This window comes from Anomaloglossus baeobatrachus, chromosome 11 (assembly GCF_048569485.1).
Source record: "Anomaloglossus baeobatrachus isolate aAnoBae1 chromosome 11, aAnoBae1.hap1, whole genome shotgun sequence".
Taxonomy (NCBI): Eukaryota; Metazoa; Chordata; class Amphibia; order Anura; family Aromobatidae; genus Anomaloglossus; species Anomaloglossus baeobatrachus.
The window spans coordinates 17,829,616-17,901,704 of NC_134363.1; the positions used below are offsets into that span (position 1 = coordinate 17,829,616).

The 72,089-nt window shown below is 42.9% G+C and overlaps 3 protein-coding genes across 3 annotated transcripts in view; 2 read left to right on the plus strand and 1 right to left on the minus strand.

Annotated features, from left to right (window-relative positions):
- LOC142256576 (phospholipase A2 inhibitor NAI-like) overlaps positions 1 to 11,216 on the plus strand; it is a 20,195-nt gene extending 8,979 nt beyond the window's left edge. Inside the window, exons 3-5 of the mRNA XM_075328332.1 lie at positions 888 to 1,034; positions 4,434 to 4,583; positions 10,835 to 11,216. Coding sequence (XP_075184447.1) covers positions 888 to 1,034; positions 4,434 to 4,583; positions 10,835 to 10,983 — 446 coding nt within the window. The 3' untranslated portion in view covers positions 10,984 to 11,216. The remainder of the gene's footprint in view (positions 1 to 887; positions 1,035 to 4,433; positions 4,584 to 10,834) is intronic.
- A 9,632-nt stretch (positions 11,217 to 20,848) lies between these two features.
- On the plus strand, positions 20,849 to 35,599 carry LOC142255931 (phospholipase A2 inhibitor and Ly6/PLAUR domain-containing protein-like). Its single transcript, XM_075327382.1, has 5 exons — positions 20,849 to 20,956; positions 25,116 to 25,235; positions 26,492 to 26,635; positions 29,975 to 30,124; positions 35,264 to 35,599. Exons 1-5 carry the CDS (start codon positions 20,908 to 20,910, stop codon positions 35,401 to 35,403), a joined length of 603 nt encoding a protein of 200 aa, XP_075183497.1. The 5' UTR covers positions 20,849 to 20,907; the 3' UTR covers positions 35,404 to 35,599.
- Positions 35,600 to 54,733: 19,134 nt separating this feature from the next.
- LOC142256976 (phospholipase A2 inhibitor NAI-like) overlaps positions 54,734 to 72,089 on the minus strand; it is a 28,111-nt gene continuing 10,755 nt past the window's right edge. Inside the window, exons 2-5 of the mRNA XM_075329007.1 lie at positions 64,518 to 64,637; positions 60,708 to 60,857; positions 59,234 to 59,374; positions 54,734 to 56,292 (exon numbers count right to left, since the gene is read on the minus strand). Of these exons, the coding sequence (XP_075185122.1) occupies positions 56,099 to 56,292; positions 59,234 to 59,374; positions 60,708 to 60,857; positions 64,518 to 64,637 (605 nt within the window). The 3' untranslated portion in view covers positions 54,734 to 56,098. The remainder of the gene's footprint in view (positions 56,293 to 59,233; positions 59,375 to 60,707; positions 60,858 to 64,517; positions 64,638 to 72,089) is intronic.

Sequence of the window (72,089 nt, forward strand, 5' to 3'; positions counted from 1 at the left end):
GTCTGTTTCTTTCCCTGTCTATTTGTCTGTCTCTTTTCCTCTCTGTCTGTCTCTGCCTGCCTTTGCCTCTTTGCCTAGCTAAATTGTGACATGTCAACATTCCATTTAAGGGCGTGGCTGTGCATTGTGACATGCCAACATTCTTCTGAAGTTCTGGCTGCACTGTGGCTCCCAGCTCCATTGACTTTAATGGAGGCAGGTTTTTGGCAAATAACTAAACCATGGAGTTAAAATTCCCCCTCAAAACATAGTCTATGACGTTCTCCAAGTCAAATTGAGTGTCTGTGCAAAAGGTCGTGATTGTACATGAGACGGCGCAAATTCCTTTAGTGGACATACACACAGACATACACACACACACACACACACACACACACACACACACACACACACACACACACATACATTCAGCTTTATATAATAGATATGCATGTATATAACGTATTTTTCATTACCGTGAATATATTCTAATAAATTATATGTGTTGATCCATCTTATACCCCCTTCATTGCACAATGGTGACCCATAGTGGTTTATTTTGTAAGTCTCTATTTCTTGACATTTTTTTTCTCTTCGTGCACTAATTGATGATCCTAAGAAAATAACCTTTTTTATGATTTGCATTAGTGATTCAATATATAGATTTCTTTTGTTAAAGTATATACACGTGTTTATGATATGGACGTTCTAATGAAGAGGATGTTTTCCTTGCCTATCCCCTAAATTTTGTTTAGTTCAATATTTCTTCTTTATTTTAATTGCTCTTAAATAAAAAATATAATTTTAATTAAAACATTTTGGCTGTGAAGTGTTGTCGGTTTTTGTAGGTTTTGTTGAGTTAGCCATTGTAATTTCTGGCCATTTATTGGTCTTTTCTTCTTTTGTAGATGGACATATCTATAAGTCAATATATAAAGCTTGTGCTAATGAAACTTTGTGTAACGCCAAGGGGTCAGCAAGAGTGCAAAATTTTAGATTTCGATTTTATGCTAAATGCTGCACTGGGGAATTGTGCAATACCGATGGATATAGACGTAAGTGTCACAATGGTAATAGTTATAATAGAATACTTATTTGAGAACCAAAACCCCAGACTTATATAGGTGAAGAGATCTGAGACCTTCCAATAAATTGGGATTTGATCCATCTCCATTTATAATATCTTGGTTTTCCATTTAAAGGTGGAAACTTGCACCAATTTAAAACCTTCCAAAATGAAAAACTAGAGTTGAAGATAGAAATAGGTGTTTTCCCGTCTTGTCTATTGGACCTATCGAACAATAAATACATTGTTGTCATAGGAGTGATGGATAACTGAAGCAGGGGCCCCTAGACTGGCCTTCAGACTGGGGATCCTGTGCTGTCCCTTATCCCAGAGGTACTCTCAATGGTGGTGAGGTCTGGACAGCTAGCATGACCCTAACTCCTGTCCGATCTCTGCTCTAACAACCTTTCTTCCCCACCCCTGGGGAGGGTCAGGACCAAAGTAATAAACCTCACAAATAACACAAACAGATGTGAAGGAAGGAAACAGGGATATGCCACGCTGACATCAAACATCCAGAAGTTGATAATAATAATAATAATAATAATAATAATAATAATAATAAGTTTTGTTTCTATAGCGCCAACATATTCCACAGCACTTTACAATTAAGAGGGGACATGTACAGACAATATGAGACAATACAAAATAACAAAATTAAGATACCAGGAGGAGTGAGGGCCCTGCTCGTAAGCTACAGTCTATGAGGAAATAGGGAAGGCACAAAAGGTGAATGGGGGGGAGAAAAGCTTGTTATATATGGTCCAGCCATCGATTTAATAGGGTATTCAAAAGCAGCTGCATGAACCCATCGGTGAGAATTTATACAGGTACAGGGGACGAGAACTGGAAGTACATTTTTTGAAGGGCAGAAAGAGACTAGATTAGATCAGGGCGGTGAGGTGATAGGCTAGTCTAAAGAAATGCTAGTCTAAAGAAATGCATTTTTAAGGCCCGCTTAAAGGTGTGGATGTTGGGAATTAATCGTATTTCTCTTGGTAGTGTGTTCCAGAGCATAGGCGCAGCTCGTGAGAAATCTTGAAGACGGGAGTGGGAGGTTCTAATTGTTGAGGATGTCAGTCTTAAGTCATTAGCAGAGCGGAAGGCATGGGTGAGGTGATAGGCAGAGATGAGGGAGAAGATGTATGGTGGTGCAGAACCGTTGTGAGCTTTGTAAGTGAGAGTGATAAGTTTATATTCGATTCTGTAACGGATAGGCAACCAGTGCAATGACTGGCAAAGAGCAGAGGCATCAGTGAAGCAGTTGCAGAGGAAAATGATCCTGACTGCAGAATTCAGAATGGATTGGAAAGGGGACAGTTTAGTAACAGGGAGACCAATTAGTAAAGAGTTACAATAATCCAGGCGAGAATGAATGAGAGCGACAGTAAAAGTTTTTGCAGAGTCAACGGTAAGAAAAGGTCGAATTCTTGAGATGTTTTTGAGGTGGAAGTGACAAGAACGAGCAAGTGAACGAATGTGGGGAGTGAAGGAAAGGTTGATTAATTTCTATTTTATTTAATCAGGTCTATTCGTTTTGGATGGCACAGCCTCCTTCAGGACAATTTTTGCAGAAAAATCAACCTTTTTTTTGTAATAATAGTCCTGAAGAAGGAGGCTGTGCCATGCGAAATGCAGAGACCTGATTAAATAAAAGAGAAGTTAATCAACTTTTGGATGTTCGATGTCAGCGCGGCATATCCCAATTTCCTGCCTTTACATCTGTAATACGTCACTCTGGGGCTGCAGCAGATGTCATTTTATGCTTTTTTAGGAGATGTGACTGGCACAACTTCTACAGGTGAGTACCTTACCTGTTTTGTCTTGTCAAATTCCACCAGATAAGACCCTATCTGCGCTTCCTTATCCACAGCATACTTCCAAATAACGCAAACAGGGGAGAACCAAAACACATACACATTGCAATCAGACCCTAGGGAGAGAAAAAAATGTGCACAGGAAGAAATAAGATACAGGGAGAAAATACGCTGACTACAGGGAATTTCCAAACCACACAAGATCCCATCAGAGATCATCAGATCAGGGTATGTTTTGTCTTGCTGGTCTACTAGACATTGCTCCCACCTAGCCAGAATCCTACTCCACACCGATGAGGGGCAATACCCCGAAACAGCTGTCTGTGGATGGATACCAGGCCTTGGTATTTCCCTTTTCATATCTTTAAACTTGTCAAAGAGTTGGATATTGACTAAAAGGGCCACTTAATATGGTGGTTATGGTGGTCTCCTAAAATGAGCCACTCCTTGGCTGGGTCCTTCCCGGAGGAATAACTGGCTAGTTTCTGTGTTGAGACTCCTAACAGAGGCTCCATGGATTTTTTTTGATCAGAGATCATCAGAAACTGGAACACATGCTAAGACTGGAATTGCTGGCGCTAAACTGGAGCTATTACTGGCTATGAGGAACTAGATTCAGCACATTGTAAGAGGTGGAGGCGGCTGTGAATGGTTATTAGCAACCTCTGAGCTCCTGTTGCAGTTCTTAAGCCAGCAGGGATTAACTCCTGCTGTACTGATGAGCAGAGAACATGAAACAGACTACATCTGTCTGTCTGAAAAACTAGGAGTGCACAGTGTCATGATTTAGTACTGGTATTCACCGCTCCAGAGTTTCCAAGACCCGGCTTGGTCATGTCAGGGGTTAACTCGCCTCGGCTTCTTTCCGGTTTTAAGGAAACACTATATTTGGGTGCTAAACCGTCATTCCAGTGCTGATTATAGTATTGTACTGCAACCTGTGACTGACATTGGTGAGATTCCCTGTTTGTGCTGACTCCTAGTTACCTTTCCCTGACCTGAACCCTCTTTCGTTAATCCATCTGTCCCAATCCCTGACTTCCCGCTTCTGTCATTTGTTTACCCATCCTTGGTTCATCCTCTACCCGTATTTGTGTCTCCTCGCTATCTGGTCTTGTCTTCTGTTCCCTGTGCCCTACTTGTTTCCTTCTGCATACCTCATTTCTCGGCATCCGACCTCGGTTTTGTTTTCTGACCTGATCTTGATCCTCCCTCTGCACTAATAAGACATCCCGGCTTGACCCTGACTGCTTGACTACTTTATTGCCCCCTGGTGGTTCGCCTGTAAACTGCCTGCTGAGGTTACTCTGCTGTACTTCAGCCTCCCTTCTGTTACAGTGCTACTTTGATGCTCCTTCACTACTCTGCTGCAACCTAGTGGGGAGTATGCTGTACTACGTCTTACCAGCCCATTGTACAGCGTGACACACAGGTTGACTGTCTGACTCAGCAGTGTGAACAGAGTCTGATGCCTTCATGACACCTAGCAAGTTTAGAGCCAAACACCATATGACAAATGTAATTAGATGGAACATATTTCGTTAGAACAAAAATTCTATTTTTCTTTCCAGTTCCTGCAGAAGATCCAAATCCGAATGGGGTAAAATGTCCATCCGCCTACTGTACAGGCATTTTGGAAGACTGTAAGACCGACAAGAAGATAAACTGCACTGGATCCATGAACCAATGTTATGAGTTTAGAGGAGACGCCATAGATCCAGGTGAGCAATGTTTCATTTAGTAAAGCATGTGCAACAATTTTTTTCTTTTAATCTAATTGAACGTAAAATAAATTAAACAATTACTTATACAGTAGTGATTAATTGTTTGTCAAGTACAAGGAATGTTCCATATTTCCAAGTAAATTTGACCTAAAACTACAACAGATTTTTACACAAGTCCTAAAAGTAGATATATTAAAAAAAAGTCAAAAATTAAGTAAAAAATAGACTTTATAATTTTTTTAAAAAATGAATAAATCACTTGTGTGTGAGTGGTAAAAAGTGTGTAAACTGTTACATAGTTACATAGTTACATAGTTACTTAGGTTGAAAAAAGACCTAGGTCCATCTAGTTCAACCTTCCTCCACCAGTTCTACATTTAGTCACTAAGTCATTTATAACCAACAATGTTGTGTACTGAGGAAATCATCCAGCCCTTTTTTAAAAGCTGTTATAGTATCTGCCATTACTACCTCTTGTGGTAGTGTATTCCACAGTCTGACCGCTCTAACTGTAAAGAACCCTTTCCTATTTAGGTGTCGGAATCGCTTTTCTTCCACTCGCAGTGAGTGCCCCCTGGTCCTTAGTACTGTCTTTGGAAGTAATAAGTCATGTGCCAGTCCTTTATATTGACCACACATGTATTTATACATATAATTGAGATCTCCTCTGAGACGTCTTTTTTCTAAGCTAAACATATCTAACTTTCTCAACCTGTCATCATATGGGAGGCCTCCATCCTCATCATACGGGCAGCCTCCATTACTCATCATACGGGCGGCCTCCATTCCTTGTAATAGTCTAGTTGCCCGCCTTTGAACTGACTCTAACTTCTGAATGTCCTTTTTAAAATGTGGAGCCCAAAACTGGATCCCGTATTCCAGATGTGGCCTTACAAGTGATTTATAGAGGGGTAACAATACGTTGGGATCACGGGATCTAATCTCTCTTTTTATACACCCTAGAATCTTGTTTGCTTTTGCAGCTGCTGCCTGACATTGAGTGCTGCTGCTCAGCTTATTTGTAATGAGAATACCCTTAGTCCTTCTCCTGTTCTGTAGTCCCGAGTTTACTTCCATTTAATGTATACGCAGCTATAGGATTACTCCATCCTAGGTGCATTATTTTACATTTGTCAACATTTGCCAAGTATCTGCCCATTCTGACATCTTATCCAGATCTTTTTGTAATATTGTACTATCCAGGTCAGTTTTTAATATCCTACATAGTTTGGTGTCATCAGCATAGACTGACACTGTACTATCAATCCCATCCACAAGGTCATTAATAAAGAGAGTAAAAAGAATCGGTCCAAGCACAGATCCCTGCGGCACCCCACTGCTGACTATAGCCCATTTAGAGAATGTACCATTTATGACTACTCTTTGTTTCCTATCTTTTAGCCAATTCCTTACCCAGTTGCATATAGTTTCCCCTAGTCCTTGCTTCTGAAGCTTTAGTATAAGGCTATTATGTGGTACAGTATCAAATGCCTTTGCAAAGTCCAAATAAATCACATCAGCTGCATTACCAATATCCAGGTTTGAACTTACCCCCTCATAGAACCCCAACAGGTTGGTTAGACACGACTTATCTTTCATGAATCCATGCTGTTTGTCAGTTATCATATTATTTTCTGCAATATATTTTTGCATGTCATCCCTTAAAATGCCCTCAAAAACTTTGCATACTACTGATGTCAGGCTTACTGGACGGTAGTTGCCTGGATCTACCCTCTTACCTTTCTTAAATATCGGTACCACATCAGAAATCCTCCAATCCTGAGGCACCAACCCTGTTACAAGTGAGTCTAAAAAGATGAGATACAGCGGTCTGTCGATTACGGAGCTCAATTCCCTCAATATTCGTGGATGAATGCCATCTGGCCCTGGGGATTTGTCAATGTTTAATTTACTCAGACGTAGGCGTACTTCATCTTGTGTTAAATTAATTATATCGGGTGGTGGACTTTGATTTTTCACTTGTTGAGTGATCCCTGGTACAGTAGGTTCCTTGGTGAATACAGATGAGAAATGCCTATTTAATATCTCAGTCTTTTGTTTGTCCTCTATAACTAACTTGTTATTATATTTTAAGGGGCCGATACTATCCTTTGTTTTCCTTTTGGCATTAATGTATTTATAAAAGATTTTGGGATTTATTTTAATGTCATTGGCGATTTTTGTTTCAGAAGCTAATTTTGCTTGTTTGATTTCTTTTTTACATTTCCTATTGATATCTTTATACTCCTGCAATGCTATTTCTGTATTCTCAGCCTTTAAGATTTTAAATGCCCTTTGTTTTTGTTTTATTATACTTTGTACAGTCTTATTTATCCATAGTGGTTTCTTTTTATTCCTGGACATTTTATTACCAGAGGGTATACGTTTTTTATAGGACTCTAGTAGTATATCCTTAAACTTACCCCATTTATGTTCGGTATCCCCAGTTACCATGACTTTGTCCCAATCTACACATTTAAGCTCTTCCCTTAATTTGTTGAAATCAGCTATCCTAAAATTCCAGGTTTTAGCATTCCCCCTTTGAAATGTTCTATTGAATATTATGTTGAAGCTTACCATATTATGATCGCTGGTGCCCAAGTGCTCCCGGACCTGTAGATCTGAAATTGTATCCGGTCTATTTGACAGGACCAGATCTAGCAAATTATCTCCCCTGGTCGGTTCACCTACCATCTGAGAGAGGAAATGGTCTTGAATAGTAGATAAGAACTTACAGCTTTTAGCAGAACCAGAAGATTCTATGTCCCACTGTATGTCTGGATAGTTGAAATCCCCCATAATAAGAACCCGATTATTATTATTAGCTGCCTTTTCAATTTGTTTCAGCATTTCACCCTCTATTTGTTCAGGTATGTTAGGAGGCTTATAGCAAACTCCAATTAGCATTTTTCCGTTATTCCCCTCCCCATGTACATTTACCCATACTGACTCTACATTGTTGCAGTTCCCCCCAATGTCATCATTCAACACAGGTTTTAGGTTAGATTTAATAAATATACACACCCCACCACCTTTTTGGCCTTTCCTGTCCTTCCTAAATGTACTATAACCCTGTATGTTTGTCACCCAGTCATGGCTTTCATCCAGCCAGGTTTCCGTAATGCCCAAAACATCATAATCCATGGTTGACATAAGAGTCTCCAATTCATTCATTTTGTTTGCAAGACTTCTTGCATTTGCCAGTAGACATTTAATCCTATTAACACCTTTATTACTCCTAGCCTCCCTACGTTCCTTGTATGTCCCATCCCCCCCTAATCCTTCATTGACCCCTACCGTCTCCCTGTCTCTATCTGCTCTATCTATCCCCTTATTTGCTCCACTACCCTCCCTCCCCCCGATTCTAGTTTAAAAGCTCCTCCATCCGTCTGACCATTTTCTCCCCCAGCACAGCTGCACCTTTCCCATTGAGGTGCAGCCCGTCCCTACCGTAGAGCCTGTAGCCGACTGAGAAGTCGGCCCAGTTCTCCATGAACCCGAACCCTTCCTTCCTGCACCAATTTCTAAGCCACATATTTATCTCCCTAAGCTCCCGCTGTCTTTCTAGTGACGCTCGTGGCACCGGTAGTATTTCTGAAAACACCACCTTGGAGGTCCTGGACTTCAGCTTCTCTCCTAGTTCCCTGTAATCATTTTTAAGGACCTTCCACCTGCCTCTAACTTTGTCATTAGTACCAATGTGCACCATGACCGCTGGGTTTTCCCCAGCCCCACCCAGCAATCTGTCTATCCGATCCACAATATGCCGAACCCGAGCACCCGGCAGACAACACACTGTTCGGCATTCACGGTCTCGGCGACAGATGACCCTGTCTGTCCGCCTAATTATAGAGTCCCCTACCACCAACATCTGTCTGGGCTTTGCTGCACTCCTATTTCCCTCCTTCCTACAGCAGTTGTTTTCCTGGTTGCTAGGAGCAACATCCTGCTGTAGTGACCCTAGTCCAGGCCCTTCATTCCTAATATCAGCCAAACAGGCATATTTACCAGGTTGTGCCAGGTCAGGACTAGGCTCCCTGACACTTTTCCCCCTACCTCTTCTTCTAACTGTTACCCAGCTACCTACCTCTGGGTCCTGATCTTCCCCACTTCCACCCTCCTCCATATCACTGGCCCCAGCCAGAGAAAGCTCAGTGAGCTCTAAACTCCTCTCCAGGTTTGCAATGCCCCTTAGTGTTGCAAGCTGCTTATTTAGATCAGTTACCTTGGCTTCCAAATACGCAACATGCTTGCATCGAGTGTTGATTAACTGATAAATTAAAGATGAAATTAGAATCTGGTGTTTTCAATCAATGGGATGACGATCAGGTGGAAGTGGTGACCTGTTTTATTTAAAGAACAGGGATCTATTAAAGTCTGATTTTTCCAATACATGTTTGTAAAGTGCATCATGGTGGGAATAGGCAATATTTTTGAGGAACTCAGAAGAGTTATTGATGCTCATCAGGTTGGAAAAAAAATACAAAACAATCTCTAAACTCCATAAATCCATAGTCAGACATATTTTGTACAAATTTAGGAAATTTAAGTCTATTATTACTGAGTGGTAGACAAAAAATTTTACTCAATGAGCACAGTGTACAGAAATCCAAGAGCTCACAAAGAAACCCAAGGTAATTGCTAAACAACTAAAGGCCCTTTTCACATTAGTTAGTCTTACATAGTTACATACTATTTAACTATGTACGATTAACTAATGGGAAAAGGGCCTTTAGTTGCTTTGCAGTTACCTTGGGTTTCTTTGTGACCTATTGGACATCTGTACACCATGCTCATTGAGTGAAATTTCTTGGTGTCATCAATCCAAAAGGTCACAAAGAAACCCAAGATAACTGCTAGGCATCTTAAGGCCCTTTTTACATTAGTTAATCTTAATAACATCATGAGTCCACCATCAGGAGTACACCGAATAGCATTGGTGTTCATGGCATTATTGAAAGAAGAGAGCTATTGCTTTCCAAAAAACAGCATTACTGCTGGTCTGCAATTTGTTGAAGATCAACAGCATCATTTTAGTAAACTAAAGTCTATTATTACCATCCCCTAAGTGGTAGATCAAGAACCTTCCTTCAATGAGCATAGTGTATAGAAGTTCAAGAGGTCACAAAGAAACCCAAGGTAACTGCTAAGCAACTAAAGGCTCTTTTCACATTAGTTAATCTTAGTAAGAAGGTCACTGAACTACAATGGTGTTCATGCATACACACTGCAGACCAGCAGTGATGCTGTTTTTTATTTTTTAGAGCAGTGTGTATGCATGAACACCATTGTAGTTCAGTGACCTTCTTACTAAGATTAACTAATGTGAAAAGAGCCTTTAGTTGCTTAGCAGTTACCTTGGGTTTCTTTGTGACCTCTTGAACTTCTATACACTATGCTCATTGAAGGAAGGTTCTTGATCTACCACTTAGGGGATGGTAATAATATAGACTTTAGTTTACTAAAATGATGCTGGTGATCTTCAACAAACTGCAGACCAGCAGTGATGCTGTTTTTTATTTTTTAGAGCAGTTTGTTGAAGATCACCAGCATCATTATAGGAATTTAAAATCTATTATTACCATCCCCCTGAGTGGTAGACCAAGAAACCTCCTTCAATGAGCATAGTGTATAGACGTTCAAGAGGTCACAAAGAAACCCAAGGTAACTGCTAAGCAACTAAAGGCTCATTTTACATTAATCTTAGTAAGGAGGTCACAGAACAACTGGGGTGTTCATGGCATAGTTGAAAGGAGACAGCCATTGCTGTCCAAAAAAGAGCATTACTGCTGGTCTTCCATTTGCTAATGACCACCAGGACTAACCAGAAAACTATTACAACAAACTTCTATGAACGACTGAGACCAAAATAGAGCTTTTTTGTTTGTAAGAAAATACAGCAATACAGAATAACAGAAATGGGGGAAAAAGGAGTACACTGTTGCAGAGCTCCGAACACATCACCTCACTTTTGCACTTTCTTTCTGCCATCTCATGTCACATGATCACTGCTCCTTTATCTTTTGCACAGCTGAATTTAGACCTCTCATATACTGATCATCACATAGTGATGACGTCATTCACAAAATCTCTGGGTTGGGTATGAATGTTTGACCCTTGGCCCCAAGGCACACCACTGGTCACGTCGATTCACCGTTAAAGAAATTTTACAGTATCAAAAGTCTAAAAATAGGAACATTAACTGTATATATTTCTCCTAATAATGTCTACTCGTTTTGTGACCACAGGTGGAACAGAGATGGAATATTCAGTACATGGTTGTATGAACTCTGATGCCTGCAAATTTAATTTTGATTGCACCATTGGGGTTACTGAACCAAAGAACAAGTACCTGAAGTGTTATACGAAACATAATCAAGGAAACTCCAGCGAATGAATAAATCCTTCCAATCTGTCTTACAGATATAAGGATGTGATGTATAATGGAATTGGAGCATCCAAATTATTTCTTAGCTTTGCATAAACAAGTAGTCATATGAGCAAAAAGCCAAGATTTTGGTGGAAATTAAAAGATCAATGTGTGTCATTTTGAGAATTTTGATATCCCAGCATCCAAAAATTTCAGAACATTGCAAACAAACCACTTCTGTTCATTTAGGAGTTCAATTAATATGTGATTATCTGAATGCTTCAATAAATATCCAGCAAGCAATGTGGTGTCTCTATTTCTTCATGGAATGGTATCTGTAGCACTCTGTCCTGGCATGGTGCCCCGCACACTCCTGCTTTCATGCCTCAGCGTGGGTGTCATTTTCCTCACCTGTCTGGTGGGTCCATGTGTCTCGTTCCTACCCTGAGGCCTGCTGTAGTCTCCTCCTGCTTCCAGGTCATGTGCAGGCCTTCTGGGAGTGCCGAAAGGTTGGCCATGCCCCCTTTTCATAAATGGCCAGCATCCTATTACCCGGAAGTTATTCTTGACGTTAGCTATCACCCTGAAGGTACGTAAGGCAGCTCCCCCTTAGGGGAGGTGCCTGAGAAATGTTGCCCTTCACAGTGCATTGCTAGTTTTCAGGTCCTATACACGCTGCCATATCTAGTCCTATGTCATGTGTCCTAGTACCAGTTACCTGTACCTGCTAACCTGTATCCCTTCCTAGAGCCTGCTGCTACCACCACCCCGGTGCTGCCACATCTCAGTTACAACCTCTGTGCTGCCACATCTGAACCACCACCATGCTGCCATGGCCAGGATACCTCATCCAGTTGCCACGTCTATGATTCCTTGTCCATGCCCTAACCCTAAGTGCACATCCATACTGGACTACAGTGACTCTTCTGTCCATAAGAGCTGATACCTCTGGTCCTGGCAGTCGTGAATTTAGGCTCTCTGGCTCTGCACCCGACAGTCCCTGTATAGGGATTAGCTTGAGGTTAGCTCCTCAAGCGGAGTCCGATGTACAGCCCAGTGGGTCCACTCCCAGACGTTTGCCGCTCCTTGGTGACTGTAACAGTATCAATAATTAGAAGGAACCTGTCAGCAGGTTCAAAGTTGTGAGTAAATTCCTCCTACATCTATGCTGATGATTTGGAGTTCTATAGGCCCCATTCCACACAACAACATCGCTAACGAGATATCACTGGGGTCACAGAATTCGTGACCCACATCCGGCCTCGTTAGCGACTTCGTTGCGTGTGACACGTACGAGCGACCGCTAACGATCAAAAATACTCACCACATCGTTGATCGTTGACACGTCGTTCATTTTCAAAATATCGTTGCTCGTTCTGGACGCAGGTTGTTCGTCATTCCTGAGGCAGCACACATCGCTACGTGTGACACCCCAAGAATGACGAACAACAGCGTACCTGCGTCCTCCGGCAACGAGGTGGGAGTGACCTTCATGCGGCTGCTCTCCGCCCCTCCGCTTCTATTGGTGGCCTTCTGTGTGACATCGCTGTGACACCGCACGAACCGCCCCTTAGAAAAGAGGTTGGTCACCGGCTACAGCGACATCATTAGGAAGGTAAGTATGTGTGACACGCACTGCCGATTTTGTCCGCCATGGGCAGTGATTTTCCTTACAAATGACGGGGGCGGGTGCGATTGCTAGCGACATCGCTAGCAATGTTGCTGCGTGTAAAGCGCCCTTTACTCAAAAACACAGAACTTCCACCTCTTTAGGGATATCAGCTATGAACTTTTGGAGCACTGCATTTTTGAATCATTAAACTCTAAAAAAAATATGGCTCTCAAGTGTTGGAAATTTACCGTAAGAAGTCAAAATTCCTCATGGAAAACATCTTCTCAAAATATTTCAAGATATTCAGACATTGCAGAAAACATCCAAAATTTAACTGTTCTTCTATTTTTGTTGGGATTAAATTGATAGATATACTGATGTGTCTCTTTGATTTCCGACAAGTATGTGATAATATGAAGTACACGCTTTTTCAGATGTTGCGCCATTCTTGCAAACGTGGCAAACATGCACAAATCAGAGATACATGTTCTTAAGCAGAAATAGAAAGCACATTGTACTAGTTAAGTGCTATGTAATGGCTCTAATTAATGTAATATAGTATATCAAGAGAGTGAGTACACCTCTCACATTTTTATAAAACATATTATATCTTCTCATGGGACAACACTGAAGATCTGACCCTGTGATACAATGTACAGTGTCAGTGTGCAGCATGAATAACAGTGTAAATCTGGCGTCCTCTAAATAACACACAGCCATTAATGTCTAAACCGCTGGCAACAAAAGTGAGTATACCCCTGAATGAAAACGGCCAAATTGCACCCAATTCACTATTTCCCCTCCCAGATGTCATGTGACTCAGTGTTACAAGGTCTCAGGTGGGAGTGGGGAGCAGTTTGTTACATTTGGTGTTCTCTCACACACTCTCTCATACTGGTCACTGGAAGTTCAACATGGTTCTGTGGCACCCCTGAGGCTTCTGTCGCCACAGAGATGCTGCACCTCATGCACAAGGGTGGTATCCCATCTCAGGGTAAGGAAGGGGTCATCCACCAGTTCACACAACACACAGACAGACTCATCACAACACTCCACTAAACTGTGGTTAGGGCTTCGTGCAGCAGGACTTGTATAGTGGCTAGTACCATCCCTAAACCCAGTCTGGGGGTGGAGCTTAGTGGGTGAGGTGTCTGAGGTGAGTGGGCAGGAAGTCAGCTGACAGTTGACAGTGACAGAGGTCAAGAGGTGGGGTGAGGGGGGGGTCACCGAATCGTAGAGACCCTAGGGGTCCTGCTCGACCTGGGTGACACAGAAGAAGGGATCCTAGAGACATGGGAGTGCGGGAAGCACCCATAGGCTTGCTCCACAGAACACCGGGTGGAAGGATCTGGCCGCAAAATGGGAACCCAGTCCCTAGAATAAAAGAAAACTAACATACTCTTTAGTAACACCAGGGGCCTGGGTGGCTACAAAACTCCAGGATTGAAAATCAGCACACAAATCCACTGGAAGAGGGCCACAGAAGATCAGGGAGCCAAGCAGGCAGAAAACCTGTTGAAGGTCTGTGGCCCCTGGCTCAGGGCACTGTGTGCGGAGGTGCGGGACAGGAGAGCGAGAGTCAGTATAGATGACCAGGAAAGGCACATCTGAAGGGTGCACCGTTATTGACCTCTGAGCTGCCTGGGATAGGCGGGAGCCCATCAAGGTGGATCCCAGCATACTGCGGGTGATTGCTGGCTTACTGTAAATCTGTGCAACTGGTACCGTAAATGAAGACTTTGACTGAACCCCCAGTGTCGTCTATGTCCTTCCCGTGCCCTCTCTTGATCCCCGGGCCTCAAGCTCTACCTGAGGGGAGCAATATTACCTCAGCTACGCCATCAACATCTTCCCTGGGAAATACACAGAGCAACGGCGGCCCACATGGTCGCATTACCACAGGTGGCGTCATGAACTTATACTCTTAACTGCATCTCCCATCATCACAATCATCGTCCCTTTATTATCGAAATAACCTGCCAGGGTCACAGAACCGGGCCACGCCGCCGCGACATCACCGGACTAGTCCGGCCCGGTAACGAGTAACCCCCGGCCTGGAGCTGGGCATGTCAGTTCCTCAAGGCAAAGAATTCTTTGAGGATCTCTCAAACAATTGTTGTTCTAAATACAGATTACCAAGGCTATAAGAAGATTGCCGACACCCTGAGACTGTGCTGCAGTATGATGGCCAAGACCATACAGTGGTTTAACAAGTCAGGATCCACTCAGAACAGGCCTCATCATGGTCAATCATAGAAGCTGAGTGCACGTGCTCAGCGTCATATCCAGCCTTTTCAGAATATATTATAAGTGCGGCCAGCATTGCTGTAGAGGTTACAAAGGTGGGGTCTGCCTGTCAGTGCTCAGACCATGCGCTGCACACTGAAGAGGTTACAGGAGTAGGGGGGGTCCACCTGTCAGTGCTCAGACCATACACCGCACACTGCCGAGATTACAGGGGTGGGGGATCCACCTGTCAGTGCTCAGACCATGCGCTGCACACTGCAGAGGTTACAGGGGTGGGGGGGGCGGCTTAGGTTAGACCATAATGCATCACATTGGTCTGCATGGCTGTAGTCCCATAAAGAAGATTTTTCTAAAGATGATGCATAAGAAAGCTGCATACGGTTTGCTAAAGACAAGCATACTAAGGACATGGATTACTGCAACCATGTTCTGTGATCTGATTAGACAAAGATAAACTTATTTAGTTCATATTGTGTCAAATGTATGTGGTGGCAACCAGGTGAGAAGGAAAAATACAAGTATGTCCAGGCTGCAGTCAAGCATGGTGGTGGAAGTGCAAGAATTGGGCCTGCTTGAGTGCTGCTGGCAGTGGGGAACTAGACTTCATTGATGGAGCCATGAATGTCAACATGTCCTGTGACATCCTGAAACAGAACAGGATCACCTCTTCCTTAATAAACTGGGCCACAGAGCAATATTCAAACACGATAACTACACTAAACACAGCTCCAAGTTGACCACTACCTTGCTAATAAACTGAGGCTAAAGGTGCTGGACTGGCAGAGCATCTCCAGACCTAAACCCTATCGATCATCTGTGGGGCCTCCTCAAATCAAAGTTGGAAGAGCGCAAGATCTCCAACATCCACCAGCTTGGTGATGTTGTCATGGAAGATGGAAGAGGATCCAATGACTCCTGTGAAGCTCTAGTAACCTCCATGCCCAAGAGAGTTAATTCAGTGCTGGAAAATAATGTTAACCATACCAAATATTGACACTTTGGGCACAATTTGGACATTTTCACTTAGGGGTGTACTCACTTTTGGTGCCATCGTTTAGACATTAATGGCTGTGTTGAGGAATTTAGAGGACACCAAATTTACACTGTTATACAAGCTGCACACTGACACTGTACATTGTATCACAGGGTCAGATCTTCAGTGTTGTCCCAGGAAAAGATATTCTAAAATATTTTCAAAATATTAGGGGGGTGCCCACTTACATAATGTAATATTATATATATATATATATATATATATATATATATATATATATATATATATATATATATATATATATATATATATATATATATATATATATATATATATATATATATATATTATATTATATTATATTATATTATATATACTAGAAGGTGGCCGGATTCTACGCATCGGGTATTCTAGAATTTACGTATTGTGTAGTTAATGTATGATTTTTGTTATATAATATATAGATATAGATATAGATATAGATGTTGTTGTCTGTAGTTACCAAGTGTTTGTGTAGGGGCTGTACATGTTCTGGGTGTTCTCTGGGTGCGGCGGGGGTGAGAGCGGTGTTTGTGTGTTGCGTTGTGTGTCGTTATTTGTGGAGCACTGTGTGTCTGTATCGTTGTGTATGTGTGTTGCGCGGTGTGTGTTTTGGGGGAGGTATGTTTTGTGCAATGTGTGTGTTGTGCGGTATGTGCGTATATTTGTGTGTGTGCCGCGGTGTTTGTGTGTTGTGTGTGTGCGGCGTTGTCTGTGTGTGTGGGTGTCTGTGTAGGGCAGTGTTTGTGTTTCCCAGTGTGTGTGTGGTGTGTTGTGCAGCACGTGTGTGGCAGTGTGTGTGTGTGTGTGTGTGTGTGTTTTGGGGGGAGGTGTGCACCCCCCATCGTGCTCCATCCCCCATGCTGCGCACCCCCCATCGTGCTCCATCCCCACTCCCCATTGTGCTCCATCCCCCATGCTGTGCACCCCCCATCGTGCTCCATCCCCCATTCTGCGCACACCCCATCGTGCTCCATCCCCCATGCTGCGCACTCCCCATCGTGCTCCATCCCCCATGCTGCGCACCCCCATCTTGCTCCACAGTCACACATCAGACAGTAAACACGCACACATCTGATCACATACACTCACACACACACCCCACTTCTCCCTGTGCCCACAGGTGTGCGGTCCCAGCAGCTGTGCTGCATGCCGTGCTCCTCTGCCGACACTAACAGATCCGATCGCATACATTCACACACACACACTCACACATCAGAACACACTCACGCACATCCGATCGCATACACACACACAGAGGATATCGCACATATGCGCTGACACAATCACAACATCCGGAGATACCACATGCTTCCGGCCATGGGATCCTCCGGCAGGTCCTGGAAGATCACTGCACGCACAGGGTCGCCGCCGAGAAGCAAGCGATATCACGGGATGTTGTGAGTGTGTGGATGCGATCTGATGTGTGTGTGAGAGTGAGTGTGATCTGATGTGTGTGTGTGTGTGTGTGTGTGTGTGTCTGTTCCTATGTGTGTGCATGTGTGTGTTCTGCCGCTGCATGACGTGGATGCGATCTGATGTGTGTGTGAGAGTGAGTGTGATCTGGTGTGTGTGTGTGTGTGTGTGTGTGTGTGTGTGTGTGTGTGTGTGTGTCCGCCGCTGCAGGACCTTGATGCGCTCACCTCGGGGCGAGAGGCCATTCCGTGTGAGGGGCGGAGCCTGGGCGAGCTGCCAATCCGTGCGGGGGGGCGGGGCCATGGCGAGGCCAGCGGCCAATCCGCTGTTTGTCACCGTAAGGACATTTCACGGTAAGGACACAATTTTGGAGCAAGACAGACATAATAAGGCTGTAATATTATATTTATTATTTATATATATATATATATATATATATATATATATATATATATATATATATATATATATATATATATATATATATATATATATATATATATATATATATATATATATATATATATATATATATATATATACACATACATACACATACATACACATACATACACACACACACACACACACACACACACACACAGTACAGACCAAAAGTTTAGACACACCTTCTCAGTCAAAGAGTTTTCTTTATTTTCATGACTCTAAAAATTGTAGATTCACATTGCAGACATCAAAACTATGAATGAAATGTGGAATAAAATACTTAAAAAAAGTGTGAAACTGAAAATATGTCTTATATTCTAGGTTCTTCAGAGTAGCCACCTTTTGCTTTGATTACTGCTTTGCACACTCTTGGCATTCTCTTGATGAGCGTCAAGAGGCAGTCACTGGAAATGGTTTTCCAACAGTTTTAAAGGAGTTCCCAGAGATGCTTAGCACTTGTTGGCCCTTTTGCCTTCACTCTGCGGTCCAGCTCACCCCAAACCATCTCGATTGGGTTCAGGTCTGGTGACTATGGAGGCCAGGTAATCTTGTGTAGCACCCCATCACTCTCCTTCTTAGTCAAATAGCCCTTGCACAGCCTGGAGGTGTGTTTGGGGTCATTGTCCTGTTGAAAAATAATGGTTGGTCCAACTAAACGCAAACTGGATGGAATAGCACGCCGCTGCAGGATGCTGTGGTAGCCATGCTGGTTCAGTATGCCTTCAATTTTGAATAAATCCCCAAAAGTGTCACCAGCAAAGCACCCCCACACCATCACACCTCCTCCTCCATGCTTCACGGTGGGAACCAGGCATGTAGAGTCCATCCGTTCACCTTTTCTACAAAGACACGGTGGTTGGATCCAAAGATCTCAAATTTGAACTCATCAGACCAAAGCACAGATTTCCACTGGTCTAATGTCCATTCCTTGTGTTCTTTAGCCCAAACAAGTCTCTTCTGCTTGTTGCCTGTCCTTAGCAGTGGTTTCCTAGCAGCTATTATACCATGAAGGCTGCTGCACAAAGTCTCCTCTTAATAGCTGTTCTAGAGATGAGGAGGTGTGTCCAAACTTTTGTTCTGTACTGTATATAATTATAATATACTAGAAGGTGTGTAGGGGCTGTACATGTTCTGGGTGTTGTCTGGGTGTGGCGGGGGGGTGAGAGCGGTGTTGTATGTGTGTTGCGTGTGCTGCGTTGTTTGTGGAGCGCTGTGTGTCTGTAGCGTTGTGTGTGTGTGTGTTGCGCGGTTTGTGTGGGTGTTGTGTGTTTTGGGGGGGAGGTATGTTTTGTGCAATGTGTGTTGTGCGGTATGTGCGTATATTTATGTATGCCGCGGTGTTTGTGTGTTGGGTGTTGTGTGTGTGCGGCGTTGTCTGTGTGTGTGGGTGTCTGTGTAGGGCGGTGTTTGTGGTTCCCAGAGTGTGTGTGGTGTGTTGTGTGTGTGTGTTGGGGAGGTGTGCACCTCCCATCGTGCTCCAACCCCCATGCTGCGCACCTCCCATCGTGCTCCATCCCCCATGCTGCGCACCCCCCATCGTGCTCCATCCCCCAAGCTGCCCAACCCCCATCATGCTCCATCCCCTATGCTGCCCAACCCCCATCGTGCTCCATCCCCTATGCTGCCCAACCCCCATCGTGCTCCATCCCCTATGCTGCCCAACCCCCATCGTGCTCCATCCCCGATGCTGCGCACCCCCCATCATGCTCCATCCCCCATGCTGCGCATTCCCCATCGTGCTCCATCCCCCAAGCTGCGCACTCCCCATCGTGCTCCATCCTCCATGCTGCGAACCCCCCATCGTGCTCCATCCCCCATGCTGCGCACCCTCCATCGTGCTCCATCCCCCATGCTGCACACTCCCCATCGTGCTCCATCCCCCATGCTGCGCACTCCCCATCATGCTCCATCCCCCATGCTGCGCACTCCCCATCGTGCTCCATCCCCATGCTGCGCACTCCCCATCGTGCTCCATCCCCATGCTGCGCACCCCCCCATCGTGCTACATCCCCCATGCTGTGCACCCCCCATCGTGCTCCATCCCCCATGCTGCGTACCTCTATCGTGCTCCATCCCCCATGCTGCGCACTCCCCATCGTGCTCCATCCCCCATGCTGTGCACTCCCCATCGTGCTCCATCCTCCATGCTGCGCACTCCCCATCGTGCTCCATCCCCCATGCTGCGCACCCCCCATCGTGCTCCATCCCCCATGCTGCACACCCCCCATCGTGCTCCATCCCCCATGCTGCACACTCCCCATCGTGCTACATCCCCCATGCTGCGCACCCCCCATCGTGCTACATCCCCTATGCTGCACACTCCCCATCGTGCTACATCCCCCATGCTGTGCACCCCCCATGGTGCTACATCCCCCATGCTGCGCATTCCATCGTGCTCCATCCCCCATGCTCAGAGACGAGTATAATAGGAGGACTATAATAGGAGGAGTAGTCCTGGGGGGAGAGGAGCATAATGCCGGCTCCCTGCACATGTGTACCGGGAGCCGGTGTACGCTGGTAACTATGATACACATCGGGTAACTAAAGGACCTTAGTTACCCGATGTGTATAATGATTACCAGCGTTCACCGGCTCCATCAAGATCCCAGCATCGCAAGGTTATGTCTGGCGATGCGTACTGAGGGCCGGGGCGAGCGGCCAATCCATGCGGAGGGCGGGGCCAGGCCGAGGCGAGCGACCAATACATATATATATGTATGTGTGTGTGTATATATATTATATATATATGGTGCTCAATGTTAGAAATGTAGTCAAGGATGTGTGTGAGAGAGACAAACAATGAGAGGCTTGTGGACACATGGATCCACCGAATATGCCCTAGAAAAGGTAAATATATTATTGAGATAAACTTTATTAAATGTTCCCCAAAAACAAATACACAGCTGCTCTTATTTGGCAAGATCAAATTGACAGGTATCCTCATGGCCATCACTTCATTTTCTAATTGTTTGTCTTACCTTTCCTTTAGGCCGTGGTTGTACCTCAGTCTTTGCGAAAAGGAGAATGTCCTGCCAGGAATACTTGGAATATATTTCGTGCCCTTGTTTACAGGAATGATTTCATCTATCCCATGATACAACAGTTTCTTTACCGTTCCTAATAATATATATATGATTCCTGTGTACAGTCAGCAGGACGCGCAGAAGAGAATCCGAGAAGACGCCCATCATCCACAATGAAGAGCCTAGTAACTTTATTTTGCATGGTCTTCGCTCTTGTCTCAGGTAAGACGGGTGCAATCTTCACAGTATATACACAATGCACTGAGGAGTCACTGCAGCTCTATTGCATTGTTCCTCCATGACTTTCGTTGGGTATGTGCTTATATGAAATTTTTTGCAAATGGTAAACCATTCTGGGGCAAGCATTAAGCAATTTTTAATATAGAAAGACTCTATAAATAAGATCTAAAAATTAGATTTTATCATACTTAAGACAACCTTCAACTTTATATTTTTCTTTCTTTCCTGTTTGTTTTCCTATCTTTTTTCCACATTTTTCCTTTTTTTATTCTGCCAATTTCTTTTTTTTCACATTTTCTTCTCCTTTTCCTTACTCTCTTCTTCCTCCTCTCACATTCTATTCATTTTTTATTAAATTTTCCTTATCATTCTTCTTCTCATGCCGTCATCTTTTTCTCTTTGTTTCCTTTCTCCATATTTCGCCTTCTTTGTATACCTCCTTTTTTTCTTTTCTACAACCTTCAACTTTATATTTTTCTTTTCTTTTTTTTTCTCTACATTCTTTTTTTCCACTTTTTCCTTTTGCCAATTTCTTTTGTTTTCACATTGTCTTCTTTTCCTTATCCTCTGCTCTCTCCTCTCATATTCTAATCTTTTTTTTTTTTTTCCATTTTCCTTCCCATTTTTCTCCTTGTTCTTGTCTTTATGCCTTCATCTTTTTCTTTTTGTTTCCCTTCCTTGTATCCATATTTTGACTTATCTTTCTATACCTCATATTTTCCTTTTCTACAACCTTCAACTTTATATTTTTCTTTTTGTTTGTTTGCTTTTCTATCTTTTTTCCACATTTTTCCTTTTTCCATTTTCTTTTGTTTTCACAGTGTTCTCCTTTTCCTTATTCTCTTCTTCCTCCACTCACATTCTAATCTTTTTTCATTTTCCTTCCCATTCTTCTCCTCATTTTTGTCTTCATACCTTCATCTTTTTCTCTTTGTTTCTAACCCCTTTATCCATATTTTGCCTTATTTTCTTATATCTTCTATTTTCCTTTTCTGTAACTTTATATTTTTCTTTTTTTTATGTTTTATTTTTTTCTATTTTCTTTTTCTACAGTTTTTCTCTCTCTTTTCCATTTTTTCCTTTATTTCTTTTGCCAAATTCTTTTGCTTTCACAGTCTTCTCTTCCTTTTCCTTATTCTCTTCTTCCTTTCTCATATTCTACGGTAATCTTTTTTTTCCCCATTCTTCTCCTCATTCCTCTCCTTTTCCCTTCATCCACCTCTGTTTCTTTTCCCTTCCTCCATAGTTTGCCTTTTCTTCTTTTACCTCCTATTTTCATTGTCAACTTCCTTTCTTTTGCCCATTCCTACCAACCTTTCTACATTTTTTTTTTCCTTAAATTGCATTTTTCTTTTTATTGTTTTCCACTTCTCAACCTTACCTACTTCTTTTTTTCTGTTAAAACACTATATTTTTCATTGTCACTTCATTTCTCCCTTCTTATGCACCTAGTAATGTTGTACTTGTCCTTTTCCTCCTTCCAATTTTTTTCTTCTTTCGCCATATTTTCTTTTGGACTCCATTTTCTCATCCACTTATTTTAAACATCCTTTTCTTTTCAATTCTACTTATTTCTTTCTTCTCTTTACTTTCTATCGTCTACCTTCTTTTTCCTTCCTCCCTTTTGCTTCATTTTTCCTTTTGTCTTCACTTGCTGTCTTTCCCCACCATTCTTCTCCTCATCTAACTTTTTAATTCTTCTCTTTCTAACTTCTCATTTTTTTTCCACCTCATTCTTTCTTTCTTGTCCTCCCCCACTTCTCTCTGCTCTACTGCCCTTGTTCCTTTTTCTTGTCGCTGCTTCTTTTTTTTATCTCGATCTTTTCTTTCACCTCTTCCACCTCTTTTCCCTATTCATAGCTACCTTTTCTTGTTTGTTTTTCCATCCCTCTCCTCCCTTTTTCTTCATTCCTCCAGCTTCTTCTCTTCTTCCTTTTCATTTTTCTACCCCTTCTTTTCTTATCTCCTTTTCTTCTTTATCTGTCTCATTTTTCCTTATGTTCATTCTCTTCTTCCTTCCTTCTCTTTCTGTCTTTATCTTTGTTCCTCCAGCTTCTTCTCTTCTTCCTTCTTTTCATTTTTCTACCTCTCCTCTTTTTTCTTTCCCCTTTCTCCTTTATCTGTCTCACTTTTCCTTACTTTCATTCTCTTCTTCCTTCCCTCTCCTTCTGCCTTTCTATTCATTCTTTCAGCTTCTTCTCTTCTTCCTTTTAATTTTTTTACCCCTCCTCTTTTTTCTTTTTCCCTTTCTCCTTTATCCGTCTAATTTATCCTTACTTTTGTTCTCTTGTTCCCTCTCCTGTCTTTTTTGTTTCTCCAGCTCTTTTCTTTTTTCCACTTTTAATTTTTCTACCCTCTTCTTTTTTCTTCCTTCTTCTGTCTCACATTTCCTTACTTTCATTCTCTTCTTCCTTCTCTCTCCTATCTTTTTCTTTGCTCCTCCAGATTCTCGTATTCCTTTTCATTTTTCTACCCCTCCTTTTTTCCCCCCCTTTCTCCTTTATCTGTCTCACTTTTTCTTACATTTGTTCTCTTCTTCCTTCCCTCTCCTTCTGTCTCTTTATTCCTCCAGTTTCTTCTCTTATTCCTTTTAATTTTCTACCCCTCCTTTTCTTATTTCTTTTTCTCCTTTATCTATCTTACTTTTCCTGACTTTCGTTCTCTTCGTCCTTCCCTCTTCTTCTGTCTTTCTCTTTGTTCCTCCAGTTTCTTCTCTTATTCCTTCTTTTCATTTTTGGACCCCTCCTCTTATTTTTTTTTTCTTTTTCCCTTCCTCCGTTATCTGTTGCACTTTTTCTTACTTTCGTTCTCTTCTTCCTTCCCTCTCCTTCTGCCCTTTTCTTTGTTTATTCCAGCTTCTTCTGTTCTTCCCTCTTAATTTTTCTACCCCTCCTTTTTTCTTTTTCCTTTCTCCTTTTCTCACTTTTCCTTTCTTTCATTTTCTTCTTCCTTCCCTCTTATTCTGCTACTTTCTTTGCTTCTCCCGCTTTTTCTATTCTTCTCTCTTTCAATTTTTCTACCTCTCCTTTTCTTTCTTTTTCACTTTTCTCTTTCTCCCTTTCTTCTTTATCCGTCTCACTTTTCCTTACTTTTGTTCTCTTCTTCCTTCCCTCTTATTCTGCTACTTTTTTTGTTTCTCCCGCTTTTTCTATTCTTCTCTTTCAATTTTTCTACCTCTCCTCTTTCTTGTTCACTTTTCTCTTTCTCCCTTTCTTCTTATCCGTGTCATTTTTCCTTACTTTTCTTCTCTTCTTCCTTCCCTTTCCTTCTGCCTTTTTCTTCATTCCTCTAGCTTCGTCTTATTCCTTCTTTTAATTTTCTATCTCTTTTCTTATTTCTTTTTCTCCTTTTTCTGTCTCCCTTTTCCTTATTTTCATTCTCTTTTTCCTTCTTCTGTCTTTCTCTTTATTCCTCCAGTTTCTTCTGATTCCTTTTAATTTTCTACCCCTCCTTTTCTTATTTCTTTCTCTCCTTTATCTGTCTTACTTTTCCTTACTTTTGTTCTCTTCTATTTTTATCCTTATTCTTTATTCTGGTTTGTCTTCCAATTCTACTTCTCCTTTGTTACATATTTTGAATTAATAGGTAGGAAGAAAAGGGGTTATGCCGCGCTATCACCAAGTAGTCGATGTTGAGTCTCTTTATTTCTTTGCACAGGTCAACGCGTTTCAGAGAGCTGGTCTCCATCAGGACATCAAAGAAGAAATCTTTTCTGTCCTGATGTCCTTCTCCATCAGGACAGAAAAGATTTCTTCTTTGTTGTCCTGATGAAGGAGACCAGATCTCTGAAACGCGTTGACCTGTGCAAAGAAATTAATTAATCTCTTTATCAACATCGACTACATGGTGATAGGTAGGAAGAACAGGGGTTATGCCGCACTATTACTTTATTGTCCATTTCCGGGGTTGCAGCTCTTCGCCTTAATACTATGCTACTATAGGAGTTGTGACTGTCACAACCCCACCAGGTGAGTGTGGATTTGATTTCTTACACGTACCTGTTGTCATACCTGGTAGGACCCTATTTGCGCTTTCTTCCACAGCCTATCCAACATATTGATACAAATTTTAAAATTCTTAATAAGAAAACTATAACTAAATTATTGAGAACCATGATGAACTTTATGAAATTACTTTTCAGTGGAAAGTTTGACTTGTAAGTCTTGTCTAAACCGAAATGGAGATTCATGTAACGACGAAGACACTGTAGAGTGTGGGGACGTCGAGGGATGTTCCACGGTTTCTGGATTTATACGGTACGGTAAGTATATTTTTTGAAGACAAATCTAAATACTTCATTTGGACATGAACCTTGTCCTGAAGGTTCATTGTCGTGAAACCCATCCAAGGCTTCAATTCATTTAACCATCTTACTCATAAACCTAGCTCATCTGTATAATTTCCTGGCATCACTGAGGCTCCATGAATTTATGTGACCCCAAATATTATTAGTAGGTTAGTCAACTTCCATAACCACCAGTGATGATCCCAAAGTACTGGACTCTTTTTCCAATGAGTAGTTAGTATAATTATTCAATATTATAGCACCATTTATTCCATGGCGCTTTACATGTGAAAAAGGGGGGGGGAGGACATAGACATGTACAATAATCATAAAGAATACAAGGCACAGACTGGTAAAAGAGGAGAGAGGATCCCGCGAGGGCTCACGATCTACAGGTGAAATGGACCCTGCCCGCAAGGGCTCACAGTCTACAGGAGGAGAGAATCCTGCCCACGAGGGCTCACAGTCTACCAGGGGTGGGTGAGCATACAGTAGGTGAGGGTGAAGCTGGTCATGCAGCGGTATAGTGGACTAAGGGTTAGTGCCGGTTGTAGTCTTGTCAGAAGAGATGGGTCTTCAGGTTCTTTTTGAAGCTTTCCACGGTAGATGAGAGTCTGATATGCTGGGGTAGAGTGTTCCAGAGTATGGGGGAGGCATGGGAGAAATCTTGTCTGCGATTGTGGGAAAAGAAGATAAGAGAGGAGTAGAGAAAGATCTTGTGAGGATCGAAGGTTGTGTGCAGGGAGGTGCTGGGAGACTAGGTCACAGATGTATGGAGGAGACAGGTTGTGGATGACTTTGTAGGTCATGGTTAGTGTTTTGAACTGGAGACTTTTGGCAATGGGAAGCCAGTGAAGGGTTTGGCAGATTGGCAAGGCTGGGGAATAGCGAGAAAGGTGGATTAGTCAAGCAGCAGAGTGTAGTATAGATTGGAGGGGTTATAGAGTGTTAGAAGGGAGGCCACAGAGCAATGGGTTACAGTAGTCCAGGCAGAAGATGATGAGGGCATGCACTAGTGTTTTTGCCGATTCTTGGTCAAGGAATGTACGAATCCGAAAAATATTTTTGATTTGGAGCAGGAGATGGAAAGGGGTTGGATGTGCGCCTTGAAGGAGAGAGCAGGGTCAAGGGTTATCCCCAGGCAGCGTGTAATGCTTTGAACATAAGCCTACCATGTGTAGTTGTTTCATCATGTCTTTCCTTCTTTCACAAATCAAATCTATGTATTCCAGGTTCCACTGTAACCCAATTTATTCGCAAAGGTTGTCCATACAAGGTACCATGTGGAGAATGGCTCTGCCTCACAAGTGACGAAGTTGACTGGCAATCCTATATAAACTGCTGTGAAGGAAAGGATTGCAACCCGGATTTTTACAGTAAGTCAAGGCAAAAGTCATAGAAGAATCAGTGTTTAATTAGAAGCAGGAAAAACAGAATTTATGCAACCATCAGTCATGATTGCTAGATATGAGTAAAACTTACCAGATTTGCTCAAATTTATCTGGTAATCCAGTTGCGTACACACAATAAACCGTGAGGCTGAAAAATAGTAGAAGAACCTAACCACGCTCTTCACCCAATCCCATCTGGGCATCCACTGTCAAGATTGCCCTTTTCTTTGAGTCTGTTTTGTCTTTAGCCTAAAGGGGGCTTTCCACGCTGCGACATCGCTAATGCGGAGTCGTTGGGGTCACGGAATTGGTGACGCACATCCGGCCGCATTAGCGATGTCGCAGCGTGTGACACCGATGAGCGATTTTGCATCGTTGCAAAAACGTGCAAAATCGCTCATCGGTGACTTGGGGGTCCATTCTCGATTATCGTTACTGCAGCAGTAACGATGTAGTTCATCGCTCCTGCGGCAGCACACATCGCTATGTGTGACGCCGCAGGAACGAGGAACCTCTCCTTACCTGCCTCCCGGCCGCTATGAGTAAGGAAGGAGGTGGGCAGGATATTCCGGCCACTCATATCTGCCCCTCCGCTTCTATTGGGCGGCCGCTCAGTGACATCGCTATGACGCCACACGGACCGCCCCCTTAGAAAGGAGGCGGTTCGCCGGTCTCTGCGACGTCGCCGGGCAGGTAAGTGTGTGTGACGGGTCTGCGCGATGTTGTGCGGCATGGGCAGCGATTTGCCAGTGTCGCACAACAGATGGATGCGGGTACCCACGCTAGCGATATCGGGACCGATATTGCAGCGTGTAAAGTAGCCTTAAGGCCACTTTACACTCTGCGATCTCGCTGGTGAGATCGCTAGCGAGCGTACCTGCTCCCATCAATTGTTCATCACAGGCAAATCGCTGCCCGTGGTGCACAACATCGCTAACACCCGTCACACACTTACCTGCCCGGCGACGTCGCTGTGGCCGGCGAACCACCTCCTTTCTAAAGGGGTGGTTCATGTGGCATCACTAATAGAAGCGGAGGGGCGGAGATGAGCGGGCGGAACATCCCGCCCACCTCCTTTCTTCCTCATTGCCGGCGGCCGCAGGTACGGTGATGTTCCTCGTTCCTGCGGTGTCACACATAGCGATGTGTGCTGCCGCAAGAATGACGAACAACATCGTACCTGCAGCAGCAACGATTTTTGAGATTAGAATGACGTGTTAACGATCAACGATATGGTGAGTAAATTTGATCGCTAATGGTCGTTCCTGTGTTTCACACGCAACGACGTTGCTAACGAGGCCGGATGTGCATCACAAATTCCGTGACCCCAACGACATCTCGTTAGCGATGTCGTTGCATGTAAAGGGGGCTTTATTCACTCGTTGGTGCCTCTGGAGATCTCTTGGTCTCTTACAATTTGTTTTCCACATGTAACTTGAGACCTACTCAGTGCCGGAGGTGCCAAAAGTGGACACAGAAACAAAATGATGGGATGAAGTAAAGCTACTTTCATACTTCAGTCGTTTCGAATCCACCAGGTCCGTGATTGCAACGGAACGATGGATCCGTCGTTTTTTTAGCTGTTAATAGACGCTACGGATGAGTTATTTCACAGGATTTCGTTCACAGGAATCCTGTGAAATAACTGATCTGTCGCGTCCATTACATCCGTTGTGCGTCCATTTTATGACATTATGATCCGTTTGTTTTTGGGACAATCCAATGGGAGTGCCAGACATGCTGAGCATGCTCAGTAGAAAATGATGGAATCCAGCACTGGATTCCGTCGTGCGACAGATTACGGTGGAATCCTGCACCATAGACAAACATTATACCTCTTGACGGATTGTGATTGAATCCTGCTCAGTGCATTTTTTAATGCTCGGAAAAACGTTACATTGTGCGTTGCTTCTGCCTGACGGTCAGTCATTCCACAACTGATCCGTCGTGCTATGGATGCAACGCAAGGTCATCAGTCACAATCCGTCGTTAATACAAGTCTATGGGAAAAAAAAAGAATCCCGCAAAATATTTTGCATGGTCTGTATTTTCTCAAGGCAATGGATTGTGACTGATGGAAAAAGACTGACGTGTGAAAGTAGCCTGAGAGGTACTTTGCACGCAGCAACATCACTAGCCGATGATCGCGATGCCGAGCGCGATAGTCCCCCGCCCCTCTGGCACATGCGATATCTTCTAATAGCTGCCGTAGCAAACATTGCTACGCCAGCTTCACACGCACTTACCTGCCCTGCGACATCGCTCGGCTGGCGACTTGCCTCCTTCCTAAGGGGGCGGGTCGTGCGGCATCACAGCGACGTCACACGACAGGCAGCCAATAGAAGCGGAGGGGCGGAGATGAGCGGAATGTAAACATCCCACCCACCTCCTTCCTTCCGCATACCCGGTGGAGGCAGGTAAGGAGAGGTTCCTCGCTCCTGCGGCTTCATACACAGCGATGTGTGCTGCCACAGGAATGAGGAACAACATCGTATCTCCTATTGGTGCGATTATGGAAATGTCCGACACTACACCGATCACCGATATACGACGCTTCTGAGATCGTTTATTGGTGCATCTAGGCTTTACACGTTGCGACGTCATTACTGGCGCCGGATGTGCGTCACTTTCGATTTGACCCCGATGATATCACAGTAGCGATGTCGCAACGTGCAGAGTACCCCTAAAGGTAAGTTCACATTTCCGTTGTTTTGCATTAGTCACAATCCATCACCTTGAGGACTTATGGTATCCTGCAAAATATTTTGCAGGACTAAGTTTTTTCCCTATAGGCTTCTATTAGCGACGGATTGTGACGGATGGCCTTGCGTTGCATCCGCAACGTGACGGATCAGTCATATACTGACTGACCGTCAGGCAGGAGCAACGCTTAATATAACGTTTTTTGGAGCGGCAAAAGAACGCACTCCGCATGTGTCCGTCGCAATCCGTCAAGAGCTATAATGGATGTCTATGGTGTTGGATTCTGCCGTAATCCGTCACACGACGGAATCCAGTGCTGGATTACGTCATGCTCTACTGAGCATGCCCAGCATGTATGGCACTCCCATTGGGCTGTCCAAACACAAACGGATCACAATGGATCATTCAAAAAAAATGGACACACAGCGGATGTAACGGATCCGTTTTTTCACAGGATTCCTGTGAATGGAATCCTGTGAAATAACTCATCCGTTGCGTCAGTTGACATCTCAAAATCAACGGATCCCAAATGGTCATTTTTACAAAAAAGCTTTTACTTTCAGATGAAAATGAGATCTCCATTAGGATTTTGAGTTTTAAGGTTTTTTTTATGTTTTTCAGTTCCTGTAGATAACGAGAAAGAAAATGGATATGTCTGTCCATATTGCTATGAAGACCACAATACTGAGGGCTGCACGTCTGAGACAACAGTGAAGTGTAGAGGAAATGACACATTGTGCGTCGAGTACCGAGGAGTGTACTTCAAACCAGGTAATGAAGGAGGGCTGACCAAGCACAGTCCTCTCTATGATATGTGACCTATACATAACATTTTAGAAGAAAATCCACAATCATACACTTTGTCTAATCCTAAATGACATTAACAAGAAAACCGTCCTAACTTCCATAATGTTAAATTTATTATTTTAATACTATTGTTACCAAATCTTTAATTAGAGAAACCCAATGATTTACTCAAGTATGAAATTCCAAATTTTGGATGTATTTATACTAGTGATGAGCGGGCACTACCATGCTCGGGTGCTCAGTACTGGTAACTAGTGATGAGCGGGCACTACCATGCTCGGGTGCTCAGTACTGGTAACTAGTGATGAGCGGGCACTACCATGCTCAGGTGCTCAGTACTGGTAACTAGTGATGAGCGGGCACTACCATGCTCGGGTGCTCAGTACTGGTAACTAGTGATGAGCGGGCACTACCATGCTCAGGTGCTCAGTACTGGTAACTAGTGATGAGCGGGCACTACCATGCTCGGGTGCTCAGTACTGGTAACTAGTGATGAGCGGGCACTACCATGCTCGGGTACTCAGTACTGGTAACTAGTGATGAGCGGGCACTACCATGCTCGGGTGCTCAGTACTGGTAACTAGTGATGAGCGGGCACTACCATGCTCGGGTGCTCAGTACTGGTAACTAGTGATGAGTGGGCACTACCATGCTCAGGTGCTCAGTACTGGTAACTAGTGATGAGTGGGCACTACCATGCTCGGGTGCTCAGTACTGGTAACTAGTGATGAGCGGGCACTACCATGCTCAGGTGCTCAGTACTGGTAACTAGTGATGAGCGGGCACTACCATGCTCGGGTGCTCAGTACTGGTAACTAGTGATGAGCGGGCACTACCATGCTCAGGTGCTCAGTACTGGTAACTAGTGATGAGCGGGCACTACCATGCTCGGGTGCTCAGTACTGGTAACTAGTGATGAGCGGGCACTACCATGCTCGGGTACTCAGTACTGGTAACTAGTGATGAGCGGGCACTACCATGCTCGGGTGCTCAGTACTGGTAACTAGTGATGAGCGGGCACTACCATGCTCGGGTGCTCAGTACTGGTAACTAGTGATGAGTGGGCACTACCATGCTCAGGTGCTCGGTACTGGTAACTAGTGATGAGCGGGCCCTACCATGCTCAGATGCTCAGTACTGGTAACTAGTGATGAGCGGACACTACCATGCTCAGGTGCTCAGTACTGGTAACTAGTGATGAGCTGGCACTACCATGCTCAAGTGCTCAGTACTTGTAACTAGTGATGAGCGGGCTCTACCATGCTCGGGTGCTCAGTACTGGTAACTAGTGATGAGCGGGCACTACTATGCTCAAGTGCTCAGTACTGGTAACTAGTGATGAGCGAGCACTACCATGCTCAAGTGCTCAGTACTGGTAACTAGTGATGAGCGAGCACTACCATGCTCGGGTGCTCAGTACTGGTAACTAGTGATGAGCGGGCACTACCATGCTCGGGTGCTCAGTACTGGTAACTAGTGATGAGCAGACACTACCATGCTCGGGTGCTCAGTACTGGTAACTAGTGATGAGTGGGCACTACCATGCTTGGGTGCTCTGTACTCGTAACTAGTAATAAGCGAGCACTACCATGCTCTGGTGCTCAGTACTCAAAACGATCAGGTAGGATGATTGGACTGGCTCGACTTAAGTGCCCAGTATAAAGAAGCCAATCTGAAACTGCATTTTTCCAGGTGATTTTCAGAAAAAATGCTTGAGCCCATTGACTTTACATTATACTTGGTTCTTGAGTCAAGCCTGTCCATGAGTACAACCTACAACCTATCCATTTCGAGTTCCGAGTATTGAGCACTCAAGCATGGTAGTGCCCACTCATCTCTAGTTACGAATACCGAGCATCTGAGCATGGTAGTGCCCGCTCATCACTAGTTACCAGTACTGAGCCCCCGAACATGGTGGTGCCCGCTCATTACTAGTTACGAGTACTGAGCACCCGAGCATGGTAGTGCCCGCTCATCACTAGTTACCAGTACTGAGCACCCGAGCATGGTAGTGCCCGCTCATCACTAGTTACCAGTACTGAGCACCTGAGCATGGCAGTGCCCGCTCATCACTAGATACCAGTACTGAGCACCTGACCATGGTAGTGCCCGCTCATCACTAGTCACCAGTACTGAGTACCTGAGCATGGTAGTGCCCTCTCATCACTAGTTACCAGTACTGAGCACCCAAGCATGGTAGTGCCCGCTCATCACTAATTATCAGTACCGAGTACCTGAGCATGATAGTGCCCGCTCATCACTAATTATCAGTACCGAGTACCTGAGCATGATAGTGTCCGCTCATCACTAATTACGAGTGCAGAGCGCCCGAGCATGGTAGTGCCCGCTCATCACTAGTTACCAGTACTGAGCACCTGAGCATGGTAGTGTCCGCTCATCACTAGTTACGAGTGCAGAGCACCCGAGCATGGTAGTGCTCGCTCATCACTAGTTACCAGTACTGAGCACCCGAGCATGGTAGTGCCCGCTCATCACTAGTTTCCAGTACTGAGCACCCGAGCATGGTAGTGCCCGCTCGTCACTAGTTACCAGTACTGAGCACCCGAGCATGGTAGTGCTCGCTCATCACTAGTTACCAGTACTGAGCACCCGAGCATGGTAGTGCCCGCTCATCACTAGTTACCAGTACTGAGCACCCGAGCATGGTAGTGCCCGCTCATCACTAGTTACCAGTACTGAGCACCAGAGCATGGTAGTGCCCGCTCATCACTAGTTACCAGTACTGAGCACCCGAGCATGGTAGTGTCCGCTCATCACTAATTATCAGTACTGAGCACCTGAGCATGGTAGTGCCCGCTCATCACTAGTTACCAGTACTGAGCACCCGAGCATGGTAGTGCCCGCTCATCACTAGTTACCAGTACTGAGCACCCGAGCATGGTAGTGCCCGCTCATCACTAGTTACCAGTACTGAGCACCCGAGCATGATATTGCCCGCTCATCATTAGTTATTAGTATTGAGCACCTGAGCATGGCAGTGCCCGCTCATCACTAGTTACCAGTACTGAGCACCTGAGCATGATAGTGCCCGCTCATCACTAGTTACCAGAACTGAGCGCCCAAGCATGGTAGTGCCCGCTCATCACTAGTTACCAGTACTGAGCACCTGAGCATGGTAGTGCCCGCTCATCACTAGTTACCAGTACTGAGCACCTGAGCATGATAGTGCCCGCTCATCACTAGTTACCAGTACTGAGCACCTGAGCATGATAGTGCCTGCTCATCACTAGTTATTAGTATTGAGCACCCGAGCATGGTAGTGCCCGCTCATCACTAGTTATTAGTATTGAGCACCTGAGCATGGTAGTGCCCGCTCATCACTAGTTACCAGTACTGAGCACCTGAGCATGGTAGTGCCCGCTCATCACTAGTAACCAGTACAGAGCACCCGAGCATGGTAGTGCCCACTCATCACTAGTTACCAGTACAGAGCACCTGAGCATGATAGTGTCCGCTCATCACTAGTTACCAGTACAGAGCACCCGAGCATGGTAGTGCCCGCTCATCACTAGTTACCAGTACAGAGCACCTGAGCATGGTAGTGTCCGCTCATCACTAGTTACGAGTACAGAGCGCCCGAGCATGGTAGTGCCCACTCATCACTAGTTACGAGTGCAGAGCACCCGAGCATGGTAGTGCTCGCTCATCACTAGTTACCAGTACTGAGCACCCGAGCATGGTAGTGCCCGCTCATCACTAGTTGCCAGTACTGAGCACCCGAGCATGGTAGTGCTCGCTCATCACTAGTTACCAGTACTGAGCACCCGAGCATGGTAGTGTCCGCTCATCACTAATTATCAGTACAGAGCACCCGAGCATGGTAGTCTCCGCTCATCACTAGTTACCAGTACTGAGCACCCGAGCATGATATTGCCCGCTCATCATTAGTTATTAGTATTGAGCACCTGAGCATGGCAGTGCCCGCTCATCACTAGTTACCAGAACCGAGCGCCCAAGCATGGTAGTGCCCGCTCATCACTAGTTACCAGTACTGAGCACCTGAGCATGGTAGTGCCCGCTCATCACTAGTTACCAGTACTGAGCACCTGAGCATGATAGTGCCCGCTCATCACTAGTTACCAGTACTGAGCACCTGAGCATGATAGTGCCTGCTCATCACTAGTTATTAGTATTGAGCACCTGAGCATGGTAGTGCCCGCTCATCAATAGTTATTAGTATTGAGCACCTGAGCATGGTAGTGCCCGCTCATCACTAGTTACCAGTACTGAGCACCTGAGCATGGTAGTGCCCGCTCATCACTAGTTACCAGTACAGAGCACCCGAGCATGGTAGTGCCCACTCATCACTAGTTACCAGTACTGAGCACCTGAGCATGATAGTGTCCGCTCATCACTAGTTACCAGTACAGAGCACCCGAGCATGGTAGTACCCGCTCATCACTAGTTACAAATACTTAGCACCTGAGCATGGTAGTGCCCGCTCATCACTAGTTACCAGTACAGAGCACCTGAGCATGATAGTGTCCGCTCATCACTAGTTACCAGTACAGAGCACCCGAGCATGGTAGTGCCCGCTCATCACTAGTTACCAGTACAGAGCACCCGAGCATGGTAGTGCCCGCTCATCACTAGTTACCAGTACAGAGCACCCGAGCATGGTAGTGCCCGCTCATCACTAGTTACCAGTACAGAGCACCCGAGCATGATAGTGCCCGCTCATCACTAGTTATTAGTATTGAGCACCTGAGCATGGTAGTGCCCGCTCATCACTAGTTACCAGTACAGAGCACCCGAGCATGATAGTGCCCGCTCATCACTAGTTATTAGTATTGAGCACCTGAGCATGGTAGTGCCCGCTCATCACTAGTTGCCAGTACAGAGCACCCGAGCATGGTAGTGCACTTGTATGATCTTTAGAATGAAAGTCTAATCTTCACACTCTTTTGAACATATGGAAACTGTTTGGTGAATGTTTATGGTTGACAGTTATTTACAGCTGGAATATCCCTGTTGAAATGGAATTAGTCAGGTACTTCTTCAATATCCCAAAAATATTTCTGAACTTTCTTGTCAATAAATAACATTTTCTAATATGAACTTGATATGATTTTGCTTCTGCAGATGGATCTGCTCCGGGATCATCCTACAAGATGTGTGCCAATGAATATGGATTTAAAAATGTTGACGCATTCTGCGGCATTGAAGAGATTGAAAGACATTTGTTTCAAATAATTGAACCAATTAAATCACCAGACAAGTAAAGGAATCCATCATAGTCAATTAATTGTTAAAAGTAATCCATTCTCTAATTCTGATTTATGGATTAACCTCCCGAGAGGGGACAACTTAATTGTTCTAAATTACTGGTGATTAGAGCCTTCGAAAAGAAATCAATAATCGATAATGTTAACATTAATGATCTTCTGAAATCAATAAAGTAAGATTCCATGAGCATGATTATGACCCGTTAATTGCTTAGTCTTTCCTTTCTATGGGAAAGAGTTAGTGCCAGATTGACAGGACGTTGCATTTTTTTGTCCACCATTTTGAATTAACTGGTTTCCGAAGATTTGGTCATTGAGTTAATATAGTAAAAGAACAAAGAAGGTTATGTTACTTTTTGTATGATTAGGTGAAGGGATAAGAATATGTGAAAATATGGCCTTGGCAAAGAACCCACATTCACCCATTACAAGTGGCTCATATATAGAGCCATTACTGTAGGATGCCTAGAGGTGGGGACCGGTTGTGTAGTAGGTGGCCATGTAAGCTGTTGCCGGTCAAGTAATAAGCATGAATGGTAAGTTGAAAGTGTAAGAACCAGTCCAAGGTTAGTAGTGGTGTGAACTATTAAGCCATCATTAGGCAACGCATAGGTAAAACGCAACTCCCCGATCTGTACAGAAACTAGACCATGTGGGCTGAAAGTGTCGAAAGGTTGGATTTGGCAAAAAAAAAGGCTTTAGAAAGCTGACACAATGTAGCCCCATGAAACTCTTGATTTTAGAGTTCACACCCATTCAATGGGGCCAAGTTACAATTCCCTGCAACCTATGGACATGTATTTCGCTGTTTATCGATAAAGAAGCCATGTTTTTTAAATATCTCGTATTGTAGTTGTCCAGATTGGACAAAGGTTGGTAATTAGGGATGATCGAATATCACAAATATTTGGCAATATTCGGCTTTGCGAATATTCGACAAATAGGTCGCCGCTATGTGAATATTCGATGCGCAATGTAAGTCTATGGGAAGCCCGAATAGATGCTATTCGGCAACTATTCGGGTTTCCCATAGAGTTATGTTGCGCATCGAATTTTCGCAAATAGTGGCGACCTATTTAGCAAATATCGGCGTTGACAAATATTTGAGGTATTCGATCATCCCTATTGGTAATGAAACCTGAATAAAACCAGGAGTCAGGTCTCCTTAGTTGTAGGAGAAATATACCATTACACACCAATAATTGAAATTGATGGGTTGTCCAAATGGACAAACTGGGTTTTCTGAGGATAGAGTCACTCTATATAGTAGCTCTCTATACTATTAAACATGGGCCTGAGTAAGGGACGATTTTGATTGAAACATTATGCCCCAACTGGACCCATACAAAGTAGCTTTCAAAAACAGAATGGTGGGGCCAACCAACAGTAGCCAAAGGGTGTATGTGTGACGCCCTGGACTAGCCAGGTAGTCACAGGTAGGCCCTTGCACCAACACCCATCCCCTAATAAGGTGTCACCGGCCAACCTTTAAAACCCTAATCACCTCCCTCAGGATTTGATGTTCACACCAGGGGGGGGCGGAGCCAGTCAGTTGGCCATGCCAACCGAGGAGTTCACAGGTCCTGAGGCAGGAAAAGCCAGTGAGTCTGTAGATCAGTTTGGAGAGAGGAGGAGTCAAGTTCAAGTGCAGAGGCAGACCTGTGCCCAGGCCTGCCGCAGTCTAACTCCAGGTGTCTGGGTCGGAGCCCAGTCACCTCTGGCTAGGAGGCAAACAGTGGCCTCAGCCCGCAGGAGCCAGATCGGTGGAACCGTAAGGGACCGGGACAGGGTAGTGGCCCGCTGGAACCCAACCGGGGAACCGACCTGAAGCCGGAGCACAAGTGGTGGTACTCAGACCCTGAAACGCGGTCCTGAAACGCAGACCCCGTTAACTGATTGAGGTCTGGACTTTTGGTCCTTTCCCACCGAAGTCCCAACTGAAGACAACAGCCCACCGAAAAGGGATAAAAGCCACCGCATAGGCAAAGAGATCCAAAGGGCTAGCATCTGTGGGCAAACGGGCTCTCCCGACACACACGCCGGGGAGCGGGGCTCCCACAGCTGAAGCACGGGTGTCCAACTACGAAGAAGGTGCAGGAGAAAGGCGGAGACCACCAACCCGACTGGGGGACCAGACGCAGCCGGCTGCGGTCACCGACCACCATCTTAATGGTTTACCAGAGACTCAGTGCATCTTTAATAGCGAGTACCACTGTGCCCGCGGGCTGCGCACCGCCAAGCACCACTACACTATACCCATCGGGTCCCGGGGCCATCACCCCTGCCCATGGAGGGGTTAACACCAAAGCTGCACAACATCTCCCCCGGGGTGCCTAGAAAACAGCAGGGGTGGTGCCTACATTCACCACAACCCATGGATGGCGTCACAAACTCTAATCTAAAACCATGGCCTCGGCCGTAACCCTAAACCCTCTTCAAAGCGCCAGCCCCTTTCAGAGCGAAGTGACCCCGGTCCGGAAGCGCTCGAGCCACTGACACACGAGCCCGGATACGAGCGGCTCGGCTGTAGCCGAGCGCGGGGCGGTACATTTGGTGTCATCACAACATGCCATATCCAACTTGGAAGGGATCTAATTCACCTACTAAGGTGTCTAGCAGGAGTTTACTCCTTTCTATTGAGAACAAGTGTTTGGTGAAGATGAAGTTGTAAGTAGTTCTAGGTGAGCATGCTCGCCACTGCTCACTACTCGATCGAGCATTGGCTTGCTTCTATACTACTTTGAGTAATGAGTCAAACTCAGATGCTCAAGGCTCGATTGAATAACAAGCTTTGACAGGCACGCTCACCCATTACTAGTTGTAAGTAATACCAGTTAGGCAAAAGTTATTGTCACGGGGTATGTAATGACGGGACATGTGACCCTAAGCTGGCCCTTTATACCAGAGTCCCTGTGCTGTCCCTTATCTCGAGGTAGGTTTGATGGTAACCAGGTCCGAGCCCCCAGTGTGAGCCTAACTCCTTTCTGAGCCTTGATCTTATTTCCCCTCTTCCATGGCCTCATGGCGGGCTGGAAAACAAAGATGAAACCCTAAAAAGTGACACGGACAAGCAAGAACAGAAATTCGTACACAGAGCACTCAAAACACACAGGAGAGACAATATGTGTACCGGGGAACAATGAAAAAGGTGGGAAAGTACAGAATACTCAACACTCAGAAGCACAGCACAAATCACCACATACAGGAAAGTCACCAAGACAGGGAATTGCTGAAGCTATCATCAGCACAAACAGGAAAGAAACCGTGCTTTATATAGAGAGGAGACAGCTGCAATCAGCAACCTGAGCTCCTAGGTCCTGCTCACCAATCTGCAGGAATTAGCTCCTGCAGAGCTGAAGACCAGTGAACCTGAACCAGCCGACGTCCAGCTCTGGCTGAACAAAACAGACGCCTCAGGTTGTTTGTCAGCATGGGACTTACATATGAGTGTCTGAGCAGAGGGGTTGAATACTTATGACCATGTGATATTTCAGTTTTTCTTGTTTAATAAATGTGCAAAAAATTCTACACTTCTGTTTTTTTTCAGACAAAACGGGGGATGGGGGGGGGGGGGAAGAGTGTACATTAATGAGGAAAAAATGAACTTTTTTGTATTTACCAAATGGCTTCAATGAAACAAAGAGTGAAAAATGTAAAGGGGTGTGAATACTTTCCATACCCGCTGTATAATGGGAAAGAAGATAATTACACCCAGGATCCGTAATTACAGTGTCAACAGCTTAACTGTTGTTTGAGTTTTAGGCAACATATCTTTCGGCATCATCCTCGCCTCACTGTCTCTTTACATAAGGCGGAAAAGAATAAATACAACCTCAGATGAACAACACATAACAAATTACACAGTCTCATTATTTATTTAAGAAAATAATGCAGAGGCAATGTGTACGAAAAATTAAGTACACCCGTTCTTCTTCCATAGAAATAAAGTATCTGTCAGATGCAGGTTATCACATTCCCTGGATAAATTTCTCATCAGTAAGAGGGATAACTTCTTAAAAAAGGTAACATTTTGCCAGTTTGCTGGTCTGGAACACATTGCCAAAGAGCAAAGTCATCTGCACTGATCATAGAGACGATTGCTGTCCCCCATTATTATGGGAGGAGCTATAAGGCTATTTCCAAACAAGTTGGTGTCCATCATTCTACAAGTAAAAAACAATCAGTTAACAATCATCCCAACAGAGTCATTCCAAGGCAAGAGTATGTAATGCTCCGAGAAACAAGGGCTACTGCTCAGACGCTAAAGGTCTCAGCATGTTAAATGTTCATGACAGTATAGGTAAGCCTTGTTTAGCAGAGATGCTAGGATAAAACTCTTTTTTTTGGCTAATGTTTGCAATGTTCCATCCGAATCAACCACACGACTTATGGAAGACTGGCCTTTGAAAAATTTACAGCAAAGGTGAGATGTTTCGTTACAATACCCCTTGCCACACTGATTAAAACCAAGCAAGACATATGTTTAAGCTAGGGATGAATACAGAGAGAAGAGGGCCCATGTCCAAGAATGGTTCATGGTCTTTTTGTAATCCAAAAATGTGTCTATGACTTATTGGATGCTTTAGAGGTTGAAGTGGGTCTCCTTATACTCATGGACGCAGCAGTTATCTTAAAGAAACAATTGTCGTTTTACATCATTCAGGGAAGGAACAATTATTCCCAAGTGGAAAACAAACAGTTAACTATCTTCCCGAGAATGGACGTCGCAAAAAAAATCACTTCAAGGTCAGAACGTGTAATAATCAGAGAAGTTGCCAAAAATCACAAGAGCAACTGCTCAGACTCTAAAGGTCTTAGCATGATAATTGTTTAAGTTTATGATAAAACAAGCATGACTTATTTGGCACAGTTGCCTGAAAAAAATTCTTTTACTTAGCTAAAGCTTGCAAAGTTTGATCTGTGTAAAGACTTGATGAGACCAAAGTGGAAAATGTTTGGCCACAATGCCCTATGCCATGTTTGGTGAGAACCAAGCACAATGTAGCCCTGGAGTCTCTGTAGACATGCCAACTTGCTCACCGCTCTGGCCGGGTCACGCCCTCCCATGTGTGCTGTTGCCTCCTTCCCCTCCTGTGTCCTTTACATGCTGCACCTAAGATGTGCGCGTGCACCAGCCCTCCTCTTAAAGGGCCGGCATGCCATTTCCCAGAAATTCCTCTCAGCCGATGGCTGAGAGGCACTTTGTATTTAAGGCACCCTCCCATTAAGGGAGATGCCTACGCAATGACTATTTAGTCAGTCAGTGTCCAGTCTGCTACCTAGTTAGCTGTCAGGTCCTGAACTCCTATCCCGCTATCTCTGTGTTCGTCACCCTGTATCTACCTTCCCATAACAACCTGTCCCTGCTGTGCCCACCGTACCTGTCCATACCCACCTGTACAGCCTGCTTCAGTCATTCCACTTGTATCTGAGTCCATCTCTAGTCCTGGGGTCAGTTGCCACAGTCCCGTTCACTGCCCTGGAAGTGGTACCTTGCAGTGGGTGCTTAGTTAAGCTCCTCCCACTAAACGGTAAGCCTGGTTCCCTCTGTGGTCCAGTGGGTCCACTAATCCCGCCCACTGCCCCCACAGTGCCCACGAATGTTACACACATTATCAGCACAAACCAGGGGTGGACACGGAGTGAAGAGGACCCATGTGTAGGCTTAGTATATGGGCTCCTTCTAGTCCAATCATATGTCTATGACTACAGTTATTTTCTGCTTAATGGTGGACATGGTTCTCCCCTTACCCCATAGGTCCCTATGTGGTCGCAAAGGTTGTATATTAAGCAGTCATAAATACCATGTAACGCAGAGGCTGTAAGTGCCTATATTTTTAATGAAACCCAATGGCAAAATATGACTTTTAGCTCCAATTGCATGCATGGTATTATGGAGCACTATGATATATGTCCTTGGGGACACTTTACACACATTAGGATCACTTTGCAGTCCCCAACAAAATGGCTCCGCACTGTGATCCTAAGCTTCCTCCTCCCTTATCTTTTTGGAAACACCCAGAAGGGGAGGGAGAGGTGACATCACACATATGAGAGGAGATTCCACCCACTTTACTGCAGTTGTAATCCAGGCTATTTGTACACTTTGTTTTCAGCAGCTGTTCCCCCTAGTGTTTAAAAGTGGAACATATCAAACTTTTTAATTCTTTTTTTATATTTTTCTCCATTAAAAATGCATATTCATATTTAAACAAGACAATAAAACATTAATAATTTTTTTTTCAGTTATTAAAAAAAAAAATAAAAATAAAAAATGGCACTTTCCCTTTAAGGAATACTAAAGTTATCTCCAAAGATGGACAACCCCTTTAAGAGAGCTGTTCAGAAACAAATGTCCACAAACCTTAATGTGCCAAGGCAATGTTATAAGAGGATTATGTTTCCTGCACAATGATGTGAGGGGCTGAGAGAGTCATACAGAAATCCATTATTGTTGCCAAGGGTGAGTGATCTGTTTGGAAAGCATTTAATACAAATTATTGATTAAAAAAATAAAAATATTTTGCACAACTGTTTTATTTCACTTGTATTTAATAAACATTAAAGAAAAAGCAACAATTAAAAAAAAAAAAAATAATTGTAAAAGCTGCAATAAAAGACAATGGAATGCTGCCCCCTTTAGGGAGTGTTGGGTATTGCATATTTATAGATCACATTCTGTACAAACTATTCTGTACTGGGCTTCATTGGATACTTGGTAAACTAAAAAATTATTTTGTTGTGGTTTGATCGCAGCCTTATGGAAGGAAGGTGGATTCACTATGATTGTGACTATAACTTTCTGTCTAGTCTGTGAGCTTAAATATACCACGAGGGCAAATATCTATCCTGTCATTATATTTTTGTTGAAATGTATCAGTGCAGGATTCCCTTCCCAGGATATTTGCAATCTAAAATAACAGTTGGTGCTCATAATATTCAATGAAGATGGGAGGAGTCGGAGGCAGAAACAGACATTCTACTGCAAGTTCACCTAAAGTGAAAGTTATATTTTATTTTTGCCATAGATTTGAATTTTAAATTCCAGGAGAACTTGCAGCAGAATGCCTGTCTTCCTCTTGCTCCTCCTATCTTTATAGAACATTATGAGCACCAACTATCATCTTTTTTTTTTTTGGGGGGGGGGGGGGAATTAAAGTCTGTATTACCAGAAGACAAATTTTACAGATTCTACCCCTAAATTGAAAAATCAGTCCAGGATAAGAAAGAGGCAAATTTCTCTAACATATATTTTTCTTATAATGTCGTCTTCGTCATCAATAATAATAGTGATGATTATAATAATAGTAGTAACAATAGTAGGAATAGTAATAAGACAAATAATAATAATAATAATAATCATAATAATAATAATAGTGGTGATTATAATAGTAGTAGTAACAATAGTAGGAATAGTAATAGGACAAATAATAATAAAAATAATAATAGTGATTATAATAATGAGAATAGTAGCAACAATAGTAGGGATAGTAATAAGACACATAAAAATAATAATAATAATAATAGTGGTGATTATAATAGTAGTAGGAACAATAGTAGGAATAGTAATAGGACAAATAATAATAAAACTAATAATAGTGATTATAATAATGAGAATAGTAGCAACAATAGTAGGGATAGTAATAAAACTAATAATAATAAAAAGGGATGATTATGATAATATTAAAAATAATTGTAGTAATAGCAATAAGAAAAAAGATAATAATAATAATTATTATTATTATTATATTAGTAATAATAATAATAATATAGTGGTGATTATAATAATAGTAGTTACAATAGTAAGAATAGTAAGAATAGTAATAATAATAATAATAATAATAATAATAATAATAATAATAATAATAATGTATTATTATTATTATTATTATTATTATTATTATTATTATTATTATTATTATTATTATTATTATTATTATTATTATTATTATTATTATTATTACTATTCTTACTATTGTAACTACTATTATTATAATCACCACTATATTATTATTATTATTACTAATATAATAATAATAATAATAATAATTATTATTATTATCTTTTTTCTTATTGCTATTACTACAATTATTTTTAATATTATCATAATCATCCCTTTTTATTATTATTAGTTTTATTACTATCCCTACTATTGTTACTACTATTATCATAATCACTATAATTATTATTTGTATTATTATTAATTATACAAATAATATTAATTATAGTGATAATTATGATAATAGTAGTAACAATAGTAGGGATAGTAATAAAACAAATAATAATAATAAAAAACGTGATGATTATGATAATATTAAAAATAATTGTAGTAATAGCAATAAGAAAAAAGATAATAATAATAATAATAAATATAATAGTAATAATAATAATGATAATAATATAGTGACAATTATAATAATAGTAGTAACAATAGTAAGAATAGTAATAAGACAAATAATAATAAGTGATGATTATGATAATATTAGAAATAATTGTAATAGCATTAAGATAGATAATAATGATAATTAGAATAAAGATAATAATATTAGTAATAATAATAATAGTGGTGATTTTAATAATATTAATAATTGTTGTAATAAAAATAAGACACATAATAATAATAATAATAATAATAATAATAATAATAATAATAATAATAATAAAAATAAAAATATTCTGTGTAATATATTGTGACAAAGTGAATAATTTCCATGCAGGTTATATACTCCCTTTTATATACTATTGGGCCAGATATTCAGTTGTTATATCTGTGTTATGTCTGTTTCTGAGAAGGCTAGGTGACAATTGACAGCTATCACTGTTCCTAATAGGAGCCCACCCATGACTCCTGGCTCGGTTAATAGCAGATATCGTGACTTAAACAGTGATAGATCCTTTCGTCCTAATAAAAGTGCCAATAATTGCAAAATGAATCCATTTCCAACATTGAAGATCCTTTTCCTAATTTTCGATCTACAGCCATATTAGGGTTGTTTTTTGTGATAAATTATTGTTTTTAAAGGATTCCATATGTCACGCTCCCGGTGTCCCAGTACCGCTCCTTACTCACTGATCCGGTCGCATCATCCAGGCACCGCTCTGTACCCACTGATCCGGTCGCACCATCCAGGCACCGCTCTGTACCCACTGATCCGGTCTCACCGTCGCTGAACCGCTCTGTACCCACTGGTCCGGTCTCGCCATCACACCACCGCTGCTTGCTGACTGGTCCAGTCCATGCTTCCACTGGTCACGCCTGCAGCTCCCGCTCTTGCTTCCCTGAGTTCTGTTCCAGGTCTCAGGAGTCTGACTGATGCCTCTGTATATGATCAGGCCCCGCCCACACGGCAAGGCCGGTCTTATATACCCAGCACCGCCTCAGGTCATTTCCTGTTGCAGCAGTGCTGGGCCTATAAGACCAGGAGAGTGGGCGCGGCCCGGTCCTATACAGAGGCATCAGTCAGAGTCAGACTCCTGAGACCTGGAACAGGACTCAGGGGAGCAAGAGCGGGAGCGGCAGGCGTGACCGGTGGACACATGGACTGGACCAGTGAGCAAGGAGCGGTGATGTGATGGTGAGACCAGACCAGTGGGTACAGAGCGGTGCAGCGACGGTGAGACCGGATCAGTGGGTACAGAGCGGTGCAGCGACGGCGAGACCGGACCAGTGGGTACAGAGCGGTGCAGCGACGGTGAGACCGGATCAGTGGGTACGGAGCGGTGCCTGGATGGTGCGACCGGATCAGTGGGTAAGGAGCGTTGCTGGAACACTGGGAGCGTGACACCATATAGCATATCATAAGATTTTCTGAAAAAAAAAAATAAGATGTGAAAAAGTCGTTGTGGTTAGAAATGGTAACTACCAAGCCCTATTTTTATAGCATTCACTGTGTAGTAAAAATAACTTGGTAAATATGGTCAGTAGAAATACAGTGGTAACAATCTATACTCTAGAGCTGCACTCACTATTCTGCTGGTGCAGTCACTGTGTACATACATTACATTACTGATCCTGAGTTACCTCCTGTATTATACTCCAGAGCTGCACTCACTATTCTGCTGGTGCAGTCACTGTGTACATACATTACATTACTGATCCTGAGTTACCTCCTGTATTATACTCCAGAGCTGCACTCACTATTCTGCTGGTGCAGTCACTGTGTACATACATTACATTACTGATCCTGAGTTACCTCCTGTATTATACTCCAGAGCTGCACTCACTATTCTGCTGGTGCAGTCACTGTGTACATACATTACATTACTGATCCTAAGTTATATCCTGTATTATACTCCAGAGCTGCACTCACTATTCTGCTGGTGCAGTCACTGTGTACATACATTACATTACTGATCCTGAGTTACCTCCTGTATTATACTCCAGAGCTGCACTCACTATTCTGCTGGAGCAGTCACTGTGTACATACATTACATTACTGATCCTGAGTTACCTCCTGTATTATACTCCAGAGCTGCACTCACTATTCTGCTGGTGCAGTCACTGTGTACATACATTACATTACTGATCCTAAGTTATATCCTGTATTATACTCCAGAGCTGCACTCACTATTCTGCTGGTGCAGTCACTGTGTACATACATTACATTACTGATCCTGAGTTACCTCCTGTATTATACTCCAGAGCTGCACTCACTATTCTGCTGGTGCAGTCACTGTGTACATACATTACATTACTGATCCTAAGTTATATCCTGTATTATACTCCAGAGCTGCACTCACTATTCTGCTGGTGCAGTCACTGTGTACATACATTACATTACTGATCCTGAGTTACCTCCTGTATTATACTCCAGAGCTGCACTCACTATTCTGCTGGTGCAGTCACTGTGTACATACATTACATTACTGATCCTAAGTTATATCCTGTATTATACTCCAGAGCTGCACTCACTATTCTGCTGGTGCAGTCACTGTGTACATACATTACTGATCCTGAGTTACCTCCTGTATTATACTCAAGAGCTGCACTCACTATTCTGCTGGTGCAGTCACTGTGTACATACATTACATTACTGATCCTGAGTTATATCCTGTATTATACTCCAGAGCTGCACTCACTATTCTGCTGGTGCAGTCACTGTGTACATATATTACATTACTGATCCTGAGTTACCTCCTGTATTATACTCCAAAGCTGCACTCACTATTCTGCTGGTGCAGTCACTGTGTACATACATTACATTACTGACCCTGAGATACATCCTGTATTATACTCCAGAGCTGCACTCACTATTCTGCTGGTGCAGTCACTGTGTACACACATTACATTACTGATCCTGAGTTACCTCCTGTATTATACTCCAGAGCTGCACTCACTATTCTGCTGGTGCAGTCACTGTGTACATACATTACATTACTGACCCTGAGATACATCCTGCATTATACTCCAGAGCTGCACTCACTATTCTGCTGGTGCAGTCACTGTGTGTATACATTACATTACTGATCCTGAGTTACCTCCTGTATTATACTCCAGAGCTGCACTCACTATTCTGCTGGTGCAGTCACTGTGTACATACATTACATTACTGATCCTGAGTTACATCCTGTATTATACTCCAGAGCTGCACTCACTATTCTGCTGGTGCAGTCACTGTGTACATACATTACATTACTGATCCTGAGTTAGATCCTGGACATTTGCTTATGATAATGCTGCGCTCACTATTCACAGTCACTGCATCCCTTGGTCTCTAGTCACTATTATTTCCTTGTGAAGAGCAATTATCTTGCATAAGGAGCCATATTCGCCATGCAATACTCTTCTACAAATTTAAATATGCAAACTGTCTTTTAAGAGAGGACTCGTACTGGATGTAGCAATCCGAAACGACAAAATTGACCCGTAAATGAGTCTTGTCACGTGACTAAGTATAAGAAGCCAAGGCAGATACTTACTACGAAGACACAATGTTCCCAGAGAAGCACTGTGTGGCTTCTAAGTCTCTCCACAAGAAGTTTATTTTTCCACCCCTATCAGAAGACTCTCACCCAGCCAAACCAGATCCCCTGCACTGATAGGAACACAGACCTCAAAATACATTTCAGCAAATGGAGTTTCTGGTTTGTCTTTTTATCCTAAGTCATGTGTTAAGGCTCCATATAGGGTCAATATTGACTTTTAGGATTCCTATATCCAGTAGGTGGCGCTAGAGTCCCACCAAGGATTTTGTATAGTGTCCTGGTGTTTAAATTGGTTTCCTCTAAGTTTTCCATTTTCCTTCCACTGCTAATCAGTTTAGATTGTCAGCTTTAACGGGGACAGTGACGATGATGTCTGAGGAACAAATGGTAATATATAAACAAGGAAAAAATAAATTATTACCAGTATTTTCACTTGTATTTTTTTTATGTCCACCAGATGGCGATGCAGCAACGCGATTCATTCTCCCCAGTTTAATAAAATAAATAATAAAAATAATAAAAAATAAATAATAACAAATAACAAGAAATAAAAATAAGTGAAGATAACATTATGTCCATATAATAATAATAATAATAATAATAATAATAATAACACTATTAATAATAATAATGATTATTATTATTATTATTGGTATTATTATTATTATTATTATTATTATTATTATTGGGCCTCTATAAATGTTAAGTGATGATTGACCCTTTAAAACTTATTAATTCTTGCCAAATTTAGTGTTAGAAAAATAGGAAAACGTTTATCAGGACTATCTCGAATTTTCAGATTAATTTAGAGGAAATTCATCCCTATTCCCACAACGGTAATACTATCAAGAATGAATATTTATAGATATTCAATCATCACCTAATATCTGTACAGGATTCCTAGTAATATGGTTAAATAATAAATTATTATTATTATTATTATTATTATTATTATTATTATTATTATTATTATTATTATTATTATTATTATTATTATTATTTGGCCTCTATAAATGTTAAGTGATAATTGACCTTTTAAAACATTAATTCCTGCCAAATTTAGTGTTAGAAAAATAGGAAAACATTTATCAGGACTATCTCGAATTTTCAGATTAATTTAGAGGAAATTCATCCCTATTCCCCCAACAGTAATACTATAAAGAATGAATATTTATATATATTCAATAATCACCAAATATCTGTACAGGATTCCTAGTAATATAGTTAAATAAATTGTTGTTATTATTATTATTATTATTGTTATTATTATTATTATTATTATAAATACAACCTGAGCCTCACAAAACTGACCAGAAATGGAAATGAAGAGTACCCTAGATAATAGCCAATAAATACAACCTTTATGGTGTCTGGCGCAGGACGTTCTTTCTTATATTTTGTAAATAATAGAATTATGTGATCTGTTGATAAGGAATTGTGTTACTGCAGCGCCACCTGGTGGCAAATTTGAGACTGTTTGCAAGTACGCTTAACATGAATATAAGGCTCAATATGAGTCTTTAAATAACTTGTATGAGATATTAATAGCAGGACACTCGACATGAATCACCCTGCCTGACCCCAGCTGAGTGTTATAATGGAGTCCGGGGGATATTGAGTATGATCTTCTCCTAGATTGTAGCTACTTATCTCAGTATCTGATGAAACCTGTTATTCTGTAATGTCTGATATTGCCTGTACACGCTATCTCGGAATTGTAAAGTGCTGCGGAATACATATACATATATATATATATATATATATATATACAGTTAGGTCCAGAAATATTTGGACAGTGACACAAGTTTTGTTATTTTAGCTGTTTACAAAAACATGTTCAGAAATACAATTCTATATATAATATGGGCTGAAAGTGCACACTCCCAGCTGCAATATGAGAGTTTTCACATCCAAATCGGAGAAAGGGTTTAGGAATCATAGCTCTGTAATGCATAGCCTCCTCTTTTTCAAGGGACCTAAAGTAATTGGACAAGGGACTCTAAGGGCTGCAATTAACTCTGAAGGCGTCTCCCTCGTTAACCTGTAATCAATGAAGTAGTTAAAAGGTCTGGGGTTGATTACAGGTGTGTGGTTTTGCATTTGGAAGCTGTTGCTGTGACCAGACAACATGCGGTCTAAGGAACTCTCAATTGAGGTGAAGCAGAACATCCTGAGGCTGAAAAAAAAGAAAAAATCCATCAGAGAGATAGCAGACATGCATGGAGTAGCAAAATCAACAGTCGGGTACATTCTGAGAAAAAAGGAATTGACTGGTGAGCTTGGGAACTCAAAAAGGCCTGGGCGTCCACGGATGACAACAGTGGTGGATGATCGCCGCATACTTTCTTTGGTGAAGAAGAACCCGTTCACAACATCAACTGAAGTCCAGAACACTCTCAGTGAAGTAGGTGTATCTGTCTCTAAGTCAACAGTAAAGAGAAGACTCCATGAAAGTAAATACAAAGGGTTCACATCTAGATGCAAACCATTCATCAATTCCAAAAATAGACAGGCCAGAGTTACATTTGCTGAAAAACACCTCATGAAGCCAGCTCAGTTCTGGAAAAGTATTCTATGGACAGATGAGACCAAGATCAACCTGTACCAGAATGATGGGAAGAAAAAAGTTTGGAGAAGAAAGGGAACGGCACATGATCCAAGGCACACCACATCCTCTGTAAAACATGGTGGAGGCAACGTGATGGCATGGGCATGCATGGCTTTCAATGGCACTGGGTCACTTGTGTTTATTGATGACATAACAGCAGACAAGAGTAGCCGGATGAATTCTGAAGTGTACCGGGATATACTTTCAGCCCAGATTCAGCCAAATGCCGCAAAGTTGATCGGACGGCGCTTCATAGTACAGATGGACAATGACCCCAAGCATACAGCCAAAGCTACCCAGGAGTTCATGAGTGCAAAAAAGTGGAACCTTCTGCAATGGCCAAGTCAATCACCAGATCTTAACCCAATTGAGCATGCATTTCACTTGCTCAAATCCAGACTTAAGACGGAAAGACCCACAAACAAGCAAGACCTGAAGGCTGCGGCTGTAAAGGTTTGGCAAAGCATTAAGAAGGAGGAAACCCAGCATTTGGTGATGTCCATGGGTTCTAGACTAAAGGCAGTGATTGCCTCCAAAGGATTCGCAACAAAATATTGAAAATAAAAATATTTTGTTTGGGTTTGGTTTATTTGTCCAATTACTTTTGACCTCCTAAAATGTGGAGTGTTTGTAAAGAAATGTGACAATTCCTACAATTTCTATCAGATATTTTTGTTCAAACCTTCAAATTAAATGTTACAATCTGCACTTGAATTCTGTTGTAGAGGTTTCATTTCAAATCCAATGTGGTGGCATGCAGAGCCCAACTCGCCAAAATTGTGTCACTGTCCAAAGATTTCTGGACCTATCTGTATATATATATATATATATATATATATATATACATATATATATATATATATATATATATATATATGTATATGAATAAATATATATATATATACATATATACATATATATATATATGTATTCCGCAACACTTTACAATTCCGAGATAGCGTGTACAGGCATGTATGTCTATGTATATGTATAAGGAAATAAATTAAAAAAAAACCAAAACATATATATATATATATATATATATATATATATATATATAAACATATATATACAGCAAGTATATACAGTACAGACCAAAAGTTTGGACACACCTTCTCATCTCTAGAACAACTGTTAAGAGGTGACTTTGTGCAGCAGCCTTCATGGTATAATAGCTGCTAGGAAATCACTGCTAAGGACAGGCAAGAAGCAGAAGAGACTTGTTTGGGCTAAAGAACACAAGGAATGGACATTAGACCAGTGGAAATCTGTGCTTTGCTCTGATGAGTCCATATTTGAGATCTTTGGATCCAACCACCGTGTCTTTGTAGAAAAGGTGAACAGATGGACTCTACATGGCTGGTTCCCACCATGAAGCATGGAGGAGGAGGTGTGATGGTGTGGGGGGGGCTTTGCTGGTGACATTGTTGGGGATTTATTCAAAATTGAAGGCATACTGAACCAGCATGGCTACCACAGCATCCTGCAGCGGCGTGCTATTCCATCCGGTTTGCGTTTAGTTGGACCATATTTTATTTTTCAACAGGAAAATGACCCCAAACACACCTCCAGGCTGTGTAAGGGCTATGTGACTAAGAAGGAGAGTGATGGGGGCTACGCCAGATGACCTGGCCTCCACAGTCACCAGACCTGAACCCAATCGAGATGGTTTGGGGTGAGCTGGACCGCAGAGTGAAGGCAAAAGGGCCAACAAGTGCTAAGCATCTCTGGGAACTCCTTCAAGACTGTTGGAAAACCATTTCCAGTGACTACCTCTTGAAGCTCATCAAGAGAATGCCAAGAGTGTGCAAAGCAGTAATCAAAGCAAAAGGTGGCTACTTTGAAAAACCTAGAATATAAGACATATTTTCAGTTGTTTCACACTTTTTTAAGTATTTCATTCCACATGTGTTAATTCATAGTTCTGATGCCTTCAATGTGAATCTACAATTTTCAGAGTCCTGAAAATAAAGAAAACTCTTTGAATGAGAAGGTGTGTCCAAACTTTTGGACACACCAACATGTGTGCGGGGGGCGGAGTCAGGGGGGACGAAGCCGAGCGGGGCCATGGCGCTGGGGAAGTCAGTGCCGGGGACTGCATGGCTGGGGACAGGTGACTATCCACGAGAGTGTGTGTGTGTGTGTGTTCAGTGTAGACATGCAGGGGGTGGAGTGCGGGGGGGCAGAGCCGAGTAGGGCCATGTGGCGCTGAGGACATCAGTGCCGGGGACTGCATGGCTGGGGACAGGTGACTATTCGTGTCTGTGTGTTCAGTGTATACATGCGGAGGGCGGAGTGTGGGGGGGTGGTGCCGAGTGGGTAATGTGTGCAGGGGATTAGGCAAGCGCTGGGTATGTGTAGGCTGGGTTGCCGATGTGGACTCCCACAGGGTGCAGCACTCACCGGAGAGTCGTGGCTCCATGTGGGTGCGGGGAAAAGTGTCTGGCATCGTCCTGTTGGCCCGTAGTTCTTGCTGTTCACTTAGCTGAGCCTTTGGTCGCAGGCTCTTTAGCGCGCGCGGTGTGGCGACGGTTGTCACTGTAATGACATCATTTTGGAGCAAGACAGACAGAAAAAATAAGCAATTATATATATATATATATACTATATATAAACTGTATGTATATCTACCTATATTTAGATATATTAGATATATATATATATATATATATATATAGATAGATATATAGATATATATAAATACATATGCATTTATCTATTTACTTGAATGTTATTTTATATTTATATATATATATATATACATATATATATATATATATATATATATATATATATATATATATATACTTATTTATTTATTTCAATGGTATTATATTATATGAGCACTGATGACATGAATTGCTGATTCCAGGGGGCTAAAAGTGAATATAAGGAGAGAAAATAATTTTGCTCATCAATTCTTATCATAAAATGTCTTGAATCTTTAGACACGGCTCCCTTGAGACTTTATATGTTCTTTGCCAAGTAGTGTTCTCAGTCCTTGGGAAAAAGCAAAAAGCCGGAGCCACAAGTACTAGACGTGAAGTCTTGTCGCCATAAATGCATTGTGCAATGTGTAATATATTTTGTTCTTCCATTTCTCGCCGTGTCTTGCTGTCAGGGAACATTCTAGCATAGAGAAGATGATGTGTTACATGTAGTTACACGTAGTGGATCGATTTCTTACTATTTATCAATGTAACATATGAGAAACACAAAGCTCCAACACATTGATACATTGTTGCAAAGAGTCAGCTAGGATGATACATATTTACAAACATAAAGAATAAAGGACCACGAATGACGCTACTGACTTAAAGGTGTTTTCAAAAAACCGTCCCATGTACTGTTTGCTTTAACCACTTCATGACTGAGCTTTCTTCTTTTCTAAAAGCTATATATTGTCTCCTCTACTGTGTGGTGTAGTATATAGAGGATTAGTGTTGAGCGGACCCGAACTGTAAAAGTCCGGATCCGCACGGTTTCGGGGTCCGATCCGGGTCCTCTCTCTCTCTCTCTCGCTCTCTTTCTCTCACTCTCTCTCTCTCGCTCTCTCTCGCTCTCTCTCTCTCGCTCTCTCTCTCACTCTCTCTCGTCCCCGGATCCGCTCCCCATTGACTTACATGATCAGATCCGGATTTCTTTCACAACCCGCGACGGATCCGCCAGACTCGGATTATGAGCAATCCGCTCAGCTCTATAGAGGATCTGTCAGATCTGCTGGGTAGTGTGATTTATAGAGGATCTGTCAGCTCTCCTGAGTGGTGTAGTATATAGAGGATCTGTCAGCTCTCCTTTGAGATGTATTATATTGAGTATCTCTCAGATCTCCTGTGTGGTGTAGTATATAGAGGGTCTGTCAGCTCTCCTGTGTGGTGTAGTATATAGAGGATGTGTCAGCTCTCCTGTATGGTGTAGTATATAGAGGATCTGTCAGCTCTCTTGTGTGGTGTAGTATATAGAGGATCTGTCAGCTCTCCTGTGTGGTGTAGTATATAGAGTATCTGTCAGCTCTCCTGTGTGGTGTGGTATATAGAGGATCTGTCCGCTCTCCTTTGAGATGTATTATATTGAGTATCTCTCAGATCTCCTGTGTGGTGTAGTATATAGAGGATCTGTCCGCTCTCCTGGGTAGTGTGGTTTATAGAGGATCTGTCAGATCTCCTGTGTGGTGTAGTATATAAAGGATCTGTCAGCTCTCCTGGGTAGTGTGGTTTATAGAGGATCTGTCAGATCTCCTGTGTGGTGTAGTATATAGAGGATCTGTCAGATCTCCTGTGTGGTACTGAATGTGGTACTGAATACTCAGACAACACATAGCTGTCTGAATTTCCCTTAAAAGGCTCTGTGTGATGATGTCATCGGAGTATGATGGATTACACTAGTAACCCGTGTAGACTTGCATAAAAGGAAATGACCCTTGAAAAAAAAGAATAAAATTCCTGTATTTGAGCCTTGTCAGTGGTGAATAATGATGATTGCTGCACTAGCCTGGAATTGACTTTCTACCACTGAACTTGTACAATTTTTTCACAGCAATTAAAAATCTATTTGACCCCCATGACCGTAAAGTTTTACAGATTGTAAGGTATCTCATTGTTTTAGGAACCACAGTTGATCTGTTTAGTACATAGAAAAATCATTTTGCTTTTCAATATTCTCAAATCAAGATTATCCTTAATTGTTCTAGACTACAAAGATCTACTGGAATTTTAAAATCACTAACAATCATGTCACAATATTCTTCATAAATAGTAGGTAATATTACATAAAAAAAAGGAACCATTATTTTTTTGGATAAAATATATTTATTAACATAGGCACTGGATTTTTATCTGTTTTAGTGGTACAGCGATGGGATCAAATTTAACCCCATTTAACATTCAGTTATAAAATGCAATATTTTGCTCACCTACCAATGTGCAGAAGGGTCATAGCTGAAAAATAATGCATTTCTTCTTTACTTGGTGCCCTTAACCTCAGTAGTTATTTTTTTTATCATGGCTGGAAAAATAATCTATATATTTTAATAGCAATGTGGTCTTCAGAAGTGGAAAGTATTTTACTATTAATTTAAAGGGGTGGTTCACTACTTAGCTTCAGTAGCCACATCGATATAACATTCAGAAACATGGATTCTCTCGAATGCCTTGCGTTGGCAATAGTGACTCTGAGCGACACTATTGAGATCCGCTCATCCCCATTACATGGCACCTGGGCTCCGTGAAAATCTGAAATCCGATGATGTCATGTCAACTTCTAGTTGACTCGACATCTTCAAAGCTGGCCCCTGTCTCCTTGAGTGGCTTGGTTGTGGCCAGAGTTTTCCCGCACATCACAGTCCAGCATCGCTCTGCTTGTGGCTCTCTGCAGCGAAGGAGGGAAGGCACGAGATACTGAACTGTGACTAGTGGTGAAACTCCACCCCAGCCTAGTCATTCTCGTAGATTGGGGCCAGCCTCGGTGAGGTCAGGTCAACTGGAAGTTGACATGACATCACCAGATCTCAGAGCTCACGGATCCCCGAGGTCACGCGATGGCAATGAGTGGACAATAGAGGCACTCTTGCCAACACAAGGTATTCGAGATAAGCCTTGTTTCTGAACGTTATGCCTTGACTTAGTAATCTTTGTCATTTAAAAGTTCAATTGCTAAACAGTGAAGACTATGGTTCTCTGAGAACCACCATAGGTCCTTCTGACTCTTTTTCCTTTTCACAGTGCTACTTCATTCCAGAAGCTGTACATGTGCTACACTTTTCAGAAGGCTGTTTTGAAGCTGGATGTAGATTTTTTTGGACCCTTTGTTCATGTTGTTCTTGGGGATCTTAATGTTCAAACCCTCTTGACCAATATATTTACATGTCCTAGTGATGGATCATCATTTACTAATATGGGAAAACTCTACTTAGGAATTAAGCCCTTATTCTAGAGGCAAGATCTATCCTCTTATCTTGGACAAAAATACCTTTGTTTGCATAATTATTACCAAATTGTGAGTATTTTTGTATGCGTAGAGAGTGTGTAAATATCCAGCTCATTGCTCAAAGCTTAATTCAAGTCTTATAATCAGTGCAACCTTACATACATGAATGCCCCATATATACAGAGCCATAGATTGTATCATTTTGGATACATTCCAGTGGCTACATTTTTGGGATTAACATAAGAGTTTCCAAAAAAGCCAGAGAGAGATGATGGCCAGGAGCAGATTGGGTTGAATGTTGATACCAGTGTTTGAACAGGTGTTTTCGAGGTAAACGGTCATCTTGCCCAGATTCCACACTTGTCGGGCAGGCTCACACATCTCTTTGGTAGAACATCCTTGTACAACTGTTGAGGACGGAACATCTCCTGCAAAATATTGATAGCGCATGAATAATAAGGATTGAAATGACATTACAAAAATATTACAGGGGAAAGAACTGAATGGAAGAGGAACATTCAAGAAAAATGGGTACAATGGATTTACCGGTCTGTTGTGATGACATCACGTCCTCAACATGTGACTGCTCCACCCAATCACTGAGTTCCCTTAGATAGAAGATGGCTGCTGATACCAGTGATTGGCTCATCAAGCGATCATGTTGAACACAAGTGATGTCATCACTGTCAACCTGTAAAGAGGGATTCAAGGAAGCTTGAACTAGATGGACCTAGGTCTTTTTTTCAACCTAAGTAACTATGAAAGGACCGGAGAGGTGACAATAAAGAGGCAACAGTTTCCCTAGATAAATACTACAAATTTTGTTATTTTGAAGCATAACTTGCATCAGTCCTACATTTTTTTTTTAGGCTGAGAGCCCTTTAAAGGGAACCTATTACCAGATTTGGGCCTTCTTACCTAAAACTAGCACCTTAAGTAGCGCCTGTGTTGCATTCCATAAAGGTGCACATAACTCCCTAACACCCTCTGTAGCCCCCAAAAATACCTTTATAAAATCTCCCACCCTGTATGTAAATTTTCTGGTCTGATGGGTGTCCTAATGTGCGCCTCATGTCCCTCCTTTCACTCTCCTCCTGTGCTGATTGATGTGGATGATGCCACAGATGCTATCCACGAAGGAGGACAAAATCTCCATATTCCCGGATCGCACAGGTGCACTTTGCTCTGCACTGTTGCGGGCAAAGCCAAAAACATAGGTGCACCTGTGCTAACTGGTGAGTTCTCTGCGCAGGCGCAAGATTTTGCCCAGATGAAGCACATGATGTGATCCACATCAACGGGTAAAATTTCGCACCTGTGACGAGAACTTGCCCATTCGCGCAGGCGCACCTATGTTTTCGGCTCTGCCCACAATAGGTCAGAGCAAAGTATGCCTGCGCGAGCTGGGAATATGTCTGCACAGGCGCGAGATTTTGCCGGGTTATGTGGATGGCATCCGAGGCGTCATCTATGTCAATCAGCACAGGAGGAGGGTGAAAGGAAGAACAGGAGGCGCAGATTAGGACGTCCATCGGACTGGACCGGACAATTTACATACAAGGCAGGAGATTTTATAAAGGTATTTTTGGGGACTACAGGGAGGTACGAGGTTAGTTAATATGCACCTTTAAAGAATGCAGTACCGGAATTGTTTAAGGTGCTAGATTTAGGTTAGATGGCCAAAATCTGGTGACATGTTCCTTTAAATGGTATGCAGAGATGTATCTTGGATATACTCATTGACTTTTTTTGTGGGAGAGGGTTGTGGGCATTCTGTGGGACCTAGGCAGAGATCCTTCTTCAGGACAGGTAAGAGTTGAGCTGTGAAAACACTTATTGGGATTGGTGAATCTTATGATATCCGTATTTTTGTAATCCTGACTCTGATGATTATGGGATGGCTGCTGAAAAATTGTATCCATGTAACACAAAGTGTGAGTATAATCTGTGGCTCAGTGTCCTCATTACTTTGGCTCAGGTGTATCCACTGATAATCACTCCCAACCTGGATAAATACCCTATGCTCCCAACAAAGGCTTCCGGTTATTCAGAATTCATTTTGGAGCTTGGCCAGGAGGGTGAAGGTTGTGTTGAATTCTGTGTTAAAGTTACCCTGTCGTTTGTAACTTTCTTCTCCTCTTTTTTTTACCTCCTATATACAATTTGTGAGATTCCTTGTGTGTTTGGTAGTGGTTTGCTTTAGTTGGATTGCACCTCTACATTTTCTGTGTCCATTTGTGAGACTGGGAATTCTGTCCCGTCTGGGTGTTGGGTGTGTAATGCCTGGACAGGAGACAGGGACATGCTGGGGGCCCAAACCTCACTACCATCTAGTGAACCTCTGGGTTGAGGGACATCTTAGAGTGAACCTAGTCTAATGCCGGCGTCACACGGTACGATATATCGGGCGATATGTCGTCGGGGTAACGTCGTTAGTGACGCACATCCGGCATCGTGTGACATATCGTAGCGTGTGACACGTCAGAACGACTGTGAATGAGCAAAAATACTCACCTTATCGTTGCTCATTGACACGTCGTTCATTTTCAAAATTTCGGTCTTCCTTCCATGCTCCGGTTGTTCATCGTTCCCGAGACAGCACACGTCGCTCTGTGTGACACCCCGGGAATGATGAACACAGCTTACCTGCGTCCCGCTGGCAATGCGGAAGGAAGGAGGTGGGCAGGATGTTACGTCACGATCATCTCCGCCCCTCAGCTTCTATTGGCTGCTGTGAAGCCAAACGTCCCTCCCCCTTCAGGAAGAGGATGTTCGCCGCCCACAGCGAGGTCGTGCGGGAGGTAAGTACGTGTGATGGCGGTTACCGACTTTGTGCGCCACGGGCAATGAATTGCCCGTGACGCATAAATGACGGGGGCGGGTGCCGGCATAAGGGCCAGGTTAGGAGTCCCCATCCAATCACTTCCTATACCCCAGAGTGACAGGCAGGCATTGTACAGGAAACTGGCTAACACCCCCAAAAAAAGATAACAGAGGAAAGTCATGCTAAAGCACCACTTAAGTTACATTTGCCCCGCCCCTGAGGAACTGTGTGATACATTATATAGCCCTTGCAACACATTTGACAGTATAATATTGATATATTACTCAATCTTAAATAGAATTTCAAAGTGTAGAACTCTTGTCACAGATCTTTTTATATTAGAGCATTATGTTGATACCCTGTAAAGTTAAATAATCTAAAAATAATATCATGGACAAAACATCCACAGATAGTCTAAGCATAATTTAAACTATCATTACTCTCATTAAAAAAAAAAAAAACTTACACCTCCTCCTGGGGTTCAGAAAAGTTTTTATTTTCACCAAAAAGATTTGGAAACTTCTAATTCATTTTTTTGTTTTTACCTTGTATAGTGGTCACCTGACTTATACACACATTCTCGTTTCCAATGCATTCGGTGATCAGGTCAGTGTCACAAGACTTAGAATTTGGAGCAAAACACGTTTTACACATTATGCCATTTTTTTCGTTAGAGTCTGTAGGAACTAAAAAGGGAAAAAAAAACACAGTAAATATGCTAAAAAAAATCTATGGAAACACAAAGTGTTAGAATAGCAATACTGATATATGGTAACATTTCGTCCTTTGTAGAATTTACAAGTAGTTACATTATTTACTGCGTATACTAAAACAAGTTGGTGTCACGATTCACCTTTGGCTCTGCTCCTTGGAGAACCATTGGGTTTTGTCTATTGCTCGGTTGTTTGTATTCCCGGGTCCTTGCCGGTGGCCGGTCTGGTGCCTCGTTCCGGTAATCGCCTTGCTTTATCTTTGGGATGTTTCCACCGAAACATCACCAGTGATAGTTCCTGCTCTGCAGTGTTTGCTTCTGGTTCTTGTAAGCTCGCTCTAATCCTCGTCCCACTACCCCAACTCCTCTTCCTTTCCACAGCTCAGTCCATTTTGTCTGTGCTCCCTGACTTTCTGACCCTTTAATTGTCTTGTTCAATCAGTCCCACTTCCCCCCTTTTGTACTGACGTTCCCCTACGCTTGTCTTGTTCCATCAGTCCCACTTCCCCCCTTTTGTACTGATGTTTCCCTTTGCTTGGCTTGTTCCCTCAGTCCCACTTCCCTCCTTTTTGTACTGACGTTCCCCTATGCTTGTCTTGTTCCATCAGTCCCACTTCCCCCCTTTTGTACTGACGTTCCCCTTTGCTTGTCTTGTTCCCTCAGTCCCACTTCCCTCCTTTTTGTACTGACGTTCCCCTTTGGCTTCTGACCCTGGCTTGTTCTCTGACTACAGTTCTGCTCCCCATCTGTATCTAACATTACTTCCCGGCTACCGACCTTAGGCTTCCACATGACTTTGGGCTCCTCTTCCTCCTTTGCACTGACGTGACCTCCCGACTCTGACTCTCGGGGTGTACAACCATTTGCTACCTCCTCGTCTAGATACTGGTGACATCTAGTGGTCAGACACCGCATTACACCTAGGAGCGCTACATCTCTCTTGTGTACCTGCGCCCCCTGGTGGTAGCATTACAGTAGGTTTTACTTATGGATTAACTTGTATTTTTAAGTGAATGTTCTTCATTAGGGACTGGAGCTCCCAAAAATAAAAAGAGAGCTCCAAACCTTGGACCTGGACTGCAGAAAATGATATAATTTGCTCACGTTTATCTTAAATGTTTAACACATAATGGATTGTATGACTCTACATTCTCAGGAGCCCAGAAAGGTATCATGTACTATATGATTTTCTTCCAAGTGGAGAAGACATTTACACTTGCTGACTAAGAAGCTCTCAAGAAGTCCACGAGGTGTGAAGATATCATCATAAAATATTAGCTAAACTCTTTTATGAATGGGTAACTTACGGATAGGGTCAGTTGGCATACAATCATTGGTCTTACAGCAGCTGGTCCCAGCCTTTATTCTACCGTTGGGGAGGCTAATACTTCCAGTTTTCGAACACAAATTGCTTTGTCCACATTGGCGGGTGTACATTTTAGATATTTCCATTCCACCTAGAAATAAACAGAATTCTATTTAGCCTCTGGTTCATGGGGTAATATTGGTTTTTGTTTTCAGGTAGATTCTACTCTGGATGAGGATAACGTAAGGAACAAGGAGTATAATGATGGATTGGCGAGTTAATAGAGACTAGTTGCGGGGAGAATAGAATTCAGTGGATTTGAGCTGGTGAATCATTGGAGCTGAACAGGTTGGTGAACTTTTAATGGAGTTGGGTAGGCTAGTGAGTTGGTGCCATTTGGTGGAATTAGGTTAAGAAGTTGGCGAAGTTTGATGGAGTTGAGTTGGTTGGTAAAACTAGGCGAAATTGAGATGGTTTGAGGATTTTTGGAGTTGAGCAGGTTGGTTAAAGCGGGCTTTACACGAGACGACTGATCGTGCGATGCATTGTCGGGGTCACGGTTTTCGTGACGCACATCCGGCATCGTACACAACGGCGTCTCGTGTGACACCTCCTAGCGACGCAATTTCGCTCACAAATCGTGAGTCGTGTTCTCGTCGCTAGGTTTCATAAAATTGTTTAATTGTTCATCATTTCCATGGCATCACACGTTGCTCTGTGTGACACCACGGGAACGATGAACAGCAGCTTTACCTGCCTCCCGCGGCACCCGATGGCTTAATGGAAGGAAGGAGGTGGGCGGGATGTTTACATCCCGCTCATCTCTGCCTCTCCACTTCTATTGGCCGGCTGCCGTTTGATGTCGCTGTGACGCCGAACATCCCTCCCACTCCAGGAAGTGGACGGTCGTCGCCCACAGCGAGGTCGTCCGGAAGGTAAGTACGTGTGAGGGGGGTTAAACGAGTTTGTGCGCCACGGGCAACTAATTGCATGTGATGCAAAAACGACGAGGGCGGGTACAATCGATCATGCTATCGCACAATCGGTCATCTCGTGTAAAGCAGGCTTAAGTTTCAGTTGAGTTGATTTGGTAAGTGGGTTGGTGGCATTTGGTGGAGTTAAGTGTCACACTGCACTAGGAAGATACTAAAGTTACCAACAATGTAACTTCAGGGTGCAGTTAGCAGGCCAACCAGCAGAGGGCAGCAGTGTAGTCAACACACCGAGTCAGCAGCAGGAGGTCAATATCGGTCACCAGAGGAAAAAGCAAAGAGAAGTCAGGTGGTATGCCAGGGTTCAAAGTCGGGATTTCACTATGAAGCAGGAGGGAGAGACGGAGCCGAAGATACAAACAAAGCAAAGTCAGAAGCCGAGCAGATAGGTAAACGACTGAGGTCGGGGTGCACAGGACGGGAAAGAGACAGACAAACGAGATAGCTACAGACCGGGACAGGTAGTCAGGGATGAGGAAAAAACTAACGGAGCAGGGGAACGCATGTCAGGATGAGGTAGCAGGGAGACAGGACAGATCGGGTATTCACAGGAGCCAGGAAAGAGCACTGCAGAGCAAAACTATAACTGGCACCGGACGAAAGGTGCGGTGCCAGGATATGGTGCTCTGCAACCCAGAACGAGGCTGCAAGAAGTTAACCCCTTCAAACCCCTGAAGCCCTGAACCCTGCACACATGAGAGCACTGGCTCAGCAGCGGCTAGGCCAGGCCTGAATTCTGGCATTAAGTTGGTGAAATTTGGTGATTAAGTTTGTTGGTGAAGCTTTGTGGATATGGTAGAGTTCAGTGGGTTGGTAAAATTTTAGTCGAGTATTTTTTTTAAGTGGGCTAATGGCATTTTGTGGAGTTGAGCAGGTGAGTTGATGGAACGTCGTACAGTTGAATAGGTTGGTTGGATTTCAAATGAGGTGAGTTGGATGAATGATTGGTGGCATTTGGCTGAGTTTATTTGGTAACTTGTTGCAAGTAGTCTATGGGAAACCCGAATAACAACTATTCGGAACTACTCGGGCTTCCAATAGACTTACATTGCGCATCGAATATTTGAATAGCGGCAAGGTATTCGTCGGATATTCGCGAAGCCGAAAATTTGAGGTATTCGATGATCCCTATTTATTTCCTTTGTTTGTATTGGAACAACACCTAAAATAATGAGTAAATAGGCAAATTGGAGATAATTTCACACAAAACTCCAAAAATGGGCCTGACAAAATTGTTGACACCCTTAACTCAATATTTGGTGCACGCTCTTTGTAAAAATAACTGCAATCAATCTCTTCCATTAAATCTCCACAAGTTTCTTGAACTTCTCAACTGGAGTTTTGGACTCTTCTTTATAAAGGGCTCCAGCTCTTTCATATTTGGAGGCGTCTTCTCCCTGTCTCCTCTTCAGCAATTTTTAAGATCTCTCCACAGGTGTGAATGGGATTTACATCGTATTAATTGCTGTCACTTCAGAACTTTTCAGCGCTTTTCTTCCTCCATTTCTCGATGATACTTGAAGAATGTTTGGGGTCACTGTCCTACTAGAAAACCCATGACCTAGGATGCTAATCCACCAATCTGACACTGAACTATACAATGCCACCCAAAATCCTTTGGCAGTCTTAAGATTTCATGATGTCTTGCACACAGTAAAGACACCCAGTGCCAGAGGCAGCAGAACAACCCAAAACATCTCTGAACCTCCACCATGTATGACTGTAGGTACTGTGTGCTTTTCTTAGTAAGCCTCATTTGTTTATCGGTAAACACTAGAATGATGTGCTTTACCAAAAAGCTCTAACTTGGTCTTATCTGTCCACAAGACACTATCCCAGAAGGATTTTAGTGAACCATGTTAATTTTGGCAAACTGCAGTCTAGGTTTTTTTATGTCCCGGTGTCAGCAGTGGGGTCCTCCTTGGTCTCCTCCATAGCGTTTCATGTCATTCAGATGTGAATGGAAAGTTTGTACTGACAATGATGCCTCCCAAGGCAACAGGATGGCTTGAATTTCTTTGGAGCTTGATTGAGGTGGCTTATTCTCCATCCAGAATATTCTGCGTTGCATCAATTTTTCTTTCATCAATTTTTCTCTACCGTCCATGTCCAGGCAGATTAGCTACAGGGCCAGGACTTTTAAACTTCTTGATTATGTTGCACACCATCAACAAAGGAACATCAAGATCTCTAGAGATGGGCTTGCTACCTAGGGATTGTTGACTTTTTTTTTCAAGAATTTTAGTTCTCAATTCTTCAGACAGTTCTCTTCTTCTCTTTCTGTTCTCCATGCTTAGTGTGGCACACACAGCACAAAATGCAAAGATTGAGTCAACTTCTCCCCTTTTTATCTGGTTTCGGGTGTGATTTTCATATTGCCCACACCTGTTACTTGCCACAGGTGAGTATGAACAATGCTTGATGCAAAGTAGTTTACTTACAATTTTGGAAAGGTGCCAAAAATTTTGTGCGCTAACTTTTGGAATTTTGTCGGACACTTTTTTTCTGTTTTTTTTTGTGTTCTTCCAATATACACAAAGGAAATAAACAAGTGTAATTGCAATAATTTGCTGGGAGAAATAATTTTATGGAACCATTTCAAGGCTTCCAACACCTTTGGCCATGTACACATATGACACTAATTTATCCAAATAAACCTCCTGAGGTTCACATGCCACATGATCACCTCTACTTGATGTCTAAGGAAGCTCAGCTGATTGGCTGCAGTGCTCACATGCCATGAAAAAGTCATACAAGGCTCAGGAGAGCTGGTCCTGCAACAGTGCAGGATATGAGTATATGGAGTGTTTGCAACTTACCTATAGATGTAACGACATAGGATAAAATACAAGAGTCATTTCCAGCGGAGCAGGTTTTGGATTCTCCCTTACACACAGTGTCACTCAGCGATGTGCATTCAATACATGACAGAGAGTAACCTGCAGGAAGAAATACAGACGGGCGTCAAAACCAAAACTTCAAAAACATCTCAAAAAGAAAACATTTGCGCCATTTTTGGTGAAATCTGGATCATTAACGAGCATCCATTATAAAATAAAGACCATTTAAACCTGCTCTGTAGTTTTGTGTGGTCTATTGCCCCCTGGTGGCTAAAAAATGAAATGCAATGTGTTTGCTGAATTTTTGAACAGTATTACATTCCAAGTAACACCATTGTCTTTATTTGGAACTTAGAGCAATAAAAAAAGAACAATAGCTTGATGGTTTATATTTGCAACATAGATAAATATATATATATATATTTATAATATATATATATATATATATATATATATATATATATATATATATATATATATATATATATAAAATATACTACTATATAATCATGGCCTTTAAAGTATGTGCATTTACTGCCAGATAAGGGGCCAAAAATGACAATAGTTTGGCTAGTGATGCTTTATGGGTGCTCTATGCTGAGCTTTTTTTATAAGAAAGGGCCCAAATATTGTTAATACACTAAGGACGATACAGTGCATACCAGTATCTCCAACAACAGAATAGTGAGTGCAGCTCTGGAGTATAATATAGGAGGTAACTCAGGATCTGTAATGTAATGTATGTACACAGTGACTGCACCAGCAGAATAGTGAGTGCAGCTCTGGAGTGTAATACAGGAGGTAACTCAGGATCTGTAATGTAATGTATGTACACAGTGACTGCACCAGCAGAATAGTGAGTGCAGCTCTGGAGTGTAATACAGGAGGTAACTCAGGATCTGTAATGTAATGTATGTACACAGTGACTGCACCAGCAGAATAGTGACTGCAGCTCTGGAGTATAATACAGGAGGTAACTCAGGATCTGTAATGTAATGTACACAGTGACTGCACCAGCAGAATAGTGAGTGCAGCTCTGAAGTATAATACAGGAGGTAACTCAGGATCTGTAATGTAATGTATGTACACAGTGACTGCAGCAGCAGAATAGTGAGTGCAGCTCTGGAGTATAATACAGGAAGTAACTTAGGATCAGTCATGTAATGTATGTACACAGTGACTGCACCAGCAGAATAGTGAGTGCAGCTCTGGAATATAATACAGGAGGTAACTCAGGATCAGTCATGTAATGTATGTACACAGTGACTGCACCAGCAGAATAGTGAGTGCAGCTCAGGAGTATAATACAGGAGGTAACTCAGGATCAGTCATGTAATGTATGTACACAGTGACTGCACCAGCAGAATAGTGAGTGCAGCTCTGGAATATAATACAGGAGGTAACTCAGGATCAGTAATGTAATGTATGTACACAGTGACTGCACCAGCAGAATAGTGAGTGCAGCTCTGAAGTATAATACAGGAGGTAACTCAGAATCAGTAATGTAATGTATGTACACAGTGACTGCACCAGCAGAATAGTGAGTGCAGCTCTGGAGTATAATACAGGAGGTAACTCAGGATCAGTAATGTAATGTATGTACACAGTGACTGCACCAGCAGAATAGTGAGTGCAGCTCTGGAGTATAATACAGGAGGTAACTCAGGATCAGTAATGTAATGTATGTACACAGTGACTGCACCAGCAGAATAGTGAGTGCAGCTCTGGAGTATAATACAGGAGGTAACTCAGGATCAGTAATGTATGTACACAGTGACTGCACCAGCAGAATAGTGAGTGCAGCTCTGGAGTATAATACAGGAGGTAACTCAGAATCAGTAATGTAATGTATGTACACAGTGACTGCACCAGCAGAATAGTGAGTGCAGCTCTGGAGTATAATACAGGAGGTAACTCAGGATCAGTAATGTAATGTATGTACACAGTGACTGCACCAGCAGAATAGTGAGTGCAGCTCTGGAGTATAATACAGGAGGCAACTCAGGATCAATAATGTAATGTATGTACACAGTGGCTGCACCAGCAGAATAGTGAGTGCAGCTCTGCAGTATAATACAGGAGGTAACTCAGGATCAGTAATGTAATGTATGTACACAGTGACTGCACCAGCAGAATAGTGAGTGCAGCTCTGGAGTATAATACAGGAGGTAACTCAGGATCAGTAATGTAATGTATGTACACAGTGGCTGCACCAGCAGAATAGTGAGTGCAGCTCTGGAGTATAATGCAGGATGTATCTCAGGGTCAGTAATGTAATGTATGTACACAGTGACTGCACCAGCAGAATAGTGAGTGCAGCTCTGGAGTATAATACAGGAGGCAACTCAGGATCAATAATGTAATGTATGTACACAGTGGCTGCACCAGCAGAATAGTGAGTGCAGCTCTGCAGTATAATACAGGAGGTAACTCAGGATCAGTAATGTAATGTATGTACACAGTGACTGCACCAGCAGAATAGTGAGTGCAGCTCTGGAGAATAATACAGGAGGTAACTCAGGATCAGTAATGTAATGTATGTACACAGTGACTGCACCAGCAGAATAGTGAGTGCAGCTCTGTAGTATAATACAGTATATAACTCCAGCTTGTCTTTTATACACCATTGTATTGTTATTTTCTAATCCTATGTATTGTCAGCTATCCTTCTATACATTTTTGTTTTTAGTCTTTTCATGCCCTATACTCCAGTTACATCTGGAGCTGCACCCAGGATCTCGTTGGCTGCTGCTTGGAATTCATTAGTGTGGATGGACACATTCCTGACAGCCGACCTCCTGATATCACAGCCATGTGTTGTGCTGCTTTGTGGAAGAAGAAAGTCCAGCTCACTGAAGTCTTTGTGAAGGATCCTCGGAGGAAGGAATCGTCTTTGCTGAGACGTATAATCCAGAGGTTAGGAAAAGTGATCCACGATCAAGTATAAGTCCATGGCTCTCTGGAATAATTTAATCTTTTTTCTCTTCCTTGGACTTATAATTCATCTACATTAAAGGAACTTTTACTCGTGAACTTGGGTCACTTTCCTTTCCCTCTGGAAGATTCAATCCCTCTGTAATGTGCAGATTGGCCAGCAGGAGGCTCCAGTGAGGTGTGATATCCAGTCCCTGATAGGGACTGTGAACACTGAATTTAGAAGTATCATAGGAGATATATTCTTCATGTCAGTATCGGAGGCATAAAGCAAAGTATTTTTAGGATTTGGTACAAGTAAATTAGGATTTGGTAGACGTTTCCCATATTTCATATTTGAACAGTAGAGTAATGTATGTAAAATTCATAGAGGTCGAAATGTACACCCCTTTTTCTAATGTTAACAGAGGTATCGTAAAAAATCAAAAAGTTGCAACACTTTTATCCAACTACGCATAAGACAAAAATTGTGACATTTCAAGCAGTTTTAGGCCATAACACAAGTGTAAACTGCTCTAGGGTTTCTTGCTAAATGGTTAATTCTAAAATACTTTACCACTAATCCTTAATGATACAGGTAAAGTATATCTTTGTACCGTGTTAGCCGGTAGATTGAAAAAAGTGTAAAAGAACTGGGAGTGTGGCGCCCCTGAGGCTCCAGTCGCCACACAGTATTGCATTTCATTTAAGGTGCAGTATTCAACTCGGGTGAGGAAGAGGTTAATCATCGGTGTTTCCACATTTCACCTTACATACAGCTTAAGTACCTTCCCACTGGGGACTGGTTTAGGGTAGGCTGGGGGGTGGCCATCACGAGAAATGGGACTTTCCCGGTCACTAGGACAACCACCTAAGGGGCGAGCACCACTTGGGGTAGAAATGGGAGCAACCTTGACACAATCTTCAGTCAAGTCGGGACCACAGTTTTGGCGACACAACACCATTTTCTTTAACTTCTTCTCAGAGCCTGAGGCTTGAAGCAGGAAGCTCAGTGTCACGGATGTGTCTGGACCTTCAGGTGCTGCTGCTGGGACCAGGTGCAGAAGGGCCCGGCGATCGTCCAGATGTTAATGAATGCTGTCCCTTTAAGGGTTTGATTTAGTTTTTTTTTCTGTTTCCCTGCAAGGCTGGAGGAACCTTTCCTCCAGCTGGTAATTAAGGACCTTTATAACCTGGGCCTCTCACTCCTCCAGTGCGGGCTATACTCTTCACTTGGAGAAGTTGCTTGCTCAGGAGTGCATGTGGCTTCAGACTACTGTTGCTGTAGATTCTGAAGATTCCCTCTCAAAGATAAGTTGTTGTTTTTCCTTTTTCCCTATTTGCTGGTTATTTTTGTGCTTGTTTTTTTGGTGGGTGGTGGGATTTAGTCCTAGGGAATGGCTAGGAGACAGGGGCACGTTGGTAGGCCACACCTCCTAACCATTATAGGTACCTGTGATTTGAGGGCTAGCACAGGGTCCCCCAGTATCAGGGCCAGCGCAGGAGCCCCTGGTTTTCGCCCCTCTTTGTGTTTCAGCCTCCCTTATTCCCAGGAGTCCACTTGCTTGGTGTCTCTCCCACACCCAGCATAACATTCAGCCCGGGTTCATCACTTTATCGAGGGGCAACCCTTGAGGAAAGGATACACTCTGACACCGGTGGTGACCTCCAACATACCCGGGATCGGCTGGGGTCCATCACGGCAGAAACTGGCACTCCATGGGCAGCTATCATACAATGAGTAAAGACCTTGAACCGCAACAACTGTGTCAGCCCATCCTTGCCGACACTGTCGCCCCGCGCTTCGGCACCAACAGCTACTATCACCACCATCCTCCTTCCCCTGGGACCTGGCTCTACCTGTGGGGAGCCAAACCATCCAAGCTACGACACCATCCGCCCCAGAGGACAGCACCTGCAGTGGCGGGTAATCCCTGGCAGCACACCACAGGTGGCGTCACGAGACAACTATTCCCAACATCCTCAACCCCTTCATCTTCATCCCAAAATCCATCCCTTTTATTGACACCGACGGGGTTACGAAACCAGGCAGAGCCACCCGTGACATCCCTGACCCACACTGGCCTGGTGATGAGTATTCCCCAAGATCCTGTGGGGCCCGTCAAGAGTCTTCGGTGGTTGATGCCTTTTAATGGCTAACTGAAAATATGGTAATAAATCGCAAGCTTTCGAGACTTTCGAGACCTGCATAGTCTCAAAAGCTCGCTATTTATTACCATATTTTCAATTAGTAATTTAAAGGTAAGGACTCTCAGTTCTTTTAAAACAAATTCTCTTATCCTTTAGATTTGCAAATCTCTGGAAGTCTGACCGCTGAAGGTCCTATCATCACAAGAACAGCTATTTGGAACCCCAAGAAAGGGAGTCTTCTGAGCCCTGTCTTGAATGGAGCAGTAGTGTTCATGCTCATATCTGCTCCATTGATAATGGGACTGTGCTCATATTTATCCAGCAGTATCCTCATAAATGGACAAAGTTGAGGTCCAACCTTGCTCCACTTAAGACTGAGATCTAAAGACCCCCTTTTTTGGGGTTCTAGATAGCTGTTCTCGGAATAACTGGGAGACCCAGTTGTGGATCCACCAGCAATTAGTTAGGTATTTAATAACTAGTGGGGGACAAATAGTAACTACCGTATTTTTCATTTTATAAGAAGCACCAGATTATAAGGTGCAACCCAAATTTGAAGGAGGAAAATAGTTAATTAATAATTTTTACTGCTAAAATCAGGGTCTGTCTTATATTCCTTGTGCCTATTATATTAGCTTACTGGGGGGAGCGGCGGTGGGGGAGCAGCTCGGGAGGGTCACATGAGGCAGGGTAGAATATGCTGCGGGCATGGAAAAGTGGGTGTCATTGCTCAAGAGGGTCAGTGTGCCAGCGAGTCGGCGATATGACGGGCTCATGGGGTGTCACGGCCGCAGGTGCCATGGATCTGCTGGCGGGCTTGGAGGAGGGGGTGTCACAGCTCAAGAGGGTCAGTGTTTGCCAGCAGAGGGTCGGCAATGCTGCGGGCTCATGAGGTGTCACGGTGGTGAGCACCATTAATCTGTCGGCAGACAGAGCGGTCCATTGAATTGACTGCAAACTTTAAGAATATGACCACGTGGGAGATGCATGCGCAGACTGATGAGATGGACTTCAATTATATGGCTGCAGAGTCCTATTTGTGCACGCGCCGCCTTTGCGGCTATTTTCTTGAAATCTATCTCATCAATTGCAGGTGATTCAAAGCAGCCCGCAAATCAATGGCACCTGCCGCCATGACGCCCCATGAGCCTGCAGTATTGCCAACTCTCCGCTGCTGCACATTGACCCTGACCCTTTGAGCCACGACACGTCTCCTCTGAGCCTACTAGCACATCAATGGCGCCCGCCGCCACCGTAACACCCCACAAGCCTGCAGTATCGCCGACCCTGTGCCACCTCGGTAAGCCATATGCAATATGTAAGATGCACCCCCATTTGTGCATCTTACAAATCGGAAAATAAGGTATTTGTGTTTGGATTATTTGTAATGAATACCAAAGTACTATTCCAATATTTGTAACGAATAATCAACCTAATGCAAGTCAATGGGGAACTCAAGCATTTTTTTTGATGTGGCGAGCACTGTTCAGGAAGCATTATCCGAACACAAATAGTTACTATTCACACATCACTATTAATTACCTATGAATATTTTGTTATTTTGGAATTTTTTGATTTTTTTTTACGTCTGTACTGCATAAATGGTTAATACTTGGGCCTGAAAACTTATTACGAGCTTCAGAATGACTCAGATATGAAGAACAGACATCAGCGCTATGATATAAACTTGTAGAATGGTCAACAAAGTCTTCATGCTTCAATTAACGAGATGTAAGAACTTATAAATATGATTCTCTTTGTTGCTTCGCTGGAAAGTATCAACTTGGGATCAAGAAATATGTTTGTAAGATTGATCCATGGTACTTCTCCATTAGTTTCCTTTAGTACAGCCAGTGGGATATAAAAAAAAGTAATAGAGAACATGTGATCATCATTTTTGTGCTTGGAAGAAGCCTCGGAGGGTTTTTGGCCAATGATTTTTGGCTCCAATGTTCCCAACAATAGCAGTCTTCTGACAGTTGCCAAAAGTCATTAACATTTCCATGTCAACTTGACAGCCGGTCATATTCAGTTGGGAACGCATCAACATGGACGATCCACAGATATCGAGGTTAGTGAGAACCAGGATGAAGAACACGGGATGAGGGTGGCTACAATCAAGGATGACGTAGCTCCATCCATATTTACACATAATCATGCCATCCTACAGACATCTTCAGTGAGGGACATATTGACATATGTTGGTGAGGAAAGAAGCCGGGAGGAGTGATGACGGGAGCTAGTATTGGAGATAAGATGGCGCTGAATCATGCCATCCTACAGACATCTTCAGTGAGGGACATATTGACATATGTTGGTGAGGAAAGAAGCCGGGAGGAGTGATGATGGGAGCTAGTATTGGAGATAAGATGGCGCTGATAAGTGGTGGAGATCATTTGCCAACATACCCAAAATATCTTGACTCTTAAACATCTTTTCTGGGGAAGGGAGAAGGCATGGATGACAGGGGCTAGTGTAAGTGAGAGC

Bases quoted from the DNA above. Each gene is read 5' to 3' on its own strand.
- LOC142255931 (XM_075327382.1), top strand. From the start codon at position 20,908: ATGAAGAGCCTAGTAACTTTATTTTGCATGGTCTTCGCTCTTGTCTCA. The intron at 25,236-26,491 runs GTAAGTATATTT...TATGTATTCCAG, and splicing joins TTCTGGATTTATACGGTACG to GTTCCACTGTAACCCAATTT. The intron at 30,125-35,263 runs GTAATGAAGGAG...TTGCTTCTGCAG, and splicing joins AGGAGTGTACTTCAAACCAG to ATGGATCTGCTCCGGGATCA.